This window comes from Rhagoletis pomonella, unplaced genomic scaffold, assembly GCF_013731165.1.
Source record: "Rhagoletis pomonella isolate Grant_MI unplaced genomic scaffold, Rhpom_1.0 Rhpom_scaffold_00001, whole genome shotgun sequence".
Taxonomy (NCBI): domain Eukaryota; kingdom Metazoa; phylum Arthropoda; class Insecta; order Diptera; family Tephritidae; genus Rhagoletis; species Rhagoletis pomonella.
Genome location: NW_023458555.1, coordinates 24354735 through 24426823, shown reverse-complemented (window position 1 = coordinate 24426823; position 72089 = coordinate 24354735). Strand labels below are relative to the sequence as shown.

General features: G+C 34.6%; 2 protein-coding genes across 3 annotated transcripts; both read right to left on the bottom strand.

Moving 5' to 3' along the window:
• Nucleotides 1–11975: 11975 nt before the first annotated feature.
• On the bottom strand, nucleotides 11976–40329 carry LOC118741500 (esterase B1-like). The gene is made up of 5 exons (XM_036473503.1): nucleotides 39416–40329; nucleotides 17487–17799; nucleotides 17241–17391; nucleotides 14618–15351; nucleotides 11976–13159 (listed from the first exon to the last, which is right to left on the bottom strand). Exons 1-5 carry the CDS (start codon nucleotides 39460–39462, stop codon nucleotides 12422–12424), a joined length of 1983 nt encoding a protein of 660 aa, XP_036329396.1. The 5' UTR covers nucleotides 39463–40329; the 3' UTR covers nucleotides 11976–12421.
• A 16558-nt stretch (nucleotides 40330–56887) lies between these two features.
• LOC118741484 (esterase B1-like) lies at nucleotides 56888–70069 on the bottom strand. 2 transcript variants are annotated; one of them, XM_036473486.1, is made up of 6 exons: nucleotides 69638–70069; nucleotides 60431–60743; nucleotides 60194–60344; nucleotides 59565–60125; nucleotides 57581–57744; nucleotides 56888–57496 (listed from the first exon to the last, which is right to left on the bottom strand). In XM_036473486.1, exons 1-6 carry the CDS (start codon nucleotides 69688–69690, stop codon nucleotides 57023–57025), a joined length of 1716 nt encoding a protein of 571 aa, XP_036329379.1. In that variant the 5' UTR covers nucleotides 69691–70069; the 3' UTR covers nucleotides 56888–57022. The 2 variants fall into 2 exon arrangements, with proteins under 2 accessions (XP_036329379.1, XP_036329387.1); XM_036473494.1 differs by having other exon boundaries at nucleotides 57460–57513.
• Between the last annotated feature and the right edge of the window lie 2020 nt (nucleotides 70070–72089).

Here is a 72089-nt window from a genome sequence, read left to right as displayed (position 1 = left end):
TATTTATGTATAAGCTTTTCGCGTATAGAGTGTTGTTGCTTTAAAGGAAATTTTTTGGCGCAAAGCTTATTTGTTATTTAAATAGCAACGCAAAGCTGCGTTAAGCTTTTTTCTTTTACATAGCTGCACGAACTGATGATATGTATTCATCTATGATATATAGTGCATACATATATTATACATTTGTACATATATTAGTACATACCTACTTAGGTATATATGTAAGTAATCACAGCAATTATCATCTTCTTCGAAAACGCACTAATCCGCAATATTGTACAATACATACTTACTTATTGTTGTGGTCCACTCGCAGCTGTGCGCAATCAATTTGCTGGAAGAATAAATTATTAAAAGCAAAGCACGTGCCGAATTCTCTGTGTCAATATCTAAGTATGTTGAGCAATTTCGGACAGCAAATACTTATTATGAAAATGGAAATTGAGTATTAGCGTGTTGGAGGTAAAGGTATTTTTTCTGATGAAAAAAGAGGTGTAAGAAGTAATTCGGTAGAAGAACAAGATTTTCTATGTGAAACTTTTTTGGAGAAATATCGATTGTTTTCGGGCTATGGTCTCTTCATTGGTATGGCCTCTTCGGGGAGTGTGGTGGTGGCTGTGGTTTACTACCTACATAAATGGGGGTAGAACCAGCAATGGTTCAATGTGGAGTTGCAATGCAACCGGATGCTGGGAACCCAGAGATCAATATTTTTCGATCAGAAAACTCTGTTTCTCTTCTCGAGATTCCCAGAAATAATACCCAATTAGTTGTTTAACCATTTTTTCCTAGTAACTATATTTTACAGGTCCGCAAAAACCCCCGGAAAATTACAAAAAATGCAATGGCGGGGATAAATAAAAATACCTTAGTATTAAAAAATGGTTAACAGGCCGATAGTCTTAGCTACTAGTGCCTTTCGTAATGTAATATAATTATTCATAATTATATTTCTAATAAATAAATAAATAAATAAATAAAATAAAAAATGGTTAAATAAACAATTGGGTGTTGTGGTTGGAAATCTCATGAAGAGAACAAGAGTTTCTACCAAAAGTTGATTTTTTTTAATACAAAATACATGGAAAAAAATTAGCGGTATAATTTTTCGATATAAAATAATCCTAGGGTGAGAGCATTAAAACTCACACTTTACTTATTCTGGACCACCCTAATGTACATCTATGAGTAGCATTTATATTGTATGCAAATATGTATGTTTGCAGATACTGGCAAGGAAAATATAATTGGAGACAGTGAACTCTTCGGTTACTGAATAAACTATAGTTATAAAAAATTTATGTATGCAGGATAAAAATCGCAGAAAATTATCTCAAAAAAATTATTTATTTTTAAGTGTTTTCACAACGTGAGTATGTTTTGTAATAGTTAGAGCTTAGATAGAGATATGTTCTAGTTGTTTAATTCTTTCTTTTTTAAGTTTAAACTTCTTAAATAAAATCAAACATTGAATTCTACTTTAAAAATTTTATTTCCTTTTGTTAGTTTCCCAGCTTAGCAGCGGGGTACGCAGCGTGTACAATTAGGACTTCCTGTGTAGTGCTGCGATGCTCCTAGGCAGGCTCCGAAAAGAATCCCCAAGTAGCATATCCGCCGGAGAAAAGTGCCTTCCCAATACATATGGAACAAATTGTGCCTTTACGCTCACTCAGATAATTGGCAAGGAGTCCGTGTGGATCCTCCTATTCGCCTGTGATTTTCTTCCTTAAATCATTCAAAGATAACATAGAGTTTTGGAAGTGCTCCGACAATAAACCGAAAAGGAAGCTTTATTGTTTTTCAAAATGCCCCTAATTTTTTTTATAAATATTCAAATTTTCTCGTCATTTATTTTAATTGAAAAACTTTAAATTAAAGAAAATTAGTTGCGATATTATTCAATTAAACAGGAAAAACTACGAAATACATAAAAAAAATAGTTTTTGCGCTCGCTATACTGAATTCTTTGGCAGTGCCAGCAAACTTTCCATTAAATGCACTTGAAAAGTTCTATAGTTAGCCAAAAGTAGCAGCTTTTTTTTCGGTGTCCCTGTCCAGGTACATTCGGAAGCGTAGAACCCCTACTTGGTTGAAAATTTCATTTTCATATTTCAAACTACACCTTTTCCGACAGTATTTCAGAAAAACGCAAATGTATTTCAGAAGAGGGCAAATGTATTTCAGAAAATCTCAAATGTATTTCAGAAAAGGCCAAATGTATTTCAGAAAAAGCCAAACGAAATTCAGAAAAACACAATTGTGTTTCAGAAAAGTTCAAATTATTTTCAGAAAAACGCAAATGTATTTCAGAAAAGGGCAAATGTATTTCAGAAAAGCACAAATGTATTTCAGAAAAATATTTAAGAATAGAATAGAGTTATGCGTTATATGAAAACTGGGCGTAATTTTAGTCCGATTTCAATCATTTTCCACGTTTTTCTCTTATGTGGCAACCGCAATAACCATACCGAGTTTGGTACAAACCGAGATACCCTTTTTTCAAAATGTTATCATAAATTGTTTTTTGTTAAATAATTATTGCAAGCATAAATTTTGATTAATATAGCTTCAGTGCATTCACATTTCTCTAAATTACCGTTATATGGGATGTGGGCGTGGTTATTGTGTTAAAGGTTTGGATAGTGGGGGACCAAAATGCTCCTACAAAAACTTAATTTTGGGCGCGACAAAGTTCGCCGGATATGCTAGTATTTCTTATTGAATTAGGAAAAGCAGCACGCAATCAATTAAATGGGATAGTTAAGACATGCCGGTATGCACGATGTGTTCAATTATGTATAGTGCTTGGTATGTAAATGAGCAGTAAAGTTTTGGAACTTTGGAAAGAAATAAATTAAAATTATTTAATAAGTTAAATCAATCATGCCAATATGGGTAAAGGTCAAAAGGTATTTGAAAAGGCTTTATTTCTTAACTACATTTAGAAGGGTTGCCCCATGTTTAAAAACTCAAATTTGGGTGTCAGACGAAAGAGGTTCCCAAAGAATTTTAGTTTGAAAATATTTTAAAAGTCCAAGTTAAAATTAACTCATATAAAATGAATTATGAAAAGAGAGATAACAAGTAATTTTTAGCAAAAAAAAAACCGACTTCAACTCCCATATAAAATATATATATATATATATATCTCATGATCCACTGATCGGATCTCAACCAAATTAGTATGGGACCACCTCTGACTACTTTTCCGCTGCAAAAAGAATTATCGAAATCGGTTGACGTGGTCCAAATTTATGCGGTAACATACATAAAAAAAAAAAAAAAAAAATATTCCGACGATCTGATAACCTCCTCCTTTTTTGGAAGTCGGTTAAAAATTGAAATGTGTTTGGAAAGGCTTTATTTCAAAATTATATTAAATAAGGATGACACGTATTAGAAAATTCCAATTCAACTTAATTCATCAATTAATTGAAGTATTTATTTCAATATAATAAAATTGAAATTAAAATTTATTCCAATGCCAGATGAAAGATATTTAACACTTTCATTTGAAAATACTTATACACAAGATATATATATTATATAAAGTTGAAAAGCTACCAAGTCCACTTTTTTTTTAATAGTTTTTGATGCAGAATGGCAGATAATGCGAAACTACATTTATTTTTTGTCTCTCCTAAACAATTAAAAAAAATGGACTTGTCACCTTTTCACCACTAGGTAACGATATTTAAATATGAGAGTCAAATGAAGGATTTTTATGAAAGCTTTAATGACCTTTTGCATTAAGAACATTAAGAACAGCTTGTTGCCCGATAAGGAAATATTTTTGAGAAGAATTTTCTATTTTTATGGAAATATTTATAACCTCGCGTTTGATGTCCGATACATATTTTGCCGTGAGAGCCACTAAAATTTGATTATGATATATGAGTATGTATGTACATGTGTATATGTTTTTGAAATCTCAAATGTTTGCAGTTGCTTTTGTGATTGATTACTATGTGCATGGAGGTCTCACGTTTATTCTGCTTATGGAAAATATCGATTATTATTTCATTCAAACAAATGGATGCGCATTCATATATTCATGGTCATTGGTTAGAAGTGTCAGGTTTATGCGGTGGCTATTAGTCAGGCAAGCGAAAAATGAGAGGCGGAAATTTTGGAGAGGCGGAGTTGGGTCTAAAATCACCGGAGGGTATGCCTTCAAAAGTATAAAAAAAGGAATTAAGAACTCAAAAATCCTGTAATCCAAGAATGTTAACATTTTCCAAATTTATATGATATGATATAATCTACACATTTGCACTTACATGCATTGCTTGCCTAAATGTATGCAACAAAAATAATCATACAGTGCATACAAAAATTAGTTAAATATTTTCTTTGCAAAAGCAGACTGTGCATAATCCGGATTTACAAAATGGAGGCACGCTCTTAAGCACCACTTTATCTGCACACATACACACTCACATTCAAGATATGATTTCGGTGTAACACTTTACTGCATTACAGAGAAAGACAAATTACTGTGGCTTTATGTTCTTTATTCGCATGCAGCATAATTAAATTTAAAATGCGCTCATTTTTTCGCCATACCTTATTCCATTCATATAAATGTACACACACAGATATATGCAGACGTATGTATGAATCGCTCCTTCGCACACCCGCCCGAAAACATAAGGAAAGACTTTTAAATTAATATACCGAGAAAAAAGCTTTGCACATTTCCAGCAACAAAGGTACACAACTACATACATACTAATATGTAAGTTTCTATAAACACCAGCGTACTCGCCTGTGGGTGGGTGTGTGCTCGCGTGTATGTTTTTTTTAAGTATCACATTGCATTCGTAAGTGGCGAGTGTAATGAAATTACTATTGTTAATTACTTCACAGCCAAAAAGGCACAGCTCATATCTACTACATACATATATATGTATGTTTGGTTGCGAAAGTAGACGGCGGAGTCTAAAGGGGCTTTCATGTAAGTTTTTAATTGCAACTAAAGTCGTTTCGGCTTATTTTTTCTTTGAGGGCACATGGTACTATATGTTTAAATAAATGCTAGGATTATATGAATGTGAAAGGAGAGTTTTTTTTTGGGGGGGGGGGGGGCTTATAGTTATTTATATTACGTAGTGGAGTGCTTATATTTATGCTTGTATCCTTGTAGGAAAAGTTTTCCTGTTATATTTATATATTTCTTGATAACATAACAACATAATAACTACTGATAGAACGATACGAGTACCGAGTACAGAATATCGATACTTTTCATGAGTACTGAGTAGTATCGAGGACTCGATACTTTTTGACAAGTACTGAGTAAATATCGCGAATACCAAAAAGTATCGACGTTTTAAAAACTTGTTAAGGTATTTTTTTTTTCAATAACATTGAAAAATGTTTAAAAATTACCCCATATGCATAACGTTTAAATACTTCAATACTATCATAACTGAAAAAACCGAAAAATTAATATATACTTTGTTCTGGTGAACTACTGGTAATCGCTTTGAAATTTTTATACAACATAAAAGAAGAGGTAGCAGTCATGCGGACATTCGGCTCGGTTAAAACTTCTTAAATAATTGGAAAACGAATCTCTTGCCGCGTGCGGGTGTAAGGAATGGTGGAGGGTGGTCTTCGGCTCGATAACTTGGCAATTCTCCAGAATAACTGAGCCTTCGTTCTGTATTCTACCTTGGTTTTATATTCGAAATCCAACCCGCTTTCGAAGAAAATTTTTGTGAAAGGGAGCTTATCTTTTCTTTAGACAATGGCTTTAGTTGCTTTTAAAAGCTTCAAATAAGCCTTTTTCTATAAGCATTTATTTTACGCTTTTAAACTTATTGCAAGTTCTTTTCAAAAACTCCGTTAGAAATGCTTGTTAGATCAGACTTCAGCTATTAAAAGCAATGTCTATTCAATTTACAAAAAGAAAGAGGTCATATGAATATGTAAACAAAGCAATCTGATTTTTGTTAACTTTTCGCGTTTGCTCTAAAAATATTTGGAAGTACGAGTATTATTGATACTTTTTTGCAAATATGAGTACTGGCATCGATTCTTTTTTAGAGTATTATAAATGAGTACTAGTGTCGATACTTTTCTAAAAAGTTCTATCACTAATAATAACACAATAACATTTTTGTAGCAGAATAACCTAATAAATTAATGTATGCTTGAAAGAGGGAATCGAACTCATTAATATTTTTATTCTAACAAAGTAATGATACAGAACGTCTGTGATTTGATTTATTTTCATTGAAGGATATCATTGGGGTTGGCGTATTTGTATCGAAATTATAAGATTTTTAAGAGTAGGTTTAGAGAGGCGGCAACTCTATTAAAAAAGATAACCTCATTGCGCATCTGGAGGCCAAGTTCTTTGACAACTCACCTTTTTGTCCAGCAATCAGGCCACATCGCAGTATTTTTCATATAGGTGGCAACACTCTGCAAACAAATAAAACTTTATTGCACATCTATAGGTCAATCCCTTTCCATTCAGACCTAACTTTTTTAAATTGAATGAACTGTGAAAATTCGATGTAATTTACTAAAAAATACCCTCACGTATTATATGTAAGGTAATAGTTTTGAAATAGGCGGCAGGCCCACTGAAAAAAAATAAAACTTATTGCAACTGCGGAGATTATATCCTTTTACTTGATACCTAATTTTTTAGTCTAGCGAACGGTGAAAATTTTTTAACTTTTAAAAGGGTGGCAACCCTACTCAATTGCTGAACATCTAGAGGCTAGGCCCTTTCATTTGACATCTCACTTTTTGTAATTCAAAAAACGGATCTTTTAATTTTTAGACAGGTGGCAACATTATAAAAATTCTAGGTGTTGAAAATAATAATTTGATGCAGATTATAGTAAAAAATTTATTCCGAATCCTTTAAGTTCAGTTAGCGTGGTAAAAAATCCTTGTCTTTGATGTATACTATGTACTACTTAAAAAATTTTCTGTATATGCGATGGTCATGACTCTTTATTTGGTGTCTCATTTTGTTATACAACGAACGACGAAGATCTTATAATTTTTAAACAAGTGGCAACCATACTCAAAAAAGTATTACATTAGTGCACATCTAGAGGCTAATACGGTAGACAAACGGGCTCGATTATTTGCATAACCAGCCTTAATTTGCTTTAACTCATGCATTTTCCTCTTATAAATGAGCATTAGCAGCCGAACAAATGCACGAAATTTTTGGGAATTAACTCGGATCCGGGAAATTTTCGATGACAACACTGGTAAAAACGACCAGTTGTTGTCTTTTGTACAAGTAAGCAAACGAAGCAGCTGAGCTTCGCGTACGCGGTAGCCGAGTGGTGAGAGTTGCGAGCTACAAGCCTGTAGCTGCCAGGTTCGATACTCGGTTGGAGCGATTGCGAAAATTTTTTTGTTTTTATTATTTATTTTATATTTTTTTATTTTATTTTATTTATATATTTAATTTTACTTTATTTTATTTTCATTTGCTTTATTTTATATCACATTTCTTATTTTACTATTAGTTAATTTTAATTTTTAGAGATGAATTTTGTTAAAAATTCAACAACTAACTGAAAGTAACTTAAAAAAAATATAGACCTTATAAAAAAAAGCATGAAAAAGAAATAGAAAAAGTATATTGGCCATGGGACTCGAACCCACAACCTTGCGGCTGGTTTATTCGCATTACTGCCGTCCGTAAGGGTACAATTTTAATTTGCATTTAAGCTTATTAATTCAAATTAATTTTATCCGTCTGTCTACCATATAAGCCTTTCAATTGACAGTGACGGTACTGAACTGCTACATTCATTTATTAAGATTGAATGTAGTAATTTTCTTAACAGTTGACAACCCTACTAAAAAAAACAATACATTGATGCTTATCTCGAGGCCAATCTCTTCCATTTGGCAACTTAGTTTCTGTAATCCAACGAGGGGGTTTTTTAGACAGGTGGCAGCCCTATATAAATTCTAAATACCAAGGGTCATACATAATGTATTTATTAGTATTAGAGATGAGCGAGTTCAAAGAATCTCGACATTCCTTTATAATTGTATATACTACATAGTATAACCCGGGCGCAAAAGAGACAGTCGAACACTTGCTGTGCGTGGTGGTGGTCGGGAAAGCACCTTATCCGTTTTCAGAATTAAATTTTTTATAAGAAGCTGTTTTTCATGGCAGAAATACACTCGGAGTTTTGAAATGGCTAGAAGAAAAACCTTTTGTTCGTTTGTTTTAACATCTATTCAATAAAGTAGTTTTTAGTAGAGGTAGGAATATTGAATAAAAGAGTGAACCTCAGTTTATAATCATAGATACACATAAAAATATATATGTAAACTTTCTTCAATTATTCACGTGCTTGTCGAACTACAGGGCGTATGAGTAATGTGAGTGAATCCTTCCAATACAGCAATAGTACGGCCGCTGTAGCGTAATGGTTGAAAGTGCGCACTACCCCTCCATAGGGCCAAACAAAAAAAGTTTTTTTTCTAATAGCCATCGCTAAGCTCTTTTTTGGTAATTGTTTTGATAATTAGCTGGTAATAAAATCATATCCGGGAGATTTTTTTCGCCTAACTTGGGGGGTTCAAAGTTATGCGGTGTGAATACTGTATATATCTAGATAGCGTGGAAATTTATTACCCTTTTCTAATCACCTTTTGCACATTCGATGTTTTCCTTTATAATTGCATATTATGCTTCCAAAACAGAATATTCGATAGTTGCAGTTACATCAATACTGCCCAGGTGTCGTTGAGTTTAGGAGTTCCTTTCGATATAGAATGTACCTTTCAGTTATTTTATAAACTTGATTAATCGTTTCATATCTTCACGTGTATCCGTCCTAGCTTACCTTGCAAGTAAATTTTCCTCCTATTTGCGCCTTTATTCGATTGGTATGGCAAAGGGTTGAATTCCAGACGGCTTGCTGGGGGCAATTGTTGTCATGTTCTACTGCAGAAGGAAGCTTTTTTTCTGGCTTAAGAGGTAAATACAAATTAAGGGTGTAATTAACAATAGATCGGAAAGAGTTCCAGTCCATTTTTCCATTACTTAGAGTTGATTCGAGGATGCAAACAACTTGATAGACAACGTGAATTTAGTAACTGTATTTTAGTTACGTTTGTTCTCACCAGAATTTTTATAACTTTTCCTACAAGCTGTTTTATTGTAATAAACCTTTCAATGTTAACATATACCACCGTATATGTACACATACATATGTACACACATTTGCATGGATAGTTTTCAAATGCAAAATGTCTTTCCACAAAAACAAAAGTCTTATAGTTTTTTGTTAAGATATGTATATAAGTACATACATACATAGGTGTTGATATTTTTTATTTTTTTGATTTTATATACATACGTACAAAATGTACATATATACTTATAATTTTGAATACATTGCTCACACGTTTTACTTACTTGCATAAGCCCAACGGATTATTTGTATTCTCACAAGGATATGAAAATAATAATTTAATGAAGTTATGAAAAATTACAAGCGTAAGTATGTACTTATCGTGACAATAAAATATTTATGACTGAGGTACCTACATATGTATGTATGTTTTCTTCGTTTGTAAATGGCTAAGTGAAAAGGTTAACCTTCCAAACAAAGTAAACTTTTTGATTTGCATATTTTAATGCATGAATATTTCAGCTGTATTTATATTTTTTTGGCTGAAAACATCTTTAATTAATTCCTTGCAAAAATTAACCTGCCAAAATCCTTAGGTTCGGCCTATTGTCGCAGCTTTTATGACTGCCATTAATTAAATGTAAAGAATCTATTAAAATAGCCTCCTACACGATTCCGAGACATCGTTCATTATAATCACCGGATTGAGGGCATTTTGGTGTCAGTGCCCGACAAGGCTTGCAGGCAGCTTCTAGAGATCTCCATGTAAATTATTCTGGTTTCTAGCCCAATAGTAGGTATGTATATCCGCACTGAATCTGCAACCACAAGACTATCGCGTATTTATTGCGCCAATATATAGTACGTCTATCAAAATATTTTAGTTTATATTGAATGTGGATAATTTAATTATTAAGGAATAAAACAACCTCGAGCTGCTATTTTTGTTTTCTTTTTTAGTTACGTTTTAGCTCAGCACACATAATACTGCTCACCAGCGTAGCCAACCCATTTTTGAGTTTTCCCGATTTCGATGACGAAATGCCCCGATTTTGCACTAAATTTCATAAAATTTTTCTCCAATACATACTTTTTTACATACATATCTACTTATTTACAACAAAAAAAATTAATACGTATTTTAATGTATGTATTGCAGTTTTTTCTTTCACTTACTTCAAAAGATTGAAACGATGTTTCTTCCATCTAAGACGCAAACACCGACTAAGGCGACATCTATATGCGAAATAATGACATCAGGGCAAAAGCTGTCTTGAAAGTTTAATATAAATACATACATATGTACACTAGACTGTTTCAAAAAAAAAAAAACTTTCCGATCTCCGATATGCAATGAGATTTCTTATATTTGATAAAAAAAAGAAGGCGCCTGCTCTAAGATGGGCTTGAAAAACTTAAATTTAAAATTTTCACAAATTTGAAATTTCGTGTTTCTATAACTAAGGCCTTATTTTAATGCAGAAACAAAATGTGGTTGCATGCCACAATTTAACGCTGAAAACGATGGAATAATTAGCTGGCTTTACGTAAAAGATTACTTATGCCTCACCATACCGCATTTATGGGATGGTAAATTAAAAAAAAAAAATCAGCTTTTCTAATTTCAAATTCTAATTAAATTAAAAAATGCGATTTTTGGAGCCGGTATCACACATACACATATCAAAAGTATTTTGGTAATTTTCTCAAGATATTTTTATTTTAAGTTGGCGAATGAAAGAAATGCAAATTTAACATGAAAAACATTTAAAAATAAAGGATTTTTTGTAAATTGTGTTAAAGCCTGTTCTTTTACAAAATTATTAAGCTATCAACGAAGAAAACGTATTGATAAAAAAGTTGTGGATGGTCAAAAGAAAATGCTTAACTATTTCTTTTTTATGAAAAATCACTAGGAAAAAATTTTACTCATACGCCATATTTTGTTCTTAAATATCTAGAGGAAAGGGATATACATATATGTGGGGTGGGAATTCATTACTCCTCTGCGAACTTATTAGACTCCTTTATGAATCTTAGCAGTTTGTTGAGGAAAAGAGTCCTATAAGGGCTCGTAGATCACTCTTGCCTTATCTGAGAAGGAATTTTGCTACCACCCTTTTTAGCAATGTGCCAATGCCGCACTAACGGTTCTCATGAGTTTTGTTTATGAGATCCTTCATGTACCCGATCGTTCCCGCGAAGCTTAACTCTGGTCCAATTGGACGCTCCAAAGAACCGCAGTTCGCCAATTGATTACTATTACGAAAGTTCAAGCTCATTCAGCCTTGTAACGGAGTTCAGCCTCATCTTACATTTCTCGACTCTCTTTGAAGAGGAGCACGCAGGTTTAGAAGATCTTTGGAGCAGCTTGGCTGTCGCTGCATATTCTGATTTTATATCTGCAACACCTTTCGCCAATTATCCGGCCTGTCCAAGAGAGTGTCTGGACCTCTCTATTCTTTCCTTGTAGGAAGTCAAAAGACATAATTTCTTTCAAAAGAGACTGATTAATTTTTTTAGATAACATGAAGTGAATTTAACTTATGTTGGTTTGGTCCACTCCGTGTCTGCAGAGCACATAGATTTAATGATAGCGTTGTCAAACGCCCCATCAAACTCTGCAAAAACCCCCGTTATGTACTCACCTGCTTGCAGCCCCACCTCGATCTTTATTACAAGGTCACACAGCACATTTCGCTTTGGCTTGCATGTAAAATTGAATCCAAAACAAATTTTTTATTCTTAATTTAGGCTTTTATTAAAATATTGTTATAACTTGTATGCGTATATCGTCAAACAATATGTGTAGCATACATACGATACAAAATAAAAAATTTAATTTTTTATGGCTTACAAAATACTTAAGAACTATTTACTAAAATATGCTTTGCTTTCAGCATAAAATTACAAATACAAAAAAGTATATTGAATCAGCTGTATTATTTATGCATATAGTACATAAGAATGTACAATATTCTTCGCTTAACATGCAATAAAAAGTAAAAGTGTGGAATATTCATAGCAGCTAAACTTGTGCTATTAAAGTTTTTAAATTGCTCTGCATCCTGTGCATACTCGGTAAATATCACTTGCAAAAGTTACACTTTTCGTCACAACACAACGCTCGTACCAAAAACCTTAACTCTAATTACACTACACTTTGTGCTGAACCGCGTCAACTGCTGTAGTGTTACCCCTCATCCAATCACTCACCTAGCAAATGAGCAGGCTAACTAAAACTTCAATCAGATACTCATATCTACCTCTGTACATGCGCACACTCAATAGAGTAGCGCTCTATCTGTGTACACTTCATCCCATACACGCAACTTATCTGCTTCGGGCAGATCTATCACCTCCAATTCATCGGAGATGTTCAAACATTTGAATACATCCGCATCGCGTGAAACGGGCAGCCATGGTTGTTGCGGTGGCATTTCACCTTCCACCAATGCTCCGTTCACCTCCAGCGCTAACTCTACACCATCGCTCACACTATCATCATAACTACTCTGCCGGCTATATTGCTGTCCGCCAGCTTCCTGCCCTGCAACGTCTCGCTCCTCTTTGCCACCATTTTGTTTAGCATTACTGTTACCGTTTTGGTGGTTGTTTAAGGGTAGTGGTTGTTTTGGTTCTTGTTGTTGTTGTTGTTTTTGCGACGGCTGTTGCCGATGGTTGTGGTGATAATGGTAGCTATGGTCATGGCCTTCATTCATAGGTATATTAGGATTACCGCATTCGGCAAAATGCACCAGCATTGTGGTCAATCGACGTATGGTGCGAAATTCGGCACTGCGTTGCTTTAGTTTCTTGGCGCCAGCATTGTAGAATAGATAGGATAGATCGTCGGCGTGACAGGTGCCGCGTACGTTGCGACCACAGGTGATGATGCGCATAAAATTGAAGTGTTTGGAATCGAAATCGAAACGATAGAGGTAAGTAGGCGCATTGGCGTGGTGTAGGCGGGAGAGTAACGTACGTTGAATGCCATGCCAAAAGTATTTGTAGGAGAAGATCTGGAATGTTAGTGGATATTTTTTAAATTAATTTAGTATCGTAAACAATTGGAATTGAGTGAGAAAGAAGAACGGAGAAAAGGTGTTAAATAAAATAAGTGATCCAAATAAACCAGCCTATTTAACGAATTTATGGCCTTAAAAGGGCCTATTTACTGAGAAGAAAATTCTCCCAATCGGAAAAATGTGTGTTCCAATTTCCGTGGGCATTACAAATTTTCCATGTAAATAATATGAAAAAATAATGCTTTTTTCTTTAAAAACGATATAACTTTTAAACCGTCCAAGATAAAAATTTGTCTAAGCTAATTTCTCTAAAAAATTGCCCTGGTGTTAATTGACTAGACTTAAAAATTTATATACTTACGGACTCTGAAAGTCAAAAGAGCAGAAATGTGCAGTTTTAAGACTTTATTATTGCAAATACAGAATGTATTTAGTAGCAAAACTCACTTAATCTTACATCAAATCAACTCACCACACACAAACTCCCCACACCTCTTTTAAACTCACGGACTCCACCATACCTAAATTCACTAATACTGAACTCATCACACACGTTATCACCACACCTCATCTAAACTCACCATACCTCATCTAAACTCACCACGCCTCAATTCACCTCCTTCAATTTCGAGATTCTTAGGACTATTTCGAGATTATCAGGACTATTTCCTGATTTTCGAGACTACTTAAATATTTCCGAGACTATTTCATGGTTTTGAGAACTATTCGTTTAACATATTTATCGATATTTATATCGATAAATTTATGAACTTTTAAATCGTTATATTTATCGATATATTTATCGGTATTTTTTAGATATATTTATTGATATTGTTATCGTTGTAATAATCGAAATTGTTATCGATATATTTATCAATATTTAAAAAATTAAATAGTTCCTAGAATCCCAAAAACCTCGAAGCAGTCTGGAAAATCTCGAAGCGGTCCCGAGAACCCCAAAACTTTTAGAAACCTCGTGTACTCTTGGAAATCCCGAAATAGTCCCCAAATAGTTCCAGGAATTCCGAAAACTCCGGAATAGTCTCAGGTATCTCGAAATATTCCCAAAAGTCTTAAAAATCCCGAAGTAGTGTCGAAAATCCGAAATATTCCAAAGAATCTAAAAATAGTCCGGAGAATCCCGAATATATCGAAGTAGTCTCAAAAAACCCGAAAAAGTTACTAGAATATCGCAAATTCTGAAATAGTCCCAAAAATGGCGAAGTAACCCCGAAATTTTGCCTATTAATTTTGATTTCCATAAATCCATTCGGAGATGTGCCATTGCCTGTGACCGCAGTTAGAAAAATGTTTTCTAATTTAGATATCGTCAAACGCAGGTCTTTGAGATTGGTAGTACGCACCTCTAACTGCTCAGCCACAGCGACTACCGTAAAAATATATACAAGTTCCACGTTTGATGTTTACCAACATACTTATACTTATACTCACATCCGCATACTGCAACACCGTTTCCCAACTAGGTTGACTATCACCAAAATGCAATCTCATCAGCCGTTCTCCATATTCACTTCGCTTATCCGCACTCACATTCGCATCATCCGGCACCAAATATGTTGCGTCCTCACTTAATTTTGTCATTAAATCTGGATATTTACGTGCCTCGCTAAACATTAGCAATCCCTCTGAACTGTTGCCACCAATGAGCAATGGTATCGCATTACCCCAAGCGGTACGCATCATTTCCACAGGCGATTTTGGTAAAACACAATGTTTGCTCTTATATGCCTCCACGGTCGGACCGAAACTGAACATCAGTCGTTGATGACGCTCATCTGTGGTGAGTAGGCCTTCACACACTTTCACCATAGTGCTAGCCTTGCAGTGTTGCAGGTGCTGCAATACTTGGCTGTCAACATTTTCGCCACGATAGCCAGTAGCTTTAGCCAAACGATAAGCCCAATTGTGTTGTGGTACATTTGCCCACGGCGCTAGGGCAGTGCCGGACATGAGTACACATTTGTGAAAAAGGCCACGCGTTTGTTCGGTAAGCATCATGTAGTGTGCTGAGGCAGCGCCTGCACTTTCGCCAAACACTGTTATATTGTCGGGATTACCACCAAAGAAATGGCAGTTTTGCTTCACCCAACGTAGTGCCATCACTTGATCCTTGAGACCGGCATTACCGGGCACATCCAACTCGGGGTCATCGAGGACGAGGAAACCTAAAACGTGAAGAAAGTGGTAAATAGTTAGATTCTCTTTTATGAAATATTTAATTCTAAACACTCTTCTGTATTAATATCTAATATTTTTATAAAACACTTTAACCCATCCACCTCTACTACCTGGCGCAAATTAAAAAAGTGGCAGTTAGAGGATTAAAATATCTGTCAAAATTTTTAAGCCATGATGTTTACTACAGGTCGTCTAAAACAAAAATCTGCTACCAATTAAGAAAGGTGGAATGTACTTCGTGTTGTGCTCGTTCACTACCAGACGCATTCGCTTAACTTCACTATCTATTTCTGAGAAGGCAGAACTGACCTAGCCATTATTTTTGACCAATAATGTCGATGCCGTCGGCTATGCCAGTAATTGTAAAGTATAGTGCCTGGGCAACTTCTTTTCGTGCTGTTGAAAGCGGCTTTGAAATCGAAGATAAGATGGTGCAAGTCTATCCTATTTACACTGAAATTCCATTCGTCGGTCATGCGTTCATCTGATCATATTCTACATAATAGAAGTTAATGCATACACCTTATCAGCTTCTCGCCGCCATGCTTGAGTAGCTCGGCTGGCAGGCCATCAGCTCCAGCAGCTTTGTTGTTTTTCAGCCGCGTAATCGCTACTCGTGCCTTATCATATACAGGCGGTGGGACATTGACTCCATCGCCATCGCTTGGGGGCTCGGGCTCGTCTGGGAGTGCTTCATAGGCTGCACGAATGTGGGTTGGTAATATTTTGTGCCAGTTTTGGCGAAGAGCAATCTTCAAGGCATTGACCGTCTCATATCTTTTAGTTGATACTTTGGCCTCGAGAAAGGATTACGTGTGAAAATCTAATGGATGTATGTCTGGTGAATATGGTGGCCATTATTTTAAAGAGACGAAGCTCGGAGGTGTTTTTTTCTAAAAAAGGAAACATTTTGAGTGCCTACTCCTTTACTAAATTTGCTGTATAATTTGGTGGATCTCAACTGACTATCCCCCGAATTGTGCAAATCAATTCTTACATTCCCTACGACTGCCCTTAGAATATTCTAAAAGATTTGAACGCTATTATTTTCAACCAGTTAGTACTCGCCCGACGTTTCAAAAGTGGTAATTCCGATCCTACCGTCAAAGAGCGCTTTAACGACAACGTTTATAGACAGCAAATTGAAGGCAATTTTGGGCGAAGACCCGTGTCAAACCCAAGAATAACTTGTGGAGATATTAGTCGAGAGACATTTTATTGCGACTAGAAGCCAGAAAGTCGGAACTGAGTGTCTTACGAACTCAAACAATGGATATCGAACGGCGTGTCACTGTTTCCCAAATGCTCCTTCTACGGTTGTCCCCGGCGATCAAAAAAGCAAAACGAAGTTCAATATGACATTAAAAGCTCCAGAAGGCGTATGTTAAGCACGTCGAATTCGGACCACCGACGCCAAAACATACTATGCATGACCGAGAGGTGATATTTCGCATTTGGTGGGACCAGAAGGAAATTCTGTACCACGAGTTTCTGAGAATTGGTCGGACGATCGATTGTTGTCTGCTGAGTCATTAATCTTCTTCCATGAAAATTCCGACCGAGCATGTCACACAAGTGGTCAAAACTTATCTCGTTGGTAGCGAATGAGGAGTCCTAAGCCGCCCGCTTTATGGCCACCAGACTACCATTTGTTCTGGTCGAGAAAAAAATCATTTAAAATTTATTTGTTTCCTTATAAGCTTAAAATCATATCTTCAGTAGAATGCAAAATAGCTTAAGAAATTTTTTTTTTAACTAAGCTAAGAATTTTAAATATGCATTTTCCGAACGTGCCGAATTATTTCGATAGTTGTTGTGGCTAACTCAGTTATTTTAAAGTCTATTAAATAATTCTTTTTTTTAGATAATTACTTACCCAAAGGACCCAGTCGATAAGTGATTGTAATTAAAACCACATTTTCCATCATAAAGTAATCCGGACTGTACATGTCGCGAGAGGCTTCACCCATTTGAAAACCACCACCGTAGATCCAAACCAAGACCGGTAAAGGTTTTTGGGGATGCAACTGAAAATACAAAATGAAAAATTATAGAAAATTCATCTATAAGCTAAAACATAAATTAAAGAATTATTATACTCAAAAAAAAAAAAAAAACTCACTTCTTTAGTGAAGACATTCAAGTAAAGACAATCCTCTCGCCCCTGCACTTGCTTCAGTATGATATTGTGTTGACATGGCTTCGGGTGTTCGCGCGTGCAACGGCGTACATCTGTCCAAGGCTCTGGCTCTTCTGGCGCTCTAAATCGTAAATGGCCAATTGGCGGCTTAGCAAATGGTATACCCTCGAAGCTGTAGTAAGTGCCACCATATATGGAATGCCATTTAACGCCCTTCACTTTACCATAAACTGTATCGGTGATGACTTTTTCATTTGTGCGCATGCGCTTTTGCTTGGTTTTGAATTTAACATAACTGTAATGAAAAAACAAAGAAAAACAGTCAGCAAAATATGGAAATTGCTCTAATCGCAAAACAACATGTTTGTGCATTAAAATTCTTCTGCTTGATATAAAAAAGTATGCCAATGCCTGCCTGCCTGCGTACTCTAAAGTTCAAATGAACCCGGAGCGAACTTCTGCCGTCAACTGATAAGCGTGCAGCTGTCAATAAAAAATTTTTCTATCCGGGTGTCTGCCAAGTAATCTGCTTGGAATTATGAACTGCTGACCGCCGAGAAAATATGTATTTGTTTATAGTAGCGGCATAATTGAGAGAGGGTGGGCATAAATATAATGCTGGGGTTCTATGCAATCTAGGTTCTTTACTTATCCATTTATTAAATTTTTTAAGTAAATATTTACATAGTGTTTTCTTACCGTTTCTTTATTTTGCCTACGTCAGCGAGAATATCTACGCAAATAAAATACTTTGCTTAAAATAAATATTTTGCAATTGAAAACCTATCAACCAAACACAAGTCCGGTTTGTATAATCAAAAGGCGAAGTACTTTATCGCAATTCAAGCAAATTGCGCAGCGCAAAGGCGGGCTCCAGCTTCTACTCAGAACGCCAAACCACTTCTACGATTGTGGCAATTAAAGGAATACATTGCTTGAACGTGATGAACTGTCGCTGAATGCCACAAGTAGATACTTACATATATACATATATTTCTATATATGCGGTCACTAAGTGACTAAGCTACTGATTAACTGGCGGATTGACTTGCTGCGTGATAATCTGTGCTTTGCATTGCTTACTGAGAAGACATGCGCAACTGAAAATTAAATATTTTTGTAAACATTCACTTGTAAAACTAATCTATATACTTGCAATTATTTTCAAGCGGTAATTTTCCGGTTTTCGTTAGGGTAGTTTATAGTACATCAACTTGCTGATAATGTGAATAATTAAACAAGTTACACTTCATAGAAATTTTCTATTCATTAAACTTGATCATTAATTTATTTGAATGCATGCGAGTTGAGAAGGTCAAAGCTGATTCTAATAATACTGACATTATATGATTGAGGCAAACTCATATGTACATACATACATATGTACGTATAACATACTCAACATTCATTAGGGTGGCTCTTATAAAATATTTTTTATAAATTTTAAAGCGCTACTATAAAGTCCTCGGTTCCGTGACATAGTTCAAAGTGGCATAGCTCCAATTTTAAAATTCGGTGTTATGTCATACCTTGTCTAGTGACAAAAACAAAACTTTTTTATGTAATGTAATGTCACTATATAGAGTAACAAAATTCCAAATCCCTCATGTAACTTTACAAACCAAAAGAATTTGGAATGAGCAAGGGTAATGTTAAAAGGCATTTTTTATCAAAACACTGCCATAGAAGTTGGCTTTGCCTACATTATTTTCTTGTCAACGCCTATAGGCGATCTAATATTACAAAATAAGTTTGTATAACTGAGAGTAATTACTTACTAAACGCCACGTTTGCTAAGGTTCTACGATGTTTCTTCTTTCAGAGGAGGAAGCATCGAAATTCTAACCCAAAAAAAACCGCCAGTCTGACACTTTAACCCACTGAAATTCCCCCCAACCTTTGTTGGAAATAAAGCAAAAGGCAGATTTTGATCTTATTTCCCATTTAAAAGTGAAATAAAGCAAATTTTACGTTACTGCCGTTTGTGTCATTTCATGGAGTAATATTAGTAGTTTGGTGGACACCAATGAATACGCAAACATTTAATAATAGAGAGTGTATACCCCAGTACAACAGGGCAAAATCAGAGGAAAGTCATACGGTCAAAGCAGAATAGCGTGAATGTTGTCGAGACGGATTATCTGAGTCATTTCGGTCCTATACTTAAAGATGCATTTCAGGGTTACCAATGAGGTCATAGGCTATCGCAAGGGCATGCGGATGGCTGCTCCCTTGCATATTTACACAGATGGCGCGGCAGTGCATCTACGCGGAGTCTTATAAGCTGTCAGTTTATTGTAGCATTTTCCAGTCAGAAATTTTAGCCATAAAGAAAACGGCAGTCAAGCTGCGATATTATCGCACACACACATGGCGAATAATACGCCGATACGGAGGAATCCATGCAGATAACTCTGCCGTTATTGACGCTATCTCGGAAACTGTGGCAATACAAATATTTCCGATAAATATTTCCGACCGGCGTGGGACTAAATATTCCCGACGTTTGTCAGAATTATACGGTGGGTCCCGATATCTTTCACTAAATAAAATTCACATGGCTTTCAAATAAATTTTTTCTCTTCCTCGATTATTATGTCTGCTTCGGGTTATTCTTTTAACGAAGCTTTTCAGAATTTTTGGAATCAGCGGGCTTTATATCTCGCTTAATATAGTGTATTTAAGTTGTTTCAGCTCAATTATGACAAATCAGCGTTTTTAGTTTACTTTTTTATTTTTCGTAACTGAGATTTAGTGTTTTGGATATATCGATTCCTTTACGTTTCCTAAGAAAAGTAGAATTACACAACCTTTTGCAACTTAACTTATGTAAATTATTGAACTACCGAAATATTGCGAGCCACCCTAATGTTCATAAATGTATCTTCAATAGAGTTGAGTGAATGTGTTAATTAGACACATTATTGACATATTTTTGAGATGATCTTCAAAACAGAAATTTTATTTGAACGAATTAATGCTAAACAAAAACCGGTCCTATTTTTATTCTGCTAATTGAAGGCAGTAGGGTTATCATATTAAAAAAAATATATATATATATTAAAAATACCGAGGCATATTCATAGTCGAAATAAAGTCGACTCTAAAGTTAGTTGCAGAATTTTCATATATATTCTTCGAAAATATATTAGGTAGATAGATATTTGAAAGAGGTGTAGGGAGTATATGTGCTCTCTCTCAGGCCACATTGAGCCTACGCCGTTAATTTTTCGACTCGCTACGGCATCACACTCCAGAAGCAGGTGAGATGGTGAATCGCAGAGAGGAAAGAGATCTGTTGACCAGATTCCCAGCTTGTGCAGATGTTCTCTTAATCGACAGTGTCCAGTGAGGATGCCTGTACTTATTGTAAGTTTTGTTTGTGGAGGTAAATTAGAAGTTTACACCTTTTTAGATTTAACCCCTTTGGGGCCTTGCTATTTTAGTAGCTTTAAATTTTCTTTTCTTGGATTGTACCGCGTATTCATTTATTCAATTTATCAAAATTATAAAAATATTTACCAAAAAATAGTTATTTAAGAATCTATTTTGGGTAAAAATAATTTTCATAAAAAAATATAATTAATTAAACAGTTTTTTGGGAAATAAAGAAAATTCGCAGCAAAAGTTACCTATGTTTTGGAAAAAAATTTGAAATTTTTGGAAATAAAAATTTTAAAATAAATAATTGTTTTATATTAACGGTAGGGTACTAATTATTTACGCAAAAATAATGTAGGTAAAAATTAAAAAATAAAATGTTCGCCAGAATTATAAAACAAAAAATCCACCCTTATGTATGAAAAAAATTTTTTTTTGGGGAAAACAATGTTCGTGAAATTATTATAAAAATAAGAAGTTGCTTAAAAACTCAAAAAAAAAAATATTTCGAAAAAATGATTAATGAGATAAATGAAAATTTTTTTAGAATACAAAAGTTTTGAGTTAAAATTAATGAAATTCTTCATGGAAAATTATATTCTAAATTGAGTTTTTTATAAAAGAATTTATTTATCTACTAATATCTCGGTTAATCCCATTTTACAATTCAAGTCATGAGTTTGGTCCTAAAACGTTTAAGTAAGTCGTAATTATTTTTGTTTCAACCTCATCTGGGTCGTCGAGAGCTTGATTTGGGTTCCTTGGTTTAGCGATCAAAACTGCTGAAAAGTATTTCCTACACATATATCTTTAAGATTGCAATGTCTGACACTAGATTTATACTTTCATCATTGAGAGAAACAGTGTCCGAATCGTGTCGCATTCCTGCCTGCTATCATCTCATGCTCTTTAGTCTTAATTTAATTCGACATATGAACATTCGCATATCGCAGAAAAATATTACTTTTTAAGTATTGTGAAATAAATTTGCGAGCAATTAGTTATGCTACCTTATCGCAAGCAAAATTACTTGGTCATGCATTTTTTCTAAATATAAGAAAATTTTTTATTGACGTTTTGATTATGCCTAGTGAAAAAAACCAAATCATAGAACACATGGCGATGAAGTTTTACACGCAGTGGCCATTTAAACACTGTACAGCAATGCAAAACAAAAAAACACTATAAATTACTTTGATAGAGCAGAGAAAAAAAATATCAAATTTTATAATACGGTTTATCAATCCGTACGCTGTCTGATATTTTCCATTCGTCATCACGTTGCCGTAAATAATACATCTTTTTTTTTATAGGTTTGCTTATTCTAATGTCTAATTTATTGCTATCACGTTCAGTTTTATTGATTGTAAACAAATGTATGGGATAGGTTTGTAAATTATATAATTACTACCGGCTTGGTGTTTTTGTATAAAATAAGAAATAGCAAACATTGTTTTTGCACTTTAAATAATTTTAAGATGCCAAATTTTTTGTTGTTGTTTTGATTATTTAGTGGTCTTGCAAATGCGACGAAATTTGTATGCATTATACTCTGATAGAAGGGGTTCAGGCCCGTTTTATGATCCTAAAAGTTTATGGTTCACCGTTAAACAGTTTTACACTGTTATTTTCTGCACTGCAATCGTTTAAATGCACTGGTGTAGATACGGTGGCTATATACATACATATGTGTATGTGTATGTATGTATATGGTGGCTATAGATTAACAAGCTTACTGCTTTTCACTGGGTGATGCAATCAGCGTATTAACTCCAAGTGTCAATAAACACTTCGCCCAACGATATGGTTCAGCTATAAAACCAACAAACGAAAGGCTTAACAATACAGCAAAAGGGCCCAGCATGAGGGGTGGGTAAATTCGATATTCGAAACTTCGAGTTTCGAGTTTTAGCTGCAAAGAGGTAAATTTTTGATATCAAAATTTGTGGTGCTGAAATTCGGATCAAATCGAATTTTTCTAAAGGAAAAAATTTTATTTCGTCTTTACTTGCCAAAAAGCAACTCTGCTACATACCTCTTTCTGACTAAATTTGGCTTCACTGCATGTGGCACCACATTTAGCTTAGGGATGCAGGTCAAGAAATACATCGATATCGAAGCAACAACAAAAAACACCTAAATGTTGTTGCTCTAAAAAAAAAATTCCAAAAATTTATCAAAAGTATTTTGCCTTTCTTTTAGTATCACTCGAGACATATCAAAAAGGTAATATCATTAGAGCAAAAAAAAACAATTGTGTGTATTTTGTTGTTGCTTATGGTATCGAAAGTGTTAAAAGCTGTTCTGATTTTTTTTTCTAAATCAAAGCGTGCCATGTGAAATTGATACAAAAAAAATAAAAAACTTAAATTGAAAGAAATAAAAATTGTTGCAACTTTCTTTCTTAGTAAATTTGTTTGCAACATTGACCCATCCTTTGCAAGGCCCAGTAATCAGCGGTTGTGCTGCTGAGTTGGGCGAACGTTCCAAAAGCTGCTATTCAATACTTGTTTTGTATGGAAAAAGGTTTCACATGCAAATAGATTTTAACAATTTAGAATTTTTGTGAGAAGAAATTAAAATTTTTTGACATTTTCGAGACCAAATAATTTGAAAAAAAAAATAAAATTAAATCAGCTGCTCTACTGAAACTACCTGTACAATGTGTCCTGCATGATATCTACATTTGATAAATTTTTGGATTTTTTCTGATATTTTTAAGCGACATCCAAAAAAAGAGGAGGTTATCAGTTCGTCGGAATATTTTTTTTTTTTATGTATGTTACCGCATAACTTTGCACCACGTCAACCGATTTCGAAAATTCTTTTTGCATCGGAAAGATAGTGTCTCAGGGATTATGAGATATATATATGTATATATGTGACCTGGTCTACGGAAAGGGGGCTTAGGTGTCAAAAAATCAATTTTCACTTTTTGGTTGATTCGGATGGAAGATGAGATGCTTTTTCACGTGGTGAAAAGCAGAAAATCCTAACTTGCTTAGAAGTGTACTAAAAATGTAGAGAAAGAAGAAGATCTTAACAAAAGTTTGTTCGGTATCATCTTCTGCCTGAGATACACATACTTCGTCTTCATCATCATCGCTCTCTTCATAGTTTTCATCATCGTTTTCATCATCCTTTTCATGGAAATATTGTCCGTATACGGCATTGAACTCCTCATCAACACTCATGTTTCATTTCATGCGAAATGCGAATACGATAATCAACAGAAACAGTAAACGTCACTTCTTCAGTGTTACTTTTTTAAATGTTCCACACTAGCAACTTACACGATGAACTATAATAATATTCCGACCAACAACAACACTTACTGGACCAACAACAACACTTACTGGACGTCCGGCGCGGAGAACAATTAACGAGATAATGAGAAACTGACGAAACGAGTTACTTACTTTTAACAGCTTTTTCACAGAAAACTAGTTTTCGCACGTAAGCTCCCTTTTCGTAGACCAGGTCACATATATATATTTGTATATGAGAATTGAAGTAGTTTTTTTTTGCTAAAAATTATTTGTTTGAGATATTTATTTGAGAAAAATATACTTTTTTTTGTATTTAGTTTTGATTGTGAAGCTAAGAAAAGCGATACCGATATTTAATCGCATCAATGTAAATTCAATTGAATCTTCGATTTCAGTTATCATTCTTGCAAACAAACCTTTAAATTTTCAGCGAAAAAACTCGAATTTAATCGAATTGCACCATCAAATTTCGAATCTAATGGTTGGGCAATGTTTAAAATTCGGAATAAAAACGAATATTTGATACCGAAATTGAATAGGTAGCAGTGATCCATGCATTTTTTTTACTCAAATATATCAAATTTTGTTTACCTTCTTTTGATATTTTAGAGTACAAAATCATCAATAAAATACACTAAGCTTGTTGTTTTTGCTGTAATGCCACGACTTGTTCAATATGCCTTGCTATGGGATCAAACACGAAGATTTGCGGTACGATCTGTTGCTTTTACAAACCAATCGCTCATTGTATTATTTTCGTTTTCCACTTAATCTGTTAAAAATCTATATATGCAATACACGCATAAATAAATCAGTGCAGATTGTTGGGTATACATAAGATAGCTCAAGTGTTCGACTCTCACCACGACGGTCAGAGGTGGTATTGGCATTTATAATAGCAAAAATATTACTAAAATAAGTAGATTCACCGACAAGTTCGAAGTGTTGGATATTAGAGGCTCAAAATTCAGGGTATCAGAATAGCGTTCACAATGTATTAAATCCGTAGCTATTTTATTACGGCCCGAGTGCTTAGACTCGGATGTGGATAAAGACATAGCTTTGGGCAATAGTTCCTTTAGCTTTGATTATCAGATTCCCTACGATATTGATTGTGAGTGTGCTCCACCACATCATCACATGCATAGCTGATGATGGGCCTTTCAAAGAGGCAAGACTCTTCTTTGCCTCACACTTCGTACCGCAAGCCTGTTGACATTACTGGATCGTTGTAAAGACTTTAGGGGTCTTTTGATTCATATAACTTCGCTATCTAAGTTTGCACCTAAATACTTCACTGCGAAGTATATCTGAATGGTGGCTCTTTTAATGCGACACTTGATTGTAGTGAGCTACCTAGGGTCCGAGAAAAATCTTCAGTTAGTTGAAGTGATTTCACCATAACTAACTTCGTTATTGAAGTTGACCTAGACTAGGTAAATTTTCGTAAGGTTTAGTTATATAAAATTAAAAGACTTACACAAGGAGGTTGCTAAAGTATAATCTCTCTTCAGAAAAATCTGATCTTATGAATTTCCCAGCAATCTAAGGGCTAATACTTTACATACTTATGTGGGCAACAATTTGTTAAAATAGTTTTATTCATGTCACGACTTTCTACTCATTAAGCAACAACAATTTCTATGTCGGAGACGTTTAACATCTGTTGCATTTAAATCTACCGGCATATGCGCATACATAGTATGTAGATAATGTAGATATTATCTTTGTTTGCTCACACCTAAATAAGTTTTGCATGGAGCTGAGAATTGGATGTTGTTATTGGGCCGGCTGTTAGCGTTGAATTAATGCAATGCAATTTATATTGTCTGATGCAAATTTGCTGTCTGGTTGTCAACGCTTCTCGTATTTGATTTTAATGATTACAAACAGTTATACAAACATATATTTTAACTGGATTCCTGAATGTTAAAAAACAGGTTAGATATGTGTACTCGATTTATTTTTATTAATTTTTTTTAATATTTGTTGCTACACTTTATACAGTTCTACAATAAGAAACATGAAATCTCAATGTCACGGTCAAGTGGATATGTTTTCTACATCTGTTTTTATATACTATACTTTTTATTAAAAATATTTTTTTGTAATGTACATAGAAACATGTTTACATATATGAGGCATTTTTTCATATCAGACACCAAATTTGGCGTCAAACTTTCGATAGGCTTTACATTGTTTAAGGGTTCCATAAAGCTGGCAGGTATTTGAGGATTCCTTTGACGTAGAATACATCTTACGTTTCGATATGGAGGCTATGCTCAAATGTTGAAGTTGTAATTTTTAGAGCTTTACAAAAATGCTTATTGCATGAGAACTAAAGAAGCGATTTGAAAGAGAAGCGTGGCGTTTTAAAGATATAATTCCAAGCCTATCGAAAGATTAATTTTTTTTAAGTAACCAATTCGATTTCTGTCGAAGAAACAACGGTAAACATTGGCTTATTTTGGGGTCAATTTTGAGCCTTTAAAGTGCTCCAGCAGCTTATGATTTGCAGATATAATTTTCATTTTCGGGATATATGTAGGTTCTTTGGAGCAATAGAAATATCGACATGTACATATTTTATATAAGTTCAACAAATATTGGGCATTTTAATGCAAAAAATTGTTGAACAAATTTGCAATTTTTTTTTTTATTACCAAAATGCTCGAAAACTGCTCAAATGATTTTGTTTTTGTTTTCTTTAATCAAAAGTCAAAGTTGTTTCCTTTCATTTGGTATATGAGAAGTATTGGTTGATATCTTCTAAGTATGTTTATTTGATTCAAATATATGGGCATAGATAATTTTCCATACAAAATCACTTCGTCATCGTTTTGCAAACGCGTGCATGCGCTGGAAGTGAGAGAAGGGGACAAAAAGTATGTGTGTGTAGGTATTTCGGCTTATGAATAACAAATAGTGCAATATTTATCAAAGGCAAAGGTGAAGGAGATGAAGAATATGATAAACATAAAAGTAAAAACAAAAATAAATATGAACAAAAATATGAGGATGAGGATACCGATAAAAGTAAAGATGAAGATAGAGGAAGAAAGATTAAAATAAAGGTAATTATAGAGAAAAGGATATAGATAGAAACTCAATCTGGGGCCTGTTTCTGGATATCGAAATTTGATCTGTATTGTTATTGATTTTGCTATCGATATTTTCGGAACTTATCGATATAATAAACGATATTTTTATCGATATTTTAATCGATTTTTTTATCGATTTTGTTATCGATATTTTTATAGATTTTGCTATCGATATTTTTATTGATTCGGTTATCGATATTTTCATCGATTTTGTTATCGACTTTGCTATCGATAATATTATCGCTCTTGTTATCGATATTCTTTTCTTAGTGTGTGCTTTCCGTTTCGACATGGATGTGCTCTTAACCATACCACGTATTCTAAGTTTAAATTAAACGGCTGTGTGTCCGATACAGCCTGCAGACCAAGACGAAGGCGCTGGACCGTTCCTTTTTTATTTTATTTTTTCTTCGGAGATATGATTTGTCAAAGTTTGGATTTTTTTCGTGATTCTGACCAATCATGCACTCTTCATATCGTTACATATATCTCGGGTGCTACTCACTACTACTACTACTTTTTTGTAATACACTTTAAGTATGACCATACGCTGAATCAAAAATCTATCTCTAGATCAAAGAAAAACTTTCTTTACATTAAGGTCGAAAATTCTTCCGAATGAGTAAAAAATTCTCCCGAATGAGTAATTTCTCTTTGGAATATGTAAAAACGTACGCGAAAATACGGAACCGTGGATGTTATCTATCATTTTTAAGTAATGTTGGGCATGAAAAGAGGATAAAACTTCTTTAGTGTTATTTCGTTCCCATTTTTCTTCATTTTGATTGCTATTTTTCTTCAATAAAGAGAAGTTTTTTTTAGTGTACTCTCAGATGCCAGAATCACACAATCACAGATCACACAATTTTATTCCATTGAGAGATGCTAAAATTTGTAAAGCAATATAATATAATATAAAGCCCAATTATTATGTTATAGACCTCGTATATGTATTTATTTTGATGTTAAAAAATTTCTGGTAAAAGGCTTTGCCGAAGAATTCATAATTGTTTACCATATTGATTTATTGCTTTAAAAATTAGCTTTGAGTTTTTTTTTATTCTTTATAACTCGGCCCCAATTCAAGTTTGCTTAGATGTACACAAATATGAACATATTTGCATACAAAACGGAGGAAAGAAAAACGTATTTACCTTCGCTAAGAGCTACTGATCGATGTTTTGCAATAAAAATATGCATTACTGCTCGTATCTGATAATATTTGTATTATTATTATTATTTTAAAAACGTTGTCCACTTAATTCTATGCATCACAGATATTTCTTTGCTAAACCAACATTAGACGCTGTTATTTGAATAGGTGCAGCATCTCTTTTGCCTAATCGCCAATAACTTTTGAATTTTTGGCGAATTCGACAAATTTGCTTTACCTAGAATTTGCATTACTTTGTTTTATTTAACGGCAAATGCCAAGGTAAGCACATTATTTGTCGTGACGGCTGTATTTAAAAGGCATCAAAATATGCAATGTTATGCAAATGTTGTTATTTAATTTTTTCTGTGGATGTTGCAAATTTGCACATAATTGAGAATTCACAGCAAATATGTATGTACATTTGACCGTACCATTTTACAAGTAAAAAAGAAAAGACAAAACTCGCTGTACACATCTGAGTCTCAAATTTATTTGTGGAAGGCAATTTCAGGAAAAAATGTTAGGTGGGCTTTAATGTAATAACATTAGGATGGTATGTTACCGTGATAAGAACTGAGATCCGGTGGATAAGTGCTAGAAAGCGGTATTTGAGGTCACTTAACTTTGGAACAAACAAGAAAAAACAGCGAAATATCATACCATAAGATGCGACTGTAAATGCCAGAGATATGGTGAAACATTACAAAAGGTGTTCCCTCGATTGGGGGGGAACAAATTATTTCGAATCGAAATACTTGCTTAGCAAAAGTTTAATGATTTTTGGCGAGCTTTAATTTACTGAATTTAGAGTGGTAAGTTGGCGTGGTAAGAACTGATTTTTAGCGGGTAAGTACACACTAGAATGGGGTACTTGCGGCCCACGAATTTTGGAACTAAAAAAATTGTCTCCTCCAGACAACAACTTCGATATATTATACTTTATCATTCGACAGTAAATGCTGAAAATACGAAGACTGTTAACAAGACACTCCTATGTTCGGGCAAAAACATTATAATTTTTCGAAATTGCCTTGCAAAAATACCTACTTTAGACTCAGGATGTCTTTAAAATTTTTTAATTTTCGGCACAGCTTAATGTACATACCCACTGGTTAGCAGTGCGCGCTACCACTCCGCAGGGCCTGGGTTTAAGCCCGGTTGAACCCAGCATCTAAAAATAAAAAAAAGTTGGCAAATCTCCGAGTATATTTCTGCCAATCGCCGTTGGGAGTCGGCGTAAAAATAAAGATCCCTCCCCTTTGTGTGCACACAAATACTTGGTACTTTACAGGAGAAAGATATCTAAATATGCAAATTTTAATCAGTGGTGGGGTGAAAGTAATTATTTATGTCATGCAATTACCAACACGCCATTACTTCATTTAGTCTGGCTAAGGAGGTAGTACTATTGTAAGGTCATGGGGAGATACTTTTTAGCACATATAATTTATGGTTTGTTAATTTCTCGATATTGAGAGAACTTTTGAGCAAGGCATAGTATCCATAGTATCCGATTTTTTTTTCTCGTGAGAGCGCAGTCAAATCGTAAATTTTTTTATAACATATCTCAATATTGCCACCTCAGCGAAATACATACAGGGAGATTTCCCTAGCACACAAAGGTTTTCTAATGACTCTAGAGAGGCGACCGCCATTAATCGGACCAGTATTCTAACCTGAGTACTATGGATTTAAAGTGCGCACCGCAAATTACCTGACTACGGCAGCCGAACTCATTTGCATAGTTATTTTTTAATCAAACGTAACCAATTTTAGCGAGTGACATTATAGTTTTTCCCATCCATTAGAAAATCCCTTTAATTAACAAAATGTTCGCACGCGGCTTCACCTATCGTATTTTTGCTTATCGAACATGCGTTAAAGTGCAAATTGAAACGCTACGAATATATCTAAGCATAATGTATGGATGGCACAGTCCAGTTACTCACACCATTATGTACTTTTCGAGGTGCATTAGGGTGCCTCACCACGCGAATTATAAAATTGATTACATCTTAAGGCAACTGAAAAATTTTTTCGGAAAAATATTAAGATTTACGTACGATTTGAAAATACATACTACGTACAAAAATGATTTTTGATAAATGAAATTACTTCATAAATATTTAAAAAAAAAAAAAAATCACCTCAGTTCATAGAAGAGTGCGAGCTTAAATGGTGTGCATAAAATGTTTAAACATTTTAACAACGGAATAAAAATAAAGAGATGTTTGGAGTCGGTCGAGCTTAAAGAAATTCTAAAATTTTTCCGCGCTAATTTGGCAGAAGTCTTAATGCTTTATTCATAAAAAATAAAGTAGCTTTATAAAAGCTTTAGAAATTCAAATTTGTATGAAAACGTCAATTTATAAATCTCTTAAAACCTACTTTATTTTTTATGAATACGATCATCAGAATATAGTAAATTTATAATTTCGTTAAGAAAATAGTACCGATTTTGTTTTTTTATGGAGAATCATGCACCCTAATGTACATACGTAGTATGTATGTAGGTGCAATTGTGATTGATTTGCGACAAAATTTATTTGTACATTAGTCATGCAATACGTAGCTGACCATAGTTCAAAGTTCAAATGGCGTTAAGCTTTAAGTGTATTTAGCCACAGGACACATTTGAAATTTGCTCTTACTATTCAAATCACCTAACACAATACAGACATTTGTATGCAGATATACATATACTTGTAGGTGCGCGTACATGCATTAGTGCAGGTGTATTAAAAACTAATTACAGTGTGCCTCTTTCATTTGCTGGACTGTATTTCGTTACGCTGTTAAATAATAAATGTTCTGAAATTGTTGCGTGAAGCGATGGAAACCACTGAATGAACGGAAGTGCATGCACTTACATAAGTATGCATATACTAAATATGTATGCACAGGGACTTGAATAAATGAGTGTCTGTGGTATTTTGATAAAACAAATTAAGTGACTTTATGTCGGTTTGATTAAAAAATAATAACTTCTCCATCAAAAATTATAATTAGCGATGCCTCTGGCTAGTTATTCGTTAGTAAGAAGGGTGCGAGCGTAGTAGTTTTCAACACTTCCCGAAGCGAAAATAAAAGCTTAAAAAAATGATTTACTTCACTGTCAGTAGCAACTTATTGATGAAGAAAATAAGGTGGCAGGTCAGTAAGCTGTATATCCACAGTAAACACAAATTATCATTATCGAATGGGGAAATTTTAAGCACACCTTCTTGGCGAATTTGCAAACGAGATGCCTAGGTTGGGACCCATTCCAACCCAGGTCTTTTTTGTCATATGCCTTCTGGAGCTCTTGAGAAAGATTCTTGAGAGGGTTATCCTCAAAGGAAGAGTGCTGGTATAAAATTCGGCTGAAGTTCCGCAAGCCTTGTTTCTGTCGGCAAGAATATCAGGGCAAAAGAAAGCAATTCCGATGCTGTGATCGACATCAAAAGGAAGTCGTACGGCTGGTGAAGTGATTTAGTTTCTGAAGGACAGCACTATCTTCTGCAACTAGTTCCATCGAGTGTGAATAATCTTCACTATGGTTAATCTATAATTTCAATCAAGATGCTTCTCAGTTATTTTTTACTTGCCTATATTTCAATATAATAAAAGTGGAACTTTCTTCTTTCTGAGCGCTATCGGTCAGATAAACAAAAATTTTGCGAGAAGATGACGTCAAGTACCGCGGCAATGTTTGATCAAGGCCAGCGACGTCAAATTAGTAAAAATCAATTTCATCAGTCCAAAAGTGCAATTTTGTTGACCAGTGTTATTATTCAAATATTTTTCTTTTACTAAATTTTACATTTTCCCGATTACGCCCCATTGCTGGTCCCTACAATTCATTTGGGTTCTATATTTATGCTGATGACAACAGTTTTTAATAAAGTAAGTAATTTCTTTTGCTCTTAGTCTCACAAGAAACGGCTCGCTTTTTATTTGGTACGCCAGTAAAAACCGCCATTTGATCTAAAAAAAAAAAATTCTGTTACGGGTCACATGAGTCACTTGGTCTTATAACAAATACATACATATGTTCCTTGAGTCAATAGTAAAATACTTTCAAGATAATAACCATTTTATTTGTTCAAAAAATCCATATCAAACACGGTACAGTAAATTTGCGAAAACTACCCCCAAAAAAAAGATAATTTGATACTAAAGCAATAATATTGTTGATTGATTACGACTTTTGATTACCTCTGCTGTTACTCATAACGCAGTGGGTGAAGTACTTTCGATTTATGACATAAGTTTGCTATATCATAAGTCAAACGTCAACACGCCTTTCTCACCATTGAGAGTAATTTAAATTAATTAATCACGTCACATCAAAAGATTAATTGCACCTTTTTAAACCACAGCGGTTGATTTGGTTCGAAATGCAGAGCCCATGTTTATTATGCGAATAAATTTTCTATTTGAAATGCTAACGTAGCATATACACTTCGCAACGCAGCATATGCCCGGCCTTTTGATAACCGTTCACCACGCAGTGGCAAAAAATGATAATTCTGCGTTCGGTTCTTGCCGCTGACCATTTCGAGAGCTTAACCGAATAAGTAACTGAACAGCCATTCGGAAGCGAGCTAATCTGAGAAATCACACCCCCCGAAATAGGTTGTGCGGTGGGCTTAGGACTCAGCCTCATATGTGAACCTTTTTTTTCCTGTAGACCATTGCAGACGTACAAAAGACTACGCGTGAGACTCCATCGCGGAATATGGTCGTTCACCTTGGTAGACGACTGTCTCGCTACAACCCGAAACAAGTCGAGAGTTTTTAGGATCTTCCTTCGCCACGATAGCAAAATCGTGCATTGTGATCCCGAAAAATTTCAAGACGGAATGTCTGATAACGGACTGAGACTGATCAACTTTCAATTCAAAAAAGCTCCCTCAAGCCTCGAGGCAGTCACCGACATTTGGTCACAATTCCAATGTTTTACGCGTACTATCTCGTTGGTTAATATATTAACATTCTTAATTGGCTCGCGCTAATTGCTATTATGCCTCTAAAATATTAAAAACTAGTAAGTGGACACACGGGTACCCCGGTTATGTGTTTACGTGGTATTTTTTGTTTATGTGTTTCACGGTTAACTGGGAGGTAGTGACAACCAGACATTGAACAACCTGTCCCAAGTATAAATTGGAGGATAGTTAATGTCCTACGGTACTTTCTCTATTTCGACACTGATAACTCCAATATGGACAGCGTTTTTAGAAAAAACGTGTCTATTCTGAAGAGCTTTGTGTCAAAGGACGCCTGCGGCTAGCAAACCATGAGAGCACATTTCAATATTTGAAACCTCTTATACGCCGTTTTGCATTTGGTTGATACGCGGTTTTGTACTTTAAACGACGATATAAATATTTGTATGTATTTATGAATGGATGTCATTGTATTCAGCATTATCGTGCTTGAAGAAGCCAATTGAAACATTTTTACTGTCGCAAAGATGCTATTCTTTGCACGCTGTGTATTCTCTTTTATTATGCTTGAAATTCTTTGCATCTCTAAATTGGCCTTAATAGTAAAATAGCGACTCAGCAAAATTAAACGATAATTTCTTTTACATGCATGCCAGAACTACTGTTCGCTATGTAAACAAAAATTGATTAGTGCTGACATGTTTTATTACAATTTTGCACTTTATTACTTGCTATCAGCAAATGTCGGCGAGTTGCCGGCTGTTGGAGCATCGGCGAAAGATGGACATTAGGCTGGGTCGATTTTGTATGGGCGAAAATAAAAGGCGTTTGACGGCGTTTCCATACTCATTTGCATAAAAAAAAATTTTCAACGGTGATGAAAAATAATGGCTTTTATATTAGAGCTACCGAAATTGTTTTACAAAAATTTAAAAAAATTCGCAAACTATAGGTAATGTTAAAAAAAACTTAGAGCATTTGGAACCAGAGACCTAAATTCAAAATGCTGTTCTTTATATCTTTTGACTATGGGCCCGTGCAATTATCAAGAGAACAATCAAAATTTTATTGAAATAAGACAAGCCGGATATTAACGATAAGCTAAAGGGCCGAGAGAATTGATATTTGGGTTTATTTGTTGCGTTTGCGTAACCCAGAATTTTTAACAACAATTGGTCTTATTCGACTAATGTGCTGTGTGTCACTTTGCAGGTTTGTTGTTGACTTCATGATACAATATATTTTGACTACTACCAAGGAATTTGACAAAAATTAGATTTTCGACCCGCCCTAATGGCATGCGTACTTTGAATAATTGTGGTTCAGGCATAAATAAAATAAGTATTTGAGGAATTAAGCACCAGAAACGTATACAAATTTATTAGTATAACCCAAATAAAGGCGAACACAACTATTTCACTATTTAAAGGAATACTACTATTTTGAAATTAGTTTATTTTTTATTTATATTTTGATTGCGATCAGACACGTGTGCTTAGAATGCGCGGGACATTGATATGTAGCACACTGCTTATAATAATTTTAAAATTAGCGTCAGTTTTACTTCAACGCTCGAAAGTATGAGCAATCTAAACAAACCCTTATTTCTTGCTTTCATGCATTGATAAATACGATAATATTTAATTTTGTTTTTAATTGTTTTCTACTACCTTAATAGGTACTATACATGTTTTGTAAGATTCGTACATTTATTTTTTTTATTATGTATATATTTATCGGTATAGCCTTGAGTATGCTTTTAATGTAGAATACGTCTTACGTTTCGATATGGAGCCTATGCTCAAATGTTGTAGCTGTAATTTTTAAAACTTCACTAAAATGCTTGTTGAAGCAATTTCAAAGAAAAGTAAGGCGTTGCAAAGATAAAATTCCAAGTCTATCGTCAGATTGATTTTCATTAGTAACCAATTCTGTTTCTGTAAATATTGGCTTTTTTTGGCGTAAATTTTGAGCCTTTAAAGTGCTCTAGCAACTTATGATTTGCAGATATAACTTTCATTTTTCGGACATACGTAGATGCTTTGGAGCAATAGAAATATTACTGTGTACAAATTTATTATATATAAATTCAACAAATAATAAACATTTAAAGACAAAAAATTGTTGAAAAAATTTGAAATTTTTTTTTATTACCAATTTGCCCGAAAACTGCTCGAATGTTTTTTTTTTCTTTAATAAAAAATTGACAACTATTGTGTAAATAGAGCAGAAGTTTTGGCCATCCTGAAGATATCAAGGAACCTCACTAGTATACCTACTGACAGCCCTGGAATTCTTAGATTTAATCATAAACAAAAGTCGCTCACTGAATCTCGTAGACTTTGAAGCGAAGCAGCTCAATGTCAAAATCAACTAATTTGGGTGGCCGGAAACAAAGCTATCGAGGATTATTGCAACTCTGACGAGGTAGCGAGGAAATATACAGCCTCGCTTGGAAGGCTAACGCACATCGCTGCTAGGAAATTTCATTACAAAAGCAATGTTCTTCCTTTTGAGGGCTCTTAAGGGCCGCTGCCTAATTGGCTTACATGCCATGATATTGGGGGGGTGGACACACTGGACCAGGCACGTCGAGAGAATACTCTGGCCCCGGACTTAAAAATCATGGGCCCAAAAACAATCAGGAAGGAGCACTTTCTATCGAAAATATGGAAACATGAATAATGAATTTATTTTTTTAATTCGTACAATACAGCGAAGTTCTATTGAGAGATTTGTAAAAAAAAATTTTGTCGTGATTGGCATAAATGTAAATATTTGTGAATTCACACGATTTGGATACGATTTGCACCAAATTTTGGGCAAATGCCCTTTAGCGTTAGCAAAGTAGTTGACACTACACAAAGTGAACTTTCTTGCCTCGAAATGGATTATTAAATTTAGATATTAGATTAAATATTAGATATTGCTCATTATCTAATTGTTTCATCGAAATCGTTGCTGACATTTCTCATTACACACAGAAAAAAATTATCTCAACACATAATTTGATTGTAGTTAGGTACATTAAATATTTAGTTATAGTTACCAAATCATGTGTTGGGAAAAATATTTTTAGCTTCCTTTATTCTAAGTCTTTAGCACCAGGCATATTTACATACCAAAATTCCAAAATATTTTACTGATATATTTGTCGAACTTATAAGAAGTTAAACGGTGATAATACTTGTACATATTTTAGAGATACGTATCTACATATGTATGTATGTATTATCAGTATATTTAAAAATACATATTCAGTTATCAATATCGGCATCACTAACAGTATTCTTATCAACCTTTTTATAATTTCTTCGCGCTTGCGCTACTTATAGGTATTTGAATGCTAAAAAGCAAAGGCAGACGGCAGCATTAATGCGGATCAACTCGTTAATTGAGAATGCTCTCAGGAATTAAGTGCAGTTGATCCGAAGAGAGTCCCAGAGTTAAATCTAAACCTTATGCAGATAGAGGGGAATTTTCGATAACAGCACTTAATAAAATTTTACAGAGCGAAAAGTGCATAGAACATGTAAAGCTTGGGTGGAAATCTACCTCGTCATCGATTGTGTATTCACAACACTAATTGAGATAGGAATCCAATCAAAATTAAATAACTTAGGTTAGGTTAGGAGGATGTATGTGGAATAATCCATACTCTCACTCGGAGACAGAATTGTCCATTGCAAGTGTCCTCTTTTAGTGAGTATCAGCAGGAGACACGTGCCTATATCGAAAGAGTACCTTTAAGTCATTATTTTACTGAATTACTATCCCTGATGAAGCCGAGGAGATCCAAGAGTTACCCTCTGCTACTTCGACCAAACTGTTAAAAAACGTGAATCCAAGTACTTAAGTCGCTTCGTCTGTAAACCTGGACATCGACACAGATAAAGGTCAGTTGACTCTTCCATGACATACATGGTAGTCACCACCGTTGGAGCATTGGTGCTATAGCATAGTGTCCTCTGATGACGCCGGTAAGGACTCTTACTGCAGATCGATTGAGTTTCAATATGTTTACTAACTCAGCCGCGGCCATAATAATCTTGTCGTCTCGCAGTCTTCCCGTTTGTTCCACAGATCATTAGTCACAGCCACTCATTAATTTTCCTAACGTGATCACTAAACGGTGATAGTACGTGTAAATATCTGCTTCTACTATTGGCATCTCTGATTCCCTTCAATATTGCTATGTCCCGGAACCTAGCATAGAGACACGTTGATGCGGCTCAGTGACGCCATCGTGGTGCGACATCCACAATTCCCGATTTCCTATTCTACATAGATCCTATTGCCTTCAGTTCTGTCTGACTGTCGATAAAAATAGTGGCTTTGTCTTCTGGAGCTGTACTACTAAGTAAAAGACCAGCCGCCCTCTCTATAGCGTAGATATCCGCTTAGAAGACACTGCAGTCGTTCGGTAGGCGAAGACCGGTTGATCTGTAGGCTCTTCGAGTAGACAGCGACTCCGGTTCCTTGTTCCATCTTTGAACCGTCAGTTTAGATGGATATACCTCCCTCTGCTACTAGTAGTCTTGCATCCCATTATTCTCTAGTCGGGAACCTACTGGGTATTCTTGGTATTGAAGTGCCAAACAGACGTAGTGTAATCAGTGCTGACTTTTTGGCTTCTCTGAGCCTCAGATCGCTCTTTGCGGCCGTACCATGGATGAAAATATCCAGCGGTCGCAGATAAAATATAATGTTAAGGCCTTCCTGAGGTGCGCTACTCACTGCTCCGGATATGCCAAGGCATACGAGTCTTTGCACCTTTCCTATTATTTTCTTGTTATTCCCTTTGTCTAGAGCTCTCCACCATACCAAGAACCCAGCGGTTGCAGTTGGTCTAATCACTGTAGTGTACATCCCATATGTGACGTACGGTGATGGTCCCCAAAGGTCCTTTTGCAAGTGTAGTATGCTGCTGGAGATTTCTTGGCTCTCTCCTGTAAATTCCAATAATTCCAAGGTAGTTTGCCTTTCAACGTGGATTCCCCTTATTTCGGCAGAGAAAAAGTGGGTACTTTTGTTTCCCTTGTAAACAATACCAGTTCCGTCTTGGAGGGGTTTACCACCAATCCATTCCTCGTTGGTCCACTTAGAGATATCACCTAGTGCACTCTCCATTAGTTCACTTATCGTTGATAGGAATTTGCCAGTGATGAGTATAAATAAATCGTCGACGTAAGCGACCACCCTTATTCTCTTGGTTTTAAAAATTTCAAGAATTTCGTTCACCACCAGGAGCCAGAGGAGATGGGATATTACACCCCTTGAGGCGTGCCCTTGGTAGTTTTCCTTCTCACAGATCCTGTGCCTATGGTGGTGTTGATTATTCTGCTCTCCAGCGCGGAGTCAATCAATACCATCATAGGACGCTGAATGCCGCGCACAGAGAGTGCCTTACTTATCGCCTCCGTTTGGATATTATTGAAGGTCCCGTCAATATCCAGGAAGGCGGCAAGGGTGTATTGTTTAAGTTGACGCGATTTTTCAATCGTGCCTAATTTCGTTATAGTTACCAAATATTGTGTTAGGAAAAATATAATTAGCTCACCCTTTTCTCGGTGTAGGCTAGTTTTACAAGTTTTCAGTATTCTACGTTCCCTGAGCAAAGAAGTTAGCAAACAAAGCAAGCGAGTTTGGCGTTCGTGGAAGCCGAGTGGTCAGAACTTTGTAGTACAATTCACTAGCACCCACCACCTGAGCAATTCCTTAAGATCAATTTTTTATTTTATTTTGGTTGTAGTTTTTTAATTATATATTTTATTTTACTTTCTTTCCTTATTGTTTTATGTCATTTCCCATAGTTATTTCAAGTTAAATAAAGTTTTTAGAGTTTACTTTTATTAAAAAGGACACAACTATGATTATATAAAAAAGTTTAGTATTAAAATAGTAAACAAAATTTTATTGCCCGAAGATTTGAACCTACGGCCTCTCGGCTCACTTAAATCGCAATACTGCAGTCTGTTAGTTTAAAATTTTGATCAGAGCAACTGCGCCCTTAATCCGGATTAACTTTGCCGTCTGTCTATGCTATAACATAGAGTACTTTTTTTAAACTCACCTCAGCGCAATGCGCATTTGATCGCCAAAAGGAATATCGAATGACATGTTTATTTGATGATTAGTGCTAACTTCGCGTCTATAGGTTAATAGCCTTGCTGTTACAAGCAAAAACTCAGATCAGATTTTTATTTATTTTGATTTCAATCAATTCGCTGTAAGCAAATGAAAAATATTTTTTGAAGTAGAATTATCGAGTGCAGCAATTTTAAACAAAACGATTTGGCGGTTCTTCGATCTTCTTCTTCTTGTAATAATCGCTTATTTTATGCAGAAAATTGCCACCAAAGTGAATTTCCCCTACATCAGCACTTTACTGCGAGCACACTTGAATTTAACTTAATTTTTTACACTTCAACAAATTCCAATTTATCGCGCTTCGGTGCTGCTGCTGCTGCGTGTGTCCTTTAAAAATCGATCGCAGGATCTAACTGAGTACTTATGTCTGAATGTGTGTATGTATGTCTGCAAGTGAATTATGCATGCGCAAGTTTGTGTATGTGTCGGTATACGTTTCAGCGCGCAATTTTACAGCACTTGTTGCCGCTTATTGCTTGTGTTTTTTTCTCTCTTTTTGGAGGGTTAATTTTATTTTGCACGCGCGCCACAATCGTCCTGGAGGCTTATTTATTATTTATTGAATTTTTCTACACCACAATTCTTTAAATTTTTTACTTAATTCACTTTTTTTTCGCTTGATTCGCTTATGCCGGTCGCATGTCGTCTGCCGCGTTGCCTATCCGTTTTGCACAAGGGTTGTTCGCCAACTGAGAATTGTACAGCGCAAACAAGGCGGCATAAGCTAGCGCCTCAGTCGTCTACTACTTAGTAAGTACATATGTACATGGTCGTTGAGCAGTAAGCGCCAAAATGAATGCATATGTATGGAAATATGTTGATATGAATTCACAAACAACCAACCAACCGACCCACCGTCTGACTGACTGGCAAATCACATCCACAACGTGACCAATGCCAATACAAATACTCTCTTCACAACTACTTGATTTTATTCTGACGCCGTTGCTGCTGCTGCTGCTGCTTTGACTGCAGCCACCATCAACAAAGCCGGCTATAAAAGAATAATGACAGTGGGCACGACAACATCGCGGCTACGTAGGAAAGCCACTAGTAAATATGTGCCCCTTCTCCTCCCCAACTGTGATTGTGCAAATGAAAGGCGAACGTGATTGTAGCGTTGCCGCTTAGCGCTGTTGGCGCTGACGCTGACGCGTTGGCGTTGTCGTTGCGTTTGCTGCTTTAGCGCGCATCGATTATTACCACAACTCAAACGAACATTAGGCTGCCTCATGTGGCATTGGAAAAAATTCGGTTCTCTTATCATTCAGCGAATAATAAAATGTATTCTAATTTAAAACCTCCTCGGAGACATTTTTATTCAATTCTAGGACGTTCCTGAAATAAATTGCTATTCCCTGAATGGCATGCTGGACTCATATATCATAGGCCCTTTTATTTTCATATGAATCCATCTTAGCATTTTTGTGGAACAACTCCAACTCTTCACTGCTTTGGATCTACAAGTAATAAGAGCTCTTGCAGATTTCTCTAGTCTAATGTAAAGTCTAAGAGTGTGTGTGGTTAAGGGATATCATCAGCATAATCCGCGTAAATTTGATAGGTATTAAAACGTGGCCGACGCTGACTTATTGGCAATGCATAGGGATAACAGCCCCTACAACTCGCGAGCTAAGCCTTGAGTCCCATAATAACCTCGTCTGCAAACGATTTTGGAACCAATCCAGACCTTCAAAGAAACTGCATAATTATTTAACTGAAAAATAATGAAGGCAGCGAGGCAAATGAGCTCCAACGTTATGCCATATTGATGATAAACGCGTAGCCTCCCCCAATCCTTGCTGGAAGCAACGAAATTGTTAGGTACAGCTTCAACTCAAATACTCTCGAACTCCGAAAGAAATGAGTACATACAAGATCAAGGAGACACCGCGAGTAATCTAAAGATGTCCCTATTTCTATGGCATCAGAAACAAATCGAGCGGTCCTATCCCAAATATCGAATTTCAATCGATATCCCAGACTGGCGAAGACTTCGAGAACCTGCTTCTGCCGTCAGAATTGGGGGACGTGAACGAGTATATCGTCGAGACGTTTCAAGCGCATGGACTGAGATGATTTACTTCCGTTGGATAAATCAGACCCAGCAACACACAAAGAAAGCGATGCGCAATGCGAGACTGATGAAGATGAGTGTCGATCGTTTTCGAGAACATACCTCCGCTTTCGAAACGGGGGGCGAGCACGAGTATATTGTCGAGGTGTTTGAAGAGACTGGTCTGAGACGACTCGCCAGCTAAGAGCTACACGCACAGTTCAGCAAATAGAACACGGTGAGAATCAAAGTGTAGAGCCAATCAACTAATATCTGGCCGCACATCTTTTATCTATTTAGTGGACTTAGTTTGCGCTTAAAATTAAGGAAGAAAGAGTTCAGTTTAAGGATATTTCTCTTACTGATAGAACCCAAGCCGTCGAAGAAAATCACTTCAAAAAGTGCTGTCAAAAAATGCGGCGTCTCTGGTTTACATTCAGTAGACGAACAGCAACTGATCGTCATTTCGCTAGGAAATTCTAGAGGTATTATTGAATGTACACTTTCCGGGATGTACTCTGGAAGCTAGCTCACATACTCAGTTTTGTTTCTTCGGTAAAAAAATCGCAATTTCAGCTATAATTACATTTCCAAAATCAAAAATAATGAAATCTGTTCAAATGTATTCGTCACTCTTATTAAAATTTGCATGAAGTACTTTTAGAAACTTGTTTCTATGAAAGCATAAGCTTGCTGGTCAAAGTAAATATTTTGTTGAATTTTGACATACAAAAAATAATAATTTTTTCAAGACCTGGTAGAGGGGTGGTTTAAAATTTTAAAACTTCGTGGATTTCTTTATTTTGTAGGTAGAAAAAAGGAAGGGTGCTCCATGATTTTGGTATTTTAAGAACCCACCTACAAATTGAGACAATCAGAAGATACAAAAACTTTAATCATTGAACTCAACTTTAAACTCCGCAAAAGCCTCAAGACCCTTTCATCATAGTTCAGCTCATGAATTATCTAGAATTGAACAAAAATAAAATTCATACACGTATAAAAAACTAATTTTTATATTTTGTGAGGGGAGCATTGCCTAACTTTTTTCGCGAGTCATCCTAGTAAGCCTACCACCATATGTACACGTATCTATGCACCCTGCAGGGAAAACGCGGACTAGTGAATCAAATTTCTAGTTCCGTACTAGGTCTTTATCGCCAAAAAGGAACTAGTCCGATAGGAACTAGATCCCCACCAGTCCAAAATCGGAGAAAAGTGGTACTTTTAAGAAATTAATTTTTTTCAGTTTTTTTCACTAGAAATCTATATCTAAAGTGACGAATTTAGAAATGGTTCGGAACTATAGAAAAAGGGATGCAGAACGAACTAGATCCTATTTGTCGAATTTAGAACTATTTCGGAACTATCGAATAAGGGATGCAGCGGGGGCTTGTTTACTTTACATAGATATGTGTTCGTCGGCTTTTTCGTTCGAATACGCTTCTGTTCTGTGCTTCGCAAATGCTTTTTCATAGCTTGGTAATACAAAACTAAAGTTTGTGTTAATATTTCAACATCTTGGGACCGTCTGGAATCTAAGAAATAACAGCGAGCACCTCTGCAAACCCAGCTACAGCTGAAGGTATGTAAACGTACATTTCTTACAATCATTCAAACAAATTTAATTTCAAATTTAAAACACATTTCTTCCAAAATAACTTAAAATCGCACACACGGAAGAACCAAAAAGATTGAAAAATCATGATACTTTTTTCTTACGTCTGTCGATTTTAGAACTAGTTTGGAACTATAGAATTTAGGACTACTTCGGAACTATCCAAAAAGGGATGCAGCGGGCGGCAATTGACACTTCCTAGGACATCGCCATGTTAAATTCGCCAGTTGTTTGCATGCAAAAGAGATTTATCGCGAACCAGTACTGGGTCTAAATGTACTAGAAGCGCCCCAGTTCAGAACTAGAGATTTTCCCCACAGGGCATATACATATGTACATATGTATGAGTATTAGAGTGGTCCAAAATTGCATGTGAAAAAGTAAAATCTGAATTTTTATGCACCACCCCTAGGATTATTCTATACCAAAATATATATATATATATATATATTCACATTTTCCTTATTTTGGGTATTACTGTTGAAAGTCTCCTGAAAAGGACCTGCGATTACCGATCGAAAAATATTGACTTTCTTGACTTGAGGAATTATATACCATTTTTACGAAGTTGTTTTATTCCTATATAAAATACTTGGAAAACTTTGAGCGCTTTGAGCGACCTAAAAATATTTATTTTCAAAATGAAAAAAAACAGTGCTATACTTTTTTCGATATAGAACAATCCTAGGGGTTGAGAGCATTACAATTCCGACTTCACTCTTTTTGGACCACCCTAATGAATATACAATATCGCAAGTTAAAATTACAAATGTGGCCCTCCTTTCGCTAAGTGTAGCAGAGAGCGCTAGCGCCGCGCCGGCTAGATTCCCTGTAGTCTCGTTGCCCCTTAGTAGTTGTCTATCAATCCATTAGCCAATTTCAAGAAATTATTTTCATACTTCATCACAGGTAGTGGCTGTACATAAGAACGCTTTTCTTTCTAATTATATGCTATGATGTGTGGGAATATTTATTTATGCTACATATTATACGCACAATGTGCGACTGATCTTAAATGCTTTACTTGTTTACTACATTTTAACAATATGTTTATTAATTTATTTATAATTTTTTTTTAATTATTTATTAATTTTTACTTACGCAATGCGTGTCTTGAGTCGTCGGATTTGGAACAACAATTAAAATGGTTTTTGACTTTTTATGGTAAGCAAAAAATAATACAAATTTTCTTCCAGTGTACACTGCTGGCAACATTTGTTTACAATCACAGTTAGCTACAAAACTTTTCTTGTTTGACAAGTTGTGCGCTTAGTTGTGTTGCTTAGTTGACCTCCCACTACCTCAAAGTAGCAGTGCTTATTCATATGCATGCGCATACTTAAACACGCTATTCTATAAATCGATACGACTAGTCGTCACTTGGCGGTAGTTTAATAAGGGTAATATACATTTTGTACACTTAGAAAAATTTGGCTATAAAAAGTAATACAAATTAACCCGCAATTCGGTAATAAACTATGATATGCTGCTTTTAAAAGAAATAAATTGAGCACGCGGGTACCTACATATGTAGATAGGGGATTAACTTTTTTGAATTTACCGGGTTATGGCTTTAAATTAAACGCTGCTTACAGAAATCGACCATCTTTTAAATAATTTAGGTTTGATTAATATTAAGAGAATGGAGCGGTCACTTAATGATAACTCTCAAGGGCGACCTATTTGATCCACGTATCGTTAAGGAAACTCGCCAGGTTCCTTGGCTGTGTTTTATTTTGGTCACAAGCGTAGTTAGAACTTCACGCAGACCCATAATGTACTCTTCTTTTTGCACGAGGGGCAGGTGCAACCTGTATTGGTCAGAAGGAGCAGATCTCCGGTGAAGTTAAGCCTCGGCACGCTAATTGCTTTTAGTTATTCTCCAACCCTAAGGATGAATGGGTTTTTAGGTTAGGTAAGGTTGATGTGGCTGTCGGTCTAATGGCCAACTCACTTAGACCTTGCAGATCAATTGTAAGATTGTTTTTTTTTCCTATACCATAGTTTCGTAGTATAGCTAAAAAGCGCCTACCTAAAAAGCCCGCTCTGCTGCTAGCAAAAGCTGGGAAGCTACAGAAGAAGTGCTCAACTGTTTCTTTTTCTTCCCCAACTCCGCAACTCCTTCAATATTTATGGTAGTATATTCCTAGTCTCGAAACTTGCCTCTAGTAGCCTAGTTGTTTTAAAAGTGTCCTTGTCTAACCGTAGCCTATTTTCCTCTTGAATAATATAAATTCTAATAGCTATCTTTCAGGTTGCCATAGGTATCCTAATATTTTCTGTGTTTTCACACGGTGGAAGATTAGTACCTTTACTGGCTAGCTGATCGGCTCTGCAATTTCCTTCAATATGTTTACGACCCGGGATTCTTATGAGGCAGAACCTGAAGTACGTTTGATCTTAGATTAACCGCATTCATTGATTTAATGGACGCCTGACTATCCTAGAAGTTATTAACAGTAGTCTTCGTGGCGGCATGTGTATTAAGGTATACAACAACCTATTTTATAGTAAGAACTTCTGCCTGATATACGCTGCATGGGTTCGGAAAGCGAATGGATAGTTTCAGTCATAATTCTTTAGAAAAAACTCAATATCTAACCATGTTGTCTAGCCTTTATCCATCCGTGTAAAAAATTATTTCCACCCTTCTGCATGGTCTTGGTGTTTGCCGATCTCTTCTTGACGGGATGTTCATCTTAAAGAGGCTATCGAAGATGGGTTTATGGGCGGAGAAGAGAGACAGAACTAAAATTATACTTAAAATGGCGCAATACCGAAACCGATTGGTCTTCAAATCAGGGATGGCGGAAATTCTTCTCATCCACTCAGAAGAATCTATCATCATAAACAAACAAAGCATTTGTCTTGACTATAATGTTTAAAAGAATCAGTTTTTCAAGCGCCTCGAAACTCGAAGATGGTGTTGTTTTCAGCAAAAGCAGGCCGCACAGTAAAAGAGCTCCATATAAAATATGTGCTGAAAAATGTAACGTGGAGTACTTTTGCCTAAGAATAAATAAATATGAAAGATGGTTGAATTTAGCGGACTGCCACGGCCCCGCGGATCTGGTAAATTTTATCTGATTCAAATGAAATTCGGTGTGTTTTTAGAGAAGTTTATCTTTGTTCCTTGAAGAAGAAATTGTTCTAGATATTTTTTTATTTGTCTGTTGTAAAATGGCTATGTGAGATTTACCCATTTTGTCTGCATCATTTAGCAACTGTGGTCAGCATTTTTTGTAGGTGATTAGAGAAAATACGTTCAAACGTAACTCTGATTAATATGATGTTGTGACTACGTCATAGCCCTTAAAATTGAAGCCATTTTCTTGAAGAAGGCAAAGTAGTTCGTGTTATACGATGGACTGTAATAGAGAAAAAATCCCTCTACCCTATGGGCATTTTTGCGTAGCTAAAAAACTGAGTTAAGTTTTCCTCTATTATTGTTATTTTTTTCTTAATTTTCTTCTCTTCTTATTTGGCGCTGTAACCGCCTAAGCGATTTTGGCCGAGTCCAAAACAGCACGCCAGTCATTTCTCTTCTGTGCTAACTGACGCCAATTGAAAATGCCAAGTGAAGCCAAGTCCTTCTCCACCTGGTCTTTCCAACGCAGAGGAGGCCTTCCTCTTCCTCTGTTACCAGCATCGCGGCCCGCGTTGAATATTTTCAGAGCAGGAGCGTTTCTGTCCATCCGAACGACATGGCCAAGCCAGCGGAGCCGCTGAATTTTAATTCGCTGCACTATGTCTATATCGTTGTAAAGCTCATACAGCTCATCGTTAAATCGTCTGCGATATTCGCCATCACCAACGCGTAAAGGTCCGTAAATCTTTCGCAGAATCTTTCTCTCGAAAACTCCAAGAGCCGCCTCATCAGATGCTTTCATTGTCCATGCTTCCGCGCCATACACCAGCACAGGCATGATGAGTGACTTATAGAGTGTGATCTTTGTACGACGAGAGAGGACTTTACTTCTCAATTGCCTACTCAGCCCAAAGTAGCACTTGTTGGCAAGAGTGATTCTCCGTTGGATTTCAAGGCTGACATTATTATTGGTGTTAATGCTGGTTCCCAAATAAACGAAGTCGTCTACTTTTTCAAACTTGTAACTGTCAACAGTGACGTGGGTGCCAAGACGCGTATGCTCTGACTGTTTGTGTGCTGACAGGAGATACTTCGTTTTGTCCTCGTTCACCACCAGACCCATTCGCTTTGCTTCTCTATCCAATCCCGAGAAGGCAGAACAGACGTAGCCCTTGTTTTTACCGATAATATCGATGTCGTCGGCATACGCCAGCAATACTTTATAAGAGCGTGCAATTGCTGGCGTATTTCTTAATTTTCAGCTGTTTATATTTTAAAAAGATAAATATTTTTTTACCGCCCTTTTATTAACTTGGGATGTGCGCCTAAAAGATGCAGCGATTTCTATTCTCAAGTTACATACCTGATGACAGTAGGAATGGCAATTATAATAGGGAGGTTCTAGTTTTTTAAACTATAATTTTTTTTTTTTCATTTACTTTTCAGAAACGTTTTTTTCTTCATAAAAAAAAATCATTTGACTTTTGGATTTCATTGTTTAAAAAAATATATATTTGTTTTAATTTCATTTAGTTTAAGGAACTTATTTTATATACTTTTTTTCAAGTTTAACTTTCTTATAATTTTTTCCAAGGAATTTTTTATTTAATTAAATTTTAGGAACTTATTATTTATTTTATTTTTCATTTTTGATTTAATTTGCTTTTAATATGGAAAAATTCTTTTAATATGATCTTTTATTTTTTAATATATATTTTTTTATTTTTTATTAAAGTTTTTTTTTAATTAAAATTTTTGTAAACTTATTGCTAAAATACATATAAACAGAATAACGCAAAGACTTCCTCGTTGGCAGATCTTTCGAAAGAGCTTTCAAGATAGTTGCCAGAATTGACAATTAAAGGACTGCCCTGTAAAGCGAGATTCATAATGAATATTCATTACCCTTCATGCACAATACAAACATGTAACGAGAGATGGAAAAACTAACTTTTAAAATGGGCGTAGTTTCTGTATCAACCACACATTTAATTCAATCACGTTAGCTTCATCATTTAATTTACTAAGTAGTCTTTACATAACAGCCGCCAATACGTATACTTAGAATTTGATTACATACATGCACGCATACATATGTACATACATACCACAGACAATGCATGTATGTATGTACATCATAGATGGGCACACCAATACAGTCTCATTTTGTCATGGTATTCGTGAATCGCGCTTAGTAACAGTTGCCACATTTCTATATTGTACAAAAGTGCGTCTTTTTTTGCGCGTGTTAGAAAACGCTCTTACAGGCTAACCTAATATTCACGGCTTGCGTTTTGGTACGCATGCCGTCGAATTTGTTTTTCTGCGTCACCCGAAATTGACTTGCGTGCGTTTGCATTTGATTTCATTGAGCGAAACGTCAAATCAAAATGTCACGCAGAACAAAAATTGGAAATTGAGTTAGCTTCATACGCACGCCGTTCAATTTCGGTTGATCTCATACAAGTTGCATGTGCATGAGAAATTTTTGACAATAAATTGGCGGCGTGCGTGAATATTAGGTTAGCCTGTTACAAATTTATATTTAATTTGTCTTATGAACATGAAACGAAAATAATAAAATATAATAAAAAAATAATGAATAAATAAATACAAATAATGAATTATGAAATTAATTTTTGTAAGTACATATGTACGTGCATGAAAAGTTTTTTAATTTAATTTCATTAAACTAATGTTTTAAAAAATCATAGTTTATTCAACAACAAAATTCACAAAGTTGCTCGCGGTCATCACCTTCATATTTTTCATATTCCGGATGGAATGACAAATAATGTCGCCTTATATTAAAAGTACGATTCCAAGTGGTCGTATTACCACATAACAAGCATTGGGCGTTATTAGCTTTTTTAAAACCAAAAACTGTAATTGGCACTCATACTCAGACATTTTGGGCATTGTTACATATATAGGTGGCAACCATGCGCTAAAATTACGAATAAAAATATTCAACGGCGAAGCATAGTGTCAGTCTCATGAAATCTGAAAGCAGACTGAATTGAAATTCGCTGCGTCGTTTCTGTATACGTATAAGCGCTGCGACGCAGACGCTACTCGCGAGTAGCGTTTTGCCCATCATTGATGTACATGTAACAACCGCAGTAGCTTGATAGATATAAAATGACAAGTAATCAGTTAACATCGCTTATTATTGAAAAAAAAATAAAAAAACATAAAAATAGTGAAGCTGGGACGAGTTGCCTATTCAGAAATAATTAGATGACTTTCACAAAAATTACTAATTAATGGCGAAATGTTTACATGTTAGCAGCAATTAGTTGAGATCTAACTTTAATTATATTAGATTGATTCCTAGTGTAAATAACTACATACATAGTATGTATATATATGTTTGTATGTATGTTTTTTTTTTGTATATTACACAGCATGGAAAATTTAATGAAATGCTCTCTTCTTAAATTGCTATTTTCACAAAAACTGAGTTCTGATATAAAAGTTTACCTGAGCTTTAACTAATATATATCGCTTGTTAATAGAAGTAGCTGTTGGATTGCTAAATAAAAGTTAACACCAGTTATCAGAGTTAAATCTGGAACTAGTTTTTGTAAAAATTTCAGATAGATCGTATTGAATCAAAGCCCTCGAAATGTACTATCCTACAGTGGCATAGCTAGGACATTGAGTACCCGCTCACTCACAAAAAAGATTGATACAAGACAGCAGACAACATCCATCATCAATGCCATACACGGTTAAAAATTTCGGTTTTAATTTTAAACTTTTTGGACTACATATATGACCAAACTAAATTCAGTTTCAAATACAAACCTTCCAAGTTTAAAAAAAAGAGAGCACATATGTTGGGTTTAGAATTTAAACAATTCGGTTTAAATGTTAAACCCAAATATTTTCATAATTAAGAATAAAAAAAAAACAATCTTAAATTTCATGCTCCGTCTGGTTGGGATTGAACCCGGACAGCCTTGGTAGCAACCAATTGTATCAAGCATCTTTGCACACTCAGCTACAGCCACGCATGTAAATGTGCTTTCATATGTTGAGTTTGAATCAACACCACAATTCGCTGTGCAAACATATTCTATTTCGGTTTAGATTTTAAACCAAATTTTCTATATATGAAACCTAGAAACTAGAATTAAAACATTTTGGTTTGATTTTTAAACCACGAACTTTTTGGGCTAAAATTTAAACCAGAATATATTAAAAATTGCGTAAAACTATTGACTGTTTTAAAGAGTAGACTATAAAAGTTTAAAAAAGGCAGTAGTCCCAGCGCGGTTTAAAAATTAAACCCACATTTTTGACCGTGTAGAAACATTAGATTTCGTCACAATTTTGTTTTTTTTTTTGGGCCGAAATTCTAGTTCCTTTTAAAATGTGGTCTGAACACGGAGGCAGAATGCTGTTTGTGATTCGGGACTTGATCAAAAACTCATAGTCTGACGTAGATAATTTTTGAGATCAATAAATCAAAGAAATAAAAAAAAAACATTTTTTACTATACTGCCCGAACAAAGTATTGGCACAGCAAATTTTTGACAATATGTGCAATAATAATAATATTTTTCCGCAAATTTTGTATAAAAATAGGGTTAATTTTTTTGTGTATGCAGATTTGTAGCCCAATTATTTTTATTGTAATAAAGTGGAAATTTTAAGTAGCTAAAACTACCGTTGATTTTTGGTATTCACGCAGTCTCTTCCAAACAAATTTTTTTTTTCGAAAATACTTTATATGGAAAAAATGCAAAACACCTTTAACAAAAAAATCTCAAAAATCCGAACTTGCATTTTTTTACTAGAATTTAATGGACTGCATACTCAAAAAAATTCTAAAAAATCTGATTAAAAATTTACTGAATTTTCGCGAGTTTTGCACAAAGTTTAGGAATTATATTTTTATGTGTTTTGTGGTAGAATGAGCCATATTTTTATACAAAATTGCCATAAAAATATTAGAATAAAAATTGTTGCATATATTGTGTAAAAATTTGCTGTGCCAATACTTTGTTCCGGCAGTGTATAAATAAAATCCAGTCAAACACGAATGAGTTTGTTTTATAGTGCATTGTACAGTGAGGTATATTTAAAGTTTTTATTTTTGTATTTTAATCATTATTTAATATATGCAATATTGTACATAGTTTACAAATTCTTAAAGCCTTTCATTCACTTTTATTTCTATAATTATCGTTTACTAAATATTAAAATTCGAAAACTACATTTTTATATACAAATACGATATACAGGGTGTCCCAGAAGTAACGTGCCAAACTTTAGGAGAAGGTAGGTGGGGGGGTGAGCTCCCTGATTTACAAAAAATTTTCAGGTAAAAGTGTCACCGTTTTTGAAATATTTAAATTTTTTCTAATTTAAAAAAAATCGTGCCTTTTCATGTGTTTTCTTTAACTGCAACTACAAACCGGGCAATACTTAGTAAATTTTTTATGTAAAATACTTCCAGATAGTTGCCTCTCCATACTCAAATGCAATGTAGTTAAAATATATTAAGGAACCATCATAAAATTAGGACTATTTCTGGATTTTTAACTTTTTGATACTTTCTTCCCCAACTTTGACTATCTCGGGTGAAAAAAAATGTACTGAGCTATAACTTTACATTACATAAAAAAATTGCTCATTTAATAAAGATTTCAGAAAGGTGCCACACTTACTGTTTTGAATAGAAAAAAAAAGTTATAGCCGATTTTGTGGGTAAAGGACTGAGACACGCTAGAATGTATTTAATAGATTTAAATTGAATTTGCTCTTGTTACCGTCAAATCACATGCTAAATAGTACAAAGGTACATTATTACCTGCTCCTGACATTATTTTGTGTTACTTACCGGAATTAGTGAAAGTGGATTTTGTGAAGTTGGACCCTTCGAACATTGTGTTATTAATACTATGACAGAGAACACGCAGTATACCTCGCATGAATATGCGGATATTCACCTAATTTACGGTGAAGCTTGCTGTAGTGTCAGAGCTGCTCAAAGACTCGATGCAGAGCGATACCCAAATCGTCGGCATCCGGGTCGTGAAGTATTCGCCCGGACTCATAGAGAAATATATGAAGGTAAGACTTTTACACCTTTCTTGTTTGCTTTCTTGTTAACTATCATTTTTCACTTTTTAAGGTCGCATACCTGGAAGGCGTGGCGGCGAAACAGGACGTCCTGCAACGGTAGATGCACGGGACGGGACGGACGGGAATACAAAAAACTACAGTTCACAAAGCTTTAAAAGACCATCGATTTCTTCCCTACCACATTCAACGTGTTCAGGCTCTACGAGAAAGAGATTACCTGGCGAGGGTTAGATTTTGTCGTGAAATGTTGCGAATGCATGAATCAGACCCCAACTTTTTTAATAAAATAATTTGGAGCGATGATTCATCATGCAAACGTGATGGTTAGATTAATTTACATAACCTTCACAGTTGGCAGATAGACAATCCTCACGAAGAATATCGTTCGCAGTACCGGTACAAAATAAATTTATGGTGCGGTATTTTTAATTGTCAGATATTGGGACTTGTGGAACTGCCGCCAACGACCAACTTTCCCAGTTACTCAGAGTTCCTTCAGGAACGGCTTCCAACTCTTTTAGAAGATGTACCCTTAAACCTGCGGCGACGACTATGGCTGCAAAATAACGGTTGCCCTGCTCACTACGGGCGTGAAGTAAGAGCTCAACTAGACGAAACTTATCCCCGCCGATGGATTGGACGATACGGGCCAATCACGTGGCCCGCTCGATCGCCAGACCTGAATCCATTCGATTTTTTCTACTGGGGCTGTCTTAAGGACAAAATTTATTCAAAAACAATTCAAAACGAAGAGCATTTGCGGGAACAAATAAATGGAGCTGCTGCTGAGATAGCCCAATTGGGTTTAAGATCTCTAAAAGCGTCTTTTCTTAACCCTAGAACACACACCCAGAAAATACCACGTAAACACACACCCGGGATACGTTTGTACCCGGGACCTTATTTTGCGGTTTTTTTAATGCTTATTCAACCGATTTCTATGATTTTTTTTTTGAAATGTATATTTTAATATATAGCAAGTATTTTGTCTTTTGTTTCATTCGAATATTCCTACTGGTTCCAGCGATATGGGCAAATAAAGTCAGGACATGCAACAGTGGATTTTTGTTTTTTTGTTGTTGTCCTGATAAATGCAAAACAAAATAATATAATTTATAATAATATACTTGTAGAGTAACAACGAATACACATTTTGGTTTTTATTTCATTGAAATATTCTACCTGGTTCAAAAGATATGTGCAAAAAGGTCGCGCAAGGTATGGGTACGTAGGTAGCAAATACACTGGTATAACTGGTTTTTGTATTTTATATGCAGCTGCAAGGGTTGTTTTCACACGAGGTGTTGTTATAAATGCTGCCTGTTGATATTTTCATTATTGTTTTGGTGCTCAAAAGTGTAAGAAGTGAAAATATAAGTGAAAATAAATATAACTGAAACTATAAATAACTGGATACGAAATGACTTCAAGAAGAAACGAATATTTATCAAGTGCAGCATGTAGAAGGTAAAAAATGTAAAATAAGCAACAATGTAAACATATACTAATTTTTTTTATTATGCAGGCTAACTGAGGAACAGCGAGAATCATATATACAATCTTTATTTGATGAAATTTGTGACGATGACGCTCCCTATGACTTTGACTCAGAAGATGAAGAAGAAATTCAAATCAATGACATTGAAATTGCTGATGACGATGCTGAAGTTTTGCAAAGTGCCGCAGAAGTATTACCTGACTATGACTATGCGGACTATGAGGATGATGAAGAAGACGATGAAGAAGAAGAAGTAGAAGAAAATAATGAATTACCTGCTAGTGCCGAAAAATTTGTTGCACGTGATGGTACTGAGTGGATGAAAGAACCAAATGTAAGTCGTCAGGTACTCAGACAAAATATTATAAGAGAACGTTCTGGACCAGCTAGATGCACTGAAATGTTGTCAATAGAGCAAACATTCAAATGTTTCATGAACGTTGAAATGGCTGATATAATTATGCGCCACACAAATAAGTTAGCAAAAGAAACTTATAATGCTTACAACAATGCGCATCCAAACACAACTCCTAAGTCATGGACGCCTGTGTCAATAACAGAGCTGTATGCATTTTTTGGCATACTTATTATGACTGGTGCGAACCATAGCAATGGAGAACATGTTCGAGATTTATGGAGCGTCAAAAACTATCCTTTATATCGCGCCACAATGGGAGTCAACCGTTTCTGTTCGATATTGCGGTTCCTAAGATTTGACGATAAAAACACTCGTGCAACACGCTTACTAACTGATAAAGCAGCACCGATCAGTGAGTTGTGGACGATGATGAACAATAATCTTGCTGCACATTACAAGCCCAGCTCATGCTTGACGATTGATGAACAATTATTTCCTTACCGTGGACGCACACGGTTTACGCAGTACATACCGTCAAAACCTGCTAAATATGGTATCAAGGTTTGGTGGATTTGCGATGCCACAAATGCATATCCACTGCATGGACAAATATATAGTGGCCAAGCAGAAACTGGTAGGGAAACGAACCAAGGCGAACGAGTGGTGAAGGATTTGTCTGCCAAATACCAAGGAAGTGGCCGAAACATTACAATGGACAATTTGTTTACGACCTTGCCAGTTGCAGAACTGCTTCTCACCTGGAAACTCACGATCGTTGGAACTTTGCGCAAAAACAAATCATATATTCCTCAAGAAATGAAGCAGAACAAAAACAGGACAATTGGTTCAATGACATTTGGCTTCAAAAATAATGTGACAATGTGCTCTTATGTTCCCAAAAAAAATAAAGCAGTAATTTTGCTTTCGACCATGCATAATGATGCTGAAATAGCTGACAGTGGGAAACCTGAAATAATTGAATATTATAATCGTACCAAAGGTGGTGTTGATCGAATGGACCAAATGTTTGCGGAATATCCAACACAAAGACAAACAAAACGATGGCCACTAGCGATGTTCTTCAACATGTTGGACATTACAGCTCTTGCAGCCTACATTGTCTACGATTTGAATAACCCTATGTTGCCTTGGAGAACAAACAACAAGCGTAAGCAGATCCTGCGCAGCTTGGCTGAAGCATTGTGTATGCCCATTATTGAAGCCAGAGCCATAAATCGTCAAGTGACGCGAAATTTTTCGACTAAAATTGCTATTGAAGCATATTTCAACCGACCGGTGGAATCAATGGTGTCAACAGCAGCATCAACATCTGCCGCAGCGCGCACGCCAAAACCTGTGTCCGGATCTTGCTATTTATGTTACGCACAAGAGGAAAAACGCCGTAGAAAAACCAGAAAGCTGTGCGACAAATGTAAGAAGCCAATGTGTCTTGAACATTCGGTCACATCAACAAATTGCTCTATTTGCCATGATTTTCCTTAGATATAAGATGCATTTTTATAATTTTTATAATAAAAGTCAATAATATAATGTGTGAAATTAATATTTTTAATTTTTCAAATAAAAAAAAATATGAAAAATGTTTTTTTTTTATTATTATGAGGATTTTTACTATTGGGGTACAAACGTATCCCGGGTGTGTGTTTACGTATATAATGTGTTTGGAAGGCTGTAGCTCCTGAACCAATGGTCCGATCTGGTTCAAATTTTGAATTTGAACTCAAAACTAAATAATCTTCCTAGATCCGAAGTTAGCGGTATAGAGGTTCAAAAGTTACAACACTTCAAAGTTGAAAGTGGATACATTTGTACCCGGGTGTGTGTTCTAGGGTTAAAAGGTGCCGAGCTTGTATTAGAGTAGAAGTTCGCCAATTTGAGCATATTTTATCAATAAATGAATAAATTTTTCTTCAAACAACTCATGTATATCTTATTTCACGTGAACCCATCCTTCACACAAAATATTGATAGATATAGCCCTTGTTATAGACTCTACTCCGAATTCCGGTAAGTAACATAAAATAATGTCAGAAGCAAGTAATTATGTACCTTTGTACTATTTAGCATGTCATTTTACGGTAACAAGAGCAAATTCAATTTAAATCTATTAAATACATTCTAGCGTGTCTCAGTCCTTTACCCACAAAAGCGGCTATAACTTTTTTTTTTCTATTCAAAACAGTAAGTGTTGCACCTTTCTGAAATCTTTATTAAATGAGCAATTTTTTTATGTAATGTAAAGTTATAGCTCAGTACATTTTTTTCACCCGAGATAGTCAAAGTTGGGGAAGAAAATATCAAAAAGTTAAAAATCCAGAAATAGTCCTAATTTTATGATGGTTCCTTAATATATTTTAACTACATTGCATTTGAGTATGGAGAGGCAACTATCTGGAAGTATTTTACATAAAAAATTTACTAAGTATTGCCCGGTTTGTAGTTGCAGTTAAAGAAAACACATGAAAAGGCACGATTTTTTTTTAATTCGAAAAAATGTAGATATTTCAAAAACAGTGACACTTTTACCTGAAAATTTTTTGTTTATCAAGGAGCTCACCCCCCCACCTACCTTCCCCTAAAGTTTGGCACGTTACTTCTGGGACACCCTGTATGTACACTCGTTTGATTCAATTTTGAAAAATAAAATATTCATTTAAATAACAATAAATATTTATAATAAACAATTCACGTTTTTTCTTATACATACATATGTTATACATAATTGACTATTTCGGATTTACGAGCCTAATTTCATTGTTCAAGTTATTGTGCTCTCTTTTCTCACTCTCACCTTCTCAATACAGCAACTCCTTATGATGATCGTAAGCGCTCGCCCATACCTTAGCCTTTGCTAATTCTGGCCATTCGATTAGCTTTAAGTCATCATTTATATTTAAGCAGAGAATTTTCGGTTCACTTTTCTTGAGCGGTTCCCACGTCAGTGTTGTCATGCCGGGTATTTGCTCGTCGTTGGGATTCCCACTAAGCGCGAATTGTGTCCAAAATCCGAGCATACGCTCTATTGTGCGATATTCGCGACTCTCTTTGGGCACTCGATGTGAGTAAAGATTTGAAAATAGGAAAGAAAGTTCATCTGCATGCGACACACCCTTTACGCCACGCCCCATGCGAAAAATACGAAACGGATGTGGCAACTCTTCGGAATCGAAGTCAAAACGATAGAGATAAAGCGGTGCTCCGGCAGCGTATGTGAAGCGTGAGCGTATAAGTCGGTAGAGAGGCAAATGAAGGTAACTGTATTCTATGATCTGCAAAAAAAAAAACGCTATGTTATTCAATGATTTTTAAGTTAGTAATCGCTTGTGCTTTTAATTCGTTTGGAATTCACTCACCTTTTTATATTCCTCAATCGTTGGTATTTTCCCACTGACATGCGTTACCTTCAATTTCTGCTCAAATTTTTCCCTTTCCTCACTTACGGCAACTTCAAAGGGCACAAATGGTTCCAACGAGTAAGTCTTTTGTCTTTGGGCTAAGGTGGCTAATTGTTTTGCACCTGCAATTAAAAGTTTTTGTTATCCATAACAAGAAAATAGAAGAATAGAACTAATTGCATTCATTGTAGTCTTATACTACCTTAATTAAAATTGTTTTACTAATATGATCTGATCTAGTCTAATCAAATCCAACTCAATCTAATATACATATGAATACATATAATAAAGTTGTAACATGTATATATGCAACTGTATTTGTTGTTGTAAAAGTTAATATGGTGGATCTTACTTAAGCAAAATCCACAATTTTGCTAAAGATCTAGCTTAAAATATAGGGGAACAAATACTTAGAGAGTTGCCACCTGTTTGAATATTGCAGATAAAGTAATTATTACGATATGGCTGACAAAAGAAAGAGGTTTAAGAGGACATACAGTCGAAAATATTTTTGTGCAAGGTTGCCACGTGTTTAAAAATTTCAATTTGATTTATTTGATAAGATAAACTAAATACGGCGATGTGGGTATCAACCTAAAAAGGTTTGGGAAAATTTACGACCAAGTTTTTAGAAGGGTTGCCGCCTATTTGCAAATTTTTTTTAATTAAAGTGATAACATAAGGTAAATACTGAATTAATATCTACACATCTGAAGAAAGTGCACGATATGTAGAATCGAGTTACATGAGTATAAGTAAAATTTCCAGGGTTCAATACTTTCGAAAATATATTAAATAACATCCTTGTTCATAAAAAATAAAGTATGTTTCATAAATCGAATTTTTTTTTTTGAAAATCTCACTTCATAAAGCTTTGCAAAACTATCTTAATTTTAAGGAATGAAGCCATACTAGTTCTTGGTAGGAATAACAACACAAAAATACATTTAAGGCGCAGCGAAGCACGCCAGATATTTACTAGTACTATAATGTAATCTATTCGAATCCACTCTAAGCTAATCTTATCGAATCGAATTTATTCTAACCTAATATGACCTAATCCAAGTTAATTTATTTGAGTATAATCAAATAGAATCGAATCTAATTTAATTTAATCTAGTCGAATGTAATCGCATCTAATCTAATTGATTTTAGCTTAATATAATCGAATTTCTTCTAATCTAACCAAATCGAATTGATTATAACCTCATCAAATTTAATATAATCTACTCTGATCCAATCCAGTCGGACCCCATCTCATCTAGTATAATCTATTCTAATCCAATATGATCGAATTTAATTGAAGCTAATATAATTAAATCGAATCCAATCTAATTGGTTGTGACCAAATCGAATCGAATCGATTGTAGCCTAATCGAATTTAATTCAGTCTAATCCAATCCAATTCAATCGAATCCTATCTAATTTAATCTAATCTTTTCTAGTTTAATTTAATCTTCGAATCTAATTTAATCTAATCGAATCGAATGTAATAAAATAAATCGCGTCAAATCTACTTGATTCTAACCTAATCGAATTGAATTTAGTCTAATCCACTCCAATTCAATCGAATTTTATCTAATTTAATCTAATCTTTTCTAGTTTAATATAATTTAATCCGAATAAGTCTAATAGAGCCTTATCTAATCTACTATTATCGCATCTAATTTTATCTTTGAATCCAATTTAATCTGATCGAATCGAATTCAATATCATCTAGTTTATTCGAATTTCGTCAAATTGACTTGATTATAACCTAATCGAATTGAATTTAGTCTAATCTAATCCAATTCAATCGAATCTTATATAATTTAATCTCTATGCTAGTTTAATCTAGTCCAATTTAATCCAATCGAAACATCGAATCGTATATAATCTTATCTATTCCAGTTCAACGTAATCTATTCTGGTCTAGTCTCATTTTAATCCTCTCCCCACTAACCTTGCATTGCTATCAGCCCCTCATCGGACGTATGACCGACCAGCAGCGGTATCGCATTACCCCACGCCGTTTTCATCATTTCTCTAATAGGTTTTGGAATCACACATTCGGGCGTCAGATATGGCTCCACACAATACAGAAATGGCGCATTTATATTACGTGCACGATCGCCAGCTGTAAGTGTTCGATTCTCTAGCGCTATTAGATCTTTCGCTTTACATTTTCTCAAAAATTGGAAAACTTCCTTCTCATTATCTTCACCCTTATATCCAGCCAATTTGGCGAGTGTAAAAGCACGAGCAGTCTGATTTTTCGTCTCCCACAATGGTAAAGCATTGCCCGACATTAAAATAACACGTTGGAAGATACCCTGCGTCTGTTCGGTGAGCATCATACAATGGGCAGAAGCTGCACCAGCACTTTCACCAAACACAGTAATACAGTCCGGATTTCCGCCAAAACTTGAGCAATTATTTTTCACCCACTTAATAGCCAGCACCTGATCTTTGAGGCCAGCGTTGCCAGGTACATTCAATTCGGGAGTATTCAACGAAAGGAAGCCTGGAAAGTGGGAGAAGAAAAGGAAAATGTGATAAAGAAGAACATATGGATAGAGTTCCTTTACTTACCCAGCACTCCAAGCCGGTATTGTATTGTTACAAGCACAACATCCTTTTCCATTAGATAATCAGGTCCATACCAATCCCGAGTAGCCTCACCTATGCTAAAACCACCGCCATGTATCCAAATCATAACAGGTCGTGGCTTATCAGGTTGTATCTGCGTAAGTTAATTAAATGAAATTTTTTGATAATTAAAAAATGGCATTTTTTTAAGGTTTCATCATTCCTTTTGTGCCTACTTACATTATTCGTATATACATTGAGGTAGAGGCAGTCTTCTGATCCTTCCAAAGTGCCAGTAATGGCATGAGTTTGTACCGCCATTTCTTTGGTATTTTTACAATCTCTTACTCCCTCCCAGGGCGTGGGTCGTTGCGGCGCTCTAAAACGTAGTTCGCCTACAGGTGGTTGCGCATAAGGTATGCCTTCGAAACTGTAGTAGGGTACATCATATATCGTTAATCGTTTGATGCCCTCTACTTTTCCATATTCAGTCTCTATAACCGCCGTTTCGCTGGTGGTGTGTCGATTCTGTTGATAACCGTGTTCATAGATTCTGCAAATTGAGCGACACAAGTTTGAGTTAGTTTGGAATAAAGAATAATAAAATTAATAATTCTCAAAAATTTACGAAAGGATTACGCAGCTAAACAATATGGAAAAATGTTTCTCTTTGACAGAAATTTGCAACATTTGTTGCTCTCAAAAGCTGTATTATAGATAGAGATATAGATAGGAATAACAGCATTGACCTAACTTCTTAAAAACCGAGCTGAATTGAGTTCATTCGAACTAGCAATGTTAATTCCGCGATCCCGGCCTTTTTAAGGTCCCAAAAATCCCGGGATTCTTGGCAAATAATCCCGGGATTTTCGGGATTTGTAATTAGCCCTAATGGCAATAATAGAAACTCCTTTTCTTGACCAGTATTGGCTGTATTTATTTTTTTATTCAATAATTAATATTTTTTTATAAATTTCTAGCTCATTTTATATATAACACCGTACGATAGTACATTTTAAACACAAATATCAATATATTCACGAAACCATGGGCCAAATATATTCAAATTGCGTTTTTAGTTTTTCACTCTGACGTCAGTAATTCTAAAATGATTTAAAAAATTCAGTGAAATGTGCTTAGAGAAGAAGTATAGGTATCAAGTTAAACAGGAAATCCTGTAGAATTTCAACAGATTCAAGTTTTTGGTGCAGAAGGATAAATAAGTATTGAAAATGTCCTTTTAAATTTTTGTTCTTGAAATTTCGCAATATTTTTTTTTCGAAAAAATTTTATGTTAAGGAATAAGTCCTTAGTAAACTCGATAACTTTCTCGAATTTCGTCCTTCTAACCTTATCAGCTTAAAAGATTGCCTATTCGTGAATCCAAAAATTTTTAAGTTTTTTTTCATTCTAAAGAAATTTACTTAAGCACTTTTTCGTTCAGATATACGCGGCCGCTGTGTGCGCTATCATTCCGCAGGGTCTGATTTCTATAATGATCTTTTCTAAAGGAAAGGTGGCACCGCTGAGGTGGTTCCATACTAATTTGGTTTAGATTCGATCATTGGATCATGAAGAAATTAACGGTTCTCTTAAAATTTTATATGAGAATTGAAGTCCATTTTGTTTTTTTTTTTGGCTAAAAATTACTTGTTTTTGTCTTTTTTATACAAAGTCTAAGAAAAAATAAACCTGAAAAATACTTGCGTTCCGCATGTACCTTTCCCCAAAAGTTTACATTGCTGACAAATGCAAATAAGGATTAAAATTAATAAAATTAAAGTTAAATATTTTCAAAAATAACAAGAAATACTTTCGCAAAATCTTTAAAGGACCATTCAATTTTTAATTTTTTTATTCATCGCCACGCTGTACATATTTAAGCATTTTCATATATGAAATTGGTTGTTAACTTAATAAAAACTACATCCATTTATATGACTAAATTGGTAAACTCATTCCCGGAACTTTTGAGACACTACATATATACTACATAGACTCATTTAATTTCTTCCAACAATGTTTGTACAGTTGTGATATTTACTATATACATACATACATGCATAAGTACTCGTATTTCAAGTTCAATGCGTGTGACCGCATGACTCACAAAACTTTTTTAATAGACACAGCAAGGCCGAATAGAATAACAAATGCGCCGATAACCGCATACTTAGCCATTAAAAAGCGCAAACACTTAACTTAGTGTATGTAGTTATGCTCTTTTATCTACATGCATACATATCTATTTATACGATGTTATACATATGTATGTAAACTTGAATGCACTTTAAATGAGTTAAGTGATAAAAATGGAAGTTATTTTTAAAAGAGATATGTATGTATGCGTTTACTTTATATTATGCTTTAGATAAGTAACAATAGTAAATAATATTTACTTCAATAAACACAAACTGAACAACAGGACATACAATGCATTAATTCCACTTTAGTTGGACAGAAACATGTTTTCTTCAAGCTTGCATCCGGTCTCGTAGGCATTCAGCAAGCTTCGTTCTCATCTCATTTCGACGAGTGATCTCTGCTTAAGAAAAAAGGTGCAAACTGCTTTGCTTACTTTGGCTTTACCGAAACATAATGCAAAAGCGGACAGCAGCTTGTATGAAACCCGTAATAACTGGACACTACTTTAAGCCGGAAATGCCGTGTTACTAATTGCAACGCTTTTTATACCTTTCATGAGCATGAAATGGTATTATAACTTTGGTCCGATGTTTGTAAGTACCAGAATAAAAAGAGATAGACCCATTAAAATGCATACTTATATGATCATAACGTCGAGCTGAGTCGATTTAGCCATGTCCGTCTGTCTGTCTGTCCGTCTGTTTGTATGCAATCTAGTCTCTCAGTTTTCGAGATATCCGTATCAAATTTGGTAGGTGGGTGTATTTTTATAATGTATTAATCATTTGTCGGAACCGGAAGAATCGGACCACTATAACATATAGCTCCCATACAACTGATTGTACAGATATGAGATTTTTCGTTATAACTTCTCCATTTATGCAGCTAGGAACATGAAATTTTGCAGTACTTGCTCCCATTATCAACAGAATACTTACAGTGAAAATTACAAAGATCGGGTCACTATAACCTATAGCTCCCATACAACTGATTGTTCAGATATAAAATTTTTCGTTATAACTCCTCCATTTATATAGCTAGGAACATGAAATTCCGCACTGTTTTCAATAATTATCAACAGAAAACTTACAGCGAAAATTAAAAAGATGGGGTAACTATAACCTATAGCTCCCATACAACTGATTGTTCAGATATGAGATTTTTCGTTATAATTCATCCATTTATGTAGCTAGGACCATGAAATTTCGCGCTGTTTTCACTCATTATCAACAGAAGACTTACAGCGAAAATAACAAAGATCCTGCAGCCCCCATACAACTGATTGTTCAGATATGAGGTCTTTTATTATAACTCCTGCATTTATGCAGCTAGGAACACCATTACACCATTTTCACTCATTATTAACAGAATATTTACAGTGAAAATAACAAGGATCGGGTAACTATAACATATACATATGTATTTTCCATACATCTGATTGTTCAGGTATGGGATTTTACTGTAAAACTCCTTTATTTGAACAGCTAAAACCGTAACTTTCGTAAGATATTTTATAAATAATAATACAAAGTCTAGTGAGAAAATTGTCAAAATCTATGCTTTATAAGCTTTATCTCCTATACCACTGATTATTCAGATACCAGTTTTTGCGATATATCTCCTTTATGTAGGAAACTAAACCCAATAAATTGTGTTACCGGTTTACATACCGATCACATAGCAGTGAAAATCACTTAGATTGGTGCTAATATAAGGTATATCTTCCATACATCTGATTGTTTAGATGCGATTTTTTATATAAGTATGCAACTGCTCTATCGATGTATGCAGATGTATTCAAAAGCAAGTAATCTGTCAATGTAAAATTTGCAGATGTTCATGAAAGGTATGAAGCCTTCGGCATAGCCGAAGACAGTGCTGCTCTTACTTGTTTAAATTCAATTTAGTTAATTTCTTTTATTATGGCCACGGTGCCGATAAAGTGCATGCCGAAATCCTTGTACCTTCCATGAACATAAACAAATTTCATTTATGCCATATAACGCATCAAGAAAATCGTTTTTTTTTAGAAAAAAAATGCGCAACACCCTCGACAAAAAAATCCCAAAAATCCAGGGTATTTTATTTTTGTTGAAGCTTGCACTTTATTAGACTAAAATTGAATGTGCTACAAAATTGCATACCCGTAAACTTTCTTTGATATAACTAACTCTGATTAAAAACTTTACAATTAAATGTAAATTTTTTGAAACTTGACCAAAATTTTGTGAAATTTGTGCAAGCTTTGAAATTATTTATTTGTCAATGTTGTTGTGGCTTCTTAACATTTTATTTTTAATATTTTTAATATTTTTATTGAGCTTTGTACCACTATTGTTTATTAGGAAAAATTGAAAAAGCAACAAAGTCTAAGCGGTAAAAGTTACAGCACTATTTCGGAGATCACCACATCTCCTCATCGGACTTCTTTTTTTCTAGACTTCAGCAGGGATCGAACCTGCGAATTCGTTGGCAAAGTCAGAAGCGTTAACCACTTAGCAACAAGAGTTTACGGGATGTTCGCAGGTTCGATCCCTGCTGAAGTCTAGAAAAAAAGAAGTCTGATGAGGAGATGTGGTGATCTCCGAAATAGTGCTATAACTTCTACTAGATAGAATTATATTTTATCATTTAATTAATAAAAAAATAGACAAATAAATATAAAGTTTGAAACAATTTCATTTTGAATTTTCGAGCTTCATAAACCTCTGACCATAGCTTTATATACGAGTAGAATGGATATGTGTGTACATTAGAGTGGTCAAGAAAAAAGTTTAAAATATTAAGCTCTCATCCCCTAGGATTTTTGTGAAGGGAAAAGAGAGTACCCGTATTTTTTTGTTAAAAAAAAGTATATATATTTAAATGTGCCTCACCTCATGAAGTTTTCCATGTTTTTTATGGAGAAAAAAACTTTTTCGTAGGAGACTTTCAATAATAAGATCAAATGGTTTATTTTACCATTTTTTAATACTAATGATATTTTATGAGTCCCCCTTCCATTTTGGTATTATTATTGCAAGTCTCTTAAAGAGAAACCGAGTTCTCCGATTGAAAATTATTGATTTCAAAGAATTTTTTATTATTTCTAAGAAAACGTGCTTCCCCATATAAAATGCATGGAAAATTGTATGGGCTTTGAGGCTGTTTAAATAATTTTTTTTTGTTAGCAAAAAATATGGGTATTCTTTTTTCCTTTTAGAAAAATCCGCATGAGTTTTTGGACCACCCTAGTGTACATATAAAAAACATTACGGTAGTTGCGTCTGCCATGTTGGTGCTCAAAAAAGTTGGTCATAGCAAAGCTCAACTGGCTTAGATTTATTTGGTAAGTAATTTGGTCGAGCTTTCTGGCTGACGTAGGTGTTTCCAGAAAGCTTAGATCAGGTTTTCATTCATAATTTTAATAAATAACAAGGGCAACGAGTTCAATACTAAAAATGCTGGAGGTAACAAAACTATGCAAGAGAATGAATTAGGATGACTTTTGCTTTTTCTTCACTTTCTCAATTTAATAATAAAAATCAGATTTAGGTTGACGGCAAAGTGCTAGCTAGCTATAAAATACATGCGAGGCTACAACAAAAAAAATCTTGTGTATTTTTTAGTAAAGTAGTGTAATTCACTTAACTTAATTGGCGCGTATTCATAGTCCAGCAACTAAGTCGCAACTAACAAAGTTGCAACTTAAATTTAAGTACCAACTTAAAATTTACCTCTATTCATAGTCGCATTTCAGACTTCTACTAAGTAGTTTCGACTTAGTTTACTATATAGCAAAACAAGTGTGAAAATGTATCGATTTTTCTTTACGATATTTTGGAAAAATTACATTTTTATTAAATAATATCAAGTTTGATCATCCGTTTATGTAATTTTTATTTTTATTGCATGATTATGCAAAAGAATAAGCTATCATTTTCTTGTTAATTGTGTAAAATGGCCAGAACAACCGCAGTGATGTGAAGTCGATGTTTATCGAAAGCATGCTGTGAAACATACAAATAGTAGATATCTAAATGTTATACACAAATTTACTTTAAAAGAACTAGCGCGAAACTGACTTATTATTTGAGAATTTATCTAAATTATTCCAATTATAAATTGGTGATTTAGCTTTATTGGAATTGTAATACGCATTTAATTTCAGCTTCCGATTAAAATGGATCGATCTTTGTAAATTTTAATTGGAGTTTATTCAATATTATCAAAATCACCCTCTACCAACTTAATTTTTACATATTTCGTCTGTTTTCCCTTAATTTGATAAAATACTTCTTCCTAGTTACGACTTAGTTGCAGCTGCAGCCGAAACTAAATTTTAAGTTGGTACTTAGTCAGAAAAATCGAAACTAAGGCGACTATGAATAGTTAGAATAGTTTCGACTTAGTTGAGTACTAAATATGACTATGAATATGCGCCATTGAGTTTAATTTTGTATAAGGTGACAACTCTTTTCTTGTTCTTACTTAGATATAAAACTCCTTCCACAGTCGGACCACGACAACAAAGAGCCTATCGGTGCCAAAATTTTAAGCAATATTATTTTATATATATGATTTAATAAAATTTAATTATTCAAACAGGTGGCAACTTCCTTGAAAATATTTTGGAAAGTAAGCTTTCTTAAATTTCTTCGAACAACACCAATATTGTTATATTTCTTTCATCTAATCAAATTATGTAATGGAATTTAATTTTCAAACAAGTGGTAACCCTCTTCAAAAAATTTTTGTTTCAAATGAGGTGTCGCGAACCCTTTGCCATTTGACACTCGTATTGCGATGTTTGATCAAACCGTCTAATTTAATTTTGCTTAACTTTTTGAACAGGTGGCAACTCTCTTTAAACCTATAATATGCGAACCTTCTTCTCGCCGAGACGTTACACATAGGTATGCATCTTTCAACAATCGGGCCACGGTAATAAAGAGTTACTTAATCGATTGCAAACTTTAAGCAGCTTGTCTTACACTGACTCAAATAAGTGACCCGGTGTTGATTTTATTTAAATAATCAACATATTTTCCAAGTCAAATTTTTTGTTGGTTTTTTTTCCATACATATTAGAGGCTGCATGAATTCATTCAAAACGGCATATAAATTGTTCATATACAAAACGAATGAATGATTTTGGCTTCAAACTTTTTTTGAATTTGAGTGAATACTTTTCTGATATGGATGTCGTCATAACAATATTCAAACCATGATAAAAATATAGTAAGGTAGAACCGCTGAGAGTCACTTTTAAAATTCTTGACGTTTCCAAACAATTTAATTTTTAAATTTACTCACAAACTCACACACACATTTTAATTTTCAAACTTAAGCAACAACAATTTCGAACAATCTCATTTTTTATTTTCACGTTTATATGATTTTAAAATGTTGGCAACCTTCAAAAAAAAAATCATGGCCGACAAATTGAGAGAACGGTTCTAACTTGCTATATTTTTATCATGATTCAAACAATGTGAAGATAAATTGAATTGAAAGAAATGACAAATTTATTTATGAATATCCAAAAATATTTTTTCAATAAACAAACACTGCCAGCAAAAAGTATTGGCACAGTAAATTTTTTGCAATATACGCAACACATTTTTTTTTTCTAAATTTTTCCGCCAATTTTTTATAAAAATATGGTTCATTCTACAACAAAATAAAAACATAAAAATATGATTCCTAAACTTTTTGCAAAACTTACGAAAATCTAGAAAATTTTCAACTTTTCAATCAGATTTTTTAGAATTTTTTTGGTATGCAGATTTGTAGCCCAATCAAAAGTACAAGTTTCAAGTAGCTAGGAGCTACTGTTGATTTTTGGCACTTTTTTCACGCAGTCTCTTCCATACCAACAAGCTTTTTCGAAAATACTTTATATGGAAAAAATGCAAAACATTTTCAACAAAAAATTATCAAAAATTAATGCGATTTTTTATTAACTACGAAGTTGCATTTTTTTACTACAATTTAATGGGCAGCAAAATTGCATACTCAAAAAAAAAATTTTTAAAAAACTGTAGTAATTTTTTTAGGTAATCGATTTTGCATTTTTTTTATATATATCAAGCGTATTTAATAAAAACCGGCATTAATTTTTTTTTTTTTTAATTTTTTTCCGAACGGTGTTCCGTCTGTTATTTCATAATAAATTCATGGTTTCATATCGCATATCGTCTTCAAAGAAGTCACAGCTCATATTTACATACATATGTACATATATGCAAAGCAGTGCAAAAAAATTTCAGCAAAAACTTCGAGAATACCCCTAGTTTAGAATAATGATTTCTGTGAAAATTTAGTTACTCTTTACAAAGATTGTGAAATTAGCTGAGGTCAGGTAGTAGTCAAAGGGAAGAAGAACACGACGCACAAACACATGCGCGAACAGGTAAAAACCCAAATACTACTCAAACTCTCCTTTGACTAAATACTAAAGCAGCAGAGAGTTATTGAAAGTAAAATTTCACAACAGCTAGTGACAATGCAATTTTGTCGATAGTTGTTGGCTGATATTTGATTTTTATTGCATAAACACCAAAAATAACTTTCATAAGAGAAACGTAATAACTATGCTCGCTGCGAAAACCTTTGACTGCCTTTGTGTGATATTCGCATAAATTTGCTTTTATTTAATAATTTTATTTTCAATTTATTATTAACTTAATTTTTACTAACACAAAAAGTGATTTCACTTGAATTCAATTAAAAATTTCGCGGGTATTTGTAGCGCTTTGTTTTGTTGTTGCTTGCTGTTGGTTAACAGTTTGTACTAACCGCTAACAATCTATTAGATAAATAATTCGCAATATGTGCAAAAATTATAATGCCATAAACAAAGCAATCTCATTGTTTTCAGCGCTTTTGTCTGAATATGTAAATTTGTTTTCACACAAACCAGTTAGACCTGGGTATTAGTCATCACAGCTGATTTGGTCAACTAATTGAGTAATTTCATGGAATGCATGCAAATGTATGTATGTATGTGTTTGCGTTAGGGTCACAATACATACAGGTAGCAGCGCATAGCAGTTACTAAAAGACTGGTTTTTGCTCCCTATAATGAACAAAAAAAAAGCACAATAAACACAAAACACGCGGTCAAGTTTGGTACATTTCTGCGGCGTGCTTTAAATGAGATCTTTGGAACGCGTATTTATAACTTTTTAAATGCAAACGGAAAAATAATAACATATACATATAATATATATGTAGACTACTATTTTATCAAAGGAATTAACTTTTTATTTGATCTTTTTTTTTTGTAATACTTGACTATGCCCATTAAATTTCACTTACTTTAAGCGCCATCGCAGCTTTTCTATAACTCCAAGATTTGATTGCATATTCATATCTGAGCCACGTGTGCTCTGTATATGTTACCTACGGGACTAAGTAATGGAAATTTGTATCACAAAAAAAGTTGAAAATTTTCAGTTAACACAGTTAAGCTTTTTGTCATTCACGCATGCACCATGCACTTGAATTTGAACTTCAGCCAGCTCAGGCGGCAATTCTTAAATCTACAAACAAATAACACTTCGTCGCTCAGTCGATCAACCTTGAAGTAGTTAACAAGTAGTCTACAAAATACTATCACATTACGATACGAGCAAGCAATATTTAATTTTCTGGCGCTTTTTTTTTTTTTTTAATTTCGCGGTGGAACTCCGAATCACCGAATCAACGACAACCGGACGGTACGATGTAAATGACTCTACTGAAAAAAAAGTTTTGAATGTAGCGATCAAAAGCGTAAACAATCGCAGCTTCAATAGAGCGCAAAGCAGGCTGCGAGTAGTTTACTTATCTATATACATATCTACATAAGGACGTACATACATACATACATACAAATGTATATCTAAATATACATATGTACATGAGTGCGTACATACATAGATAAAAAGATATATATCAAGAAATAATGCACAGGAAGAAACTAAGAGAAAATAAACAAATAATACTTAAGTATTACTCATATCAATTCAGTGGTTGATAGCAAGTGGTAAAAATAAATGAGGAAGACGTTTAAAATCTTGCTTTATATAGTACATATAGTTGCACATACAAACGCATGCATAGTACATTCAGTGTTGCCAGAAAAAATGAAATCTTCAAAAATGGCAAAAATAAATAAAAATTGTGAAACAAATATCTATTTTGAAGGTTTTAATTAAAAAACCTCAATTTCGTTTATATTGCAAAAACTTTTACTTAGTGCTTTAATAAATTATAAGTACCAGGTTGACTCAGCTTTGTCCGGAGTGCATATACTTTTTAAAGTTTTCAAGATTTGGATAGCTTTCAAAAAATATTTTGGAAATAAAAAATAAAAAATTTGGTTTTCGATATCTATTACGTAAATTTCTTACTCTAAAATTTAGGTGGTAACACTATTCATAAATACGCTGGAATGAATGGTACATATTTTTAGGGTATATGTATTGTGCATACATAAAAAAAAATGCTGTTGAAATTAACAAAATAAAAATTTGTATTACATTGAAGCGTGGTAACCCTGATGGAAAATATTTTCTGACCAAAGTTCTCAACAATACCTTTCATTTGATATCCATATTGCGATGTTTTACATAAATTGTGTAGAATCGAAAATAAGTGGCAACATTACACTATTATCCTAAGGGATAAAATTTTGTATATAGGGAAAGCATTGTTTAAGAACCTCCTCTTGGCACCTATGAATATTAATATTTTACCTCTATTTGCGATTCAAAATAGGTGGCAACACTATTAAAAATATTTTTGAATTAGGGATCTTAAAAAATACCTTCAAATTGATACCTATGTATATTATGATGTTTTAATTAATTTGTAACTAAATAGATGTAGGATCTAAGCCTCTTTGGATAAATGGCCTTGATATAAATCTATAGGCACCATTGTCGAGAGCCCCGTCGATGTCCAAGAAGGTCCACAGAGCGGTCTCCTTGGTCTCTAAGTCACTTTCGCTCCTACTTACCAGATACTATAAGGCCGAATCCGTTGACTTCCCTTAGATATAAGCAAATTATGAGTAATGTAAGGGAGTGAAAGTGTTAAGTTTCTCCCTTATATCAAGGTCTAACAGTCTCTCTAAAGTTTTGAGAGTGAAGGAGGCTATTTCAATAGGTCTGTATGATTTAGTTGAGTAATGAATGTCACGCGCTCATAACAATTGCAAAAAGTTGCAAGGAGAAGAAGTAGACTTAGAGAATGATAAATATAAATATATGCGGGATATTCGTTTTGGATGGAAGATACTAATAAAATCGTGCGATTGTGTAGCTGAAAGCTTATTTCGTCTTGTATTGAATATCGTGTGGCGTATCAAAATAGCGAACAAAACACATTGAATAAAAAGATTAAAACAAAAACGTCATCGTATTCTTCGAAAAAAATTTCCTCAAAAGTGTTTCAAGTAATTTTGGATTAAACGAAAAGTATTTCTCTGTATTTCAGCGGCGGTGCACAAGCTACGAAAACCCACAAATACAGATTTTTGAAAGTTAAAAAAATTACAACGTAATCTGCATAAAACTTGGAATAACAAGTTTAGCTGGAGCTCAGCAATTTTTCAGCTAGGCGCATCCTTTTCCAGGAAAAAATACTCAAAAAGAATGTTACATTTATACCTACGCTCGTTTTTTTTTTTTAATTTGTGAATTGTAGCTCTAAATTTTTTAATATGTGTACATTAGGGCGGAGTAATTTGTAAGGAGCACAATTTTCGTAGAAAACACATAGCAAA

Coding starts and splice junctions, on each gene's coding strand:
- LOC118741500 (XM_036473503.1), bottom strand. CDS start 39,462: ATGTCATTCGATATTCCTTTTGGCGATCAAATGCGCATTGCGCTGAG. Junction 17,800..39,415: donor CAAATGCGCATTGCGCTGAG/GTGAGTTTAAAA, acceptor TTTTCATTACAG/TTATGTTAAATTCAAAACCA. Junction 13,160..14,617: donor CGGTGTTGCAGTATGCGGAT/GTGAGTATAAGT, acceptor CTAACATTCCAG/ATCTTCTCCTACAAATACTT.
- LOC118741484 (XM_036473486.1), bottom strand. CDS start 69,690: ATGAATATGCAATCAAATCTTGGAGTTATAGAAAAGCTGCGATGGCGC. Junction 60,126..60,193: donor ATACCGGCTTGGAGTGCTGG/GTAAGTAAAGGA, acceptor CCCACTTTCCAG/GCTTCCTTTCGTTGAATACT. Junction 57,745..59,564: donor GGGGCTGATAGCAATGCAAG/GTTAGTGGGGAG, acceptor TTTTAATTGCAG/GTGCAAAACAATTAGCCACC.